Genomic DNA, 65,185 nt, shown 5'->3' on the forward strand with positions numbered 1-65,185 from the left:
AAGATACCCGCCATGTTTCAGGAGCATTGAACCAGGGGGTCCAATTCTACGGGCCCCCAAACAGGTTGCCCACATCCCCTCCATTGTTCTCTATGGTGGGAAAAAAGTTACTTTTTCCCCCACCATAGAGAACAATGGAGGCGATAGGGGCAACCTGTTTGGGGGGCGTAGAATCGGACCCGCTGGTCCAATGTTCTTCAAACGTGGTTGGTATGTTGGGGAGAGGCTCCAGCAGCTACCCTGTGAGTTTGGAGCCTCTCCCTCAAACTCCCTCCCCTCCAGCCCCCAGAATATGCCCTATGTTTTTGCCATTGACGTCAATGGCCCATAGGATATAAAGGGGCCGAAATTGACATTCGGCTGGCCCATTTTCAGGCCCGGCGTTCTAGCACGGAGCCTGAAAAAGGAGGGGAGGGCGACTCTGCAGGCTGTTTTTCAGGCACGGAGCCTGAAAAAGGCAGGGAGGGCAGCTCAGCAGTCCCCCCCCCCCCGTGGTTGCAGCTGCCACCTAATGCGGCCGAGGCGGGGGCCATAACTTTTTAAAGAGCCCCTAAAGAGAGGTGGGGGGGCCAGAATGACCTCTCACATGAGAGGTGGAATTTGCCACTATGTCCAATGCCACCACGACCAGGCTCAGGGAGGCAGAAGAACATTTTGCCCCGCTCCCGCGCTGGCGTCGCAGCTGCCGCCGAAAACAGCGACGGCGGCCATAGCTTTTTAAAGAACCCCTTCCGAGAGCTGGGGCAGCCAGAATGACCTCTCACGTGTGATGTCCAAGCTCGGACATCACACGCAATAGGTGGAATTTGCCCCTACGAGTCCAAGGCCACCACCCCGGGGCTCAGGGAGGCAAGGGAACGTTTCGCCCCACCCTTCCTCCCACGCGGGTGCCGCAGCTGCTGCAGAGAACGGCGGCAGCATCCACACATGAGAGGTAGAATTTGCCCCTACGAGTTCAAGGCCACCACCCCGGGGCTAAGGGAGGCAAGGGAACATTTCGCCCCTTCCCTCCCCCCCATGCGGGCGTCACAGCTGCCGCCGAGAACAGCCGGCCATAACTTTTTAAAGAGCTCCTATCGAGAGCTGGGGGAGCCAGAATGATCTCTTGCGTGTCGCTCGGACATCACACGCGAGAGGTGGAATTTGCCCCTACGAGTCCAAGGCCACCACCCTGGGGTTCAGAGAGGCAAGGGAATGTTTTGCCCCACCACCACCCCGCGTGGGCGTCGCAGCTCCCGCCGAGAACAGCGATGGCGGCCATAACTTTTTAAAGAGCCCCTCCCGAGAGCTGGGGGAGCCAGAATGGCCTCTCGCATGTGATGTCCGAGCGGCAAGCACTCCGGGCTCAGGGAGGCAAGGCCAGCACTCCGGGGCTCAGGGAGGCAAGGGAATCTTTCGCCCTCCCCCCTGCGGGCGTCGCAGCTGCCACCGAGAACAGCGATGGCGGACATAACTTTTTAAAGAGCCCCTCCCGAGAGGTGGAGGAGCCAGAATGGCCTCTCGCGTGTGATGTTTTTTCCTTCATTTAGTAACAAGCTAACTTGTTAAAAAAATACCTCCAGCACTTCCTTTTCATGTCTGTCAAGAGGACGGGGATCTGAACAGAATGCAGAGACAAACAACAACACATCCTCGTATATCGACTAATACAATCAAACAAGGCATAAGAACTTTAAGCAATGCATTTCAAGTCCAACTTCTAGAACTCTATCTCAAGTGGACACCTGGAATCAACAATTTCCAAAGAGGTAAGTTAAAAATAAATATAATTTTCAGGCTTCACAAATTGAAATGGACATTTTTGCCAAATATTAATACCAATAGAAAATGTGTCATCATTTAACTCTTAATTTAGCAAACATGGTCATTATGTACACTTCTGTACAATTCCATTCTAATTTAACATTTATAGAAGCCAGGCATATGCATGTTTCAGCTTCACCAAGATCTGATCTATAGATTCATTCTGCACATCGGACACATATTGAAGCCCACCAATTGGATATAGCTTTCATTTTTGTTAACCCAAAAAGAACCAGAAAAAATGGAGTTTAGTTAAGCAATAGTGGCCTTCAATATGTATCTGATGTGCAGAATGAATCCATAGATCAGATCTTGGTGAAGCTGAATATGCAGCATACCAACCCATGACTCATTGGTAAGAGTATATGCTGTACACAAATAAGATTACAGGTAGAGGTGTGTAAACATTAAAACACAAAGAAGTCTGACTGAGGTCGTTTTAAATAAGTTGAGTTTGTTCTTTAATATCCCTCCTTTCTTGTGAAGTTGACAGAATCTATTTTTAAAATAAAATTGATGCTAAACCTTTCTCCCATCCCTAGCCCATTATTTCACTGTACTTGGCGGCTTTCAGCATTTTTCTTCCAGACAAGTCTGATACTGGAAGGCAGCCAAATGGAGATATGATTCCAACACTGGAGTAAGATGTGGGATTATAGGACACAGGGAGGGGAAAACAAACTTGACCCAAAAACTGGAATCAAGAACCACAAGGGTGAGAAAGAAGTCTGATAAAGGGCTGATATTAAAAACCTAGTGTAAACCTATAATATACAAAAATACATGTATTTATTAGAAAGACAGTTAAAAACAAATAATGGCCCAATGAAAGCCTCGTTACAAAGTGCAAGTGGCCTGAACACAAGGGCCAGTACAAGTGACCTGACACATTTCTACCCTATTGGGGGCCTTCTTCAGAGGTCAAACAGTTTGAGGTACACATGTTACAATACTACATATTACAATAAAATAACCAATAAGTTAATACTGGACCGAAAAAGAAAAGTTAAACAGCAAGATCAATCGGCACAAGACAAGGATGTTTATGAGGCCACTAAAGATGAAAGTCATGTGTCTAGTGCCAAATGCACAGCTGCTGAATTAGAACATCTTCCAATTCTGGTCCAGAAAACACCTGTGTGACTATCTTAGTTAGAGCTAGAGTGGCCTCAAACAAATAGCAGTCCCTTTATCAGTCTTCTTTCTTACCCGTAAGATGTGGGATGCCACAGAAGTTAGTGCAAATGACTCATGTGCTCTGGTTTTGTTTAAAAAGAAATACCTCCAGCCCCTTGTTTTTCCTTACACATGAAGGGGAGATGTTACCCATCTTCTTCCCACCATGGGAACAACAGGGGATGATCTGAAATATATATATACTAGGAAAAAGGCCCATTGTGGAAATTAATACAATGAGCTCTAGAAAGAGGGTCTGGGCGGGTGCCCTGGCCTTGGACACTCAGTGTCAATTTGCTGTGGCGACCTCAGCAGGGTATAGTGACACTGAGTCCACCATTTTCTCCAGAGGAACTGATCTCTGCTACCTAAAGAACAGTTGTAATTTTGAGTGATCTCCAGCCCTCACCTAGAGATTGGCAACGATCCAGAAGGGAATAGTTGGTTTGGAGGGTGGAGACTATGGCTTTGTACCTTCCAAGGTCCCACACCTCCTGAAACCTCACCCTCTCCAGGCTCCATCCCTCACTTCTCCAGGAATTTCCCACCTGGAGTTGGCAACCCTATCTCCTTCCCAGCCAATCATCAACCTACCTTTATTTCCCCCTCACTCTTCAGTTTTCCCACACACACACACCTGCAGCCTCTCCCGTGCTCTGAAGCCCTGACTGCTACGTCACATTGGCTGTTGAAAAGTATGCAGACGGAGAGTGATTTCAGCTAAGCATACTTTTATTAGTCAGGAACAAGACACCTTGGCTGGCTCGCAGGCCGGCTTATATTCCCTCAGAACCCACCACCATAACACACACCCCACTTCCCGATAGGCTATTTACAGTAACTGAGAGGCCTATTGGCCTCACGGTCTGGGACCTAGCCCTCTGATTGGGCCTGGCTAGGATCCTTCTGGCCCATTGTCCTTAGGCGCGAAGCTTGAGGTTTTGCTCTCTGGACAAGTCCGGACATTCCCGGCCCTGTCGGGCTGGATACACTACAGCTGTCATATGGGGGCCACCTCAGCAGCATATAAGGATACAGAGCCCACCATTTTCTCCAGGGGAACTGATCTCTGCCATCTGGAAAGCAGTTGTAATTCTGAGGGGGGAGAGGAACAGCAAAATGTTTAGAATGTTGGAGGCAGGACTCAGGCAAAGCAACCAGTGGATAGGGAGACCTTCTGAATGACAGATCAGAGAGCGAACTGATTTTGGAGCGTGTGGAATGTTCTTAGAGAAGTGCCACCACCATTCGGCTTTTATTTATAAAGGAGATAGTCACTGATGTCTCAGAATCTGTTTGAGATGTGTGTGTTTGGCCTTGTTTACTAATGGATTGGCTCAAGTGTGGACTTCTGCTTTTGACCCTATCCCCAAATCTGTCTACAGGCACAAGCTGGGAACACCAGGCTTTTGTCTGTATTTCTTTCAAATGGTGGACTGCCTGTTAGAACAAATAAAGCATTCCCTTTTGTTCCCAGAAAGGCACATGTTGGGGAGGAGAAAAAGACTTTGTGGCACTTTTCCATGCAGAGTAGGTGGGCTGGCTACATATTGCTGATGGGGAAGGGGGCATGTATCTTCTGCTTCTCTCTGCTCTTAAGCCAGCCCTGTTTTGCTTTCAACGGATGCAAAAGCATTTATTCAGGTATGAAACCCCAAAGTATGCAATCCCATGCTTATAATCAGAATACTTTCCAAAAACTAGGAAGATGGTGTGATTATTTCTGTGTAGAGTGTTTCAGCTTTCTGACTATCAGAATGATCCTTATTCCTGTCTGGCAGAAAGATGAGTTAACTGTTCTGGATGGATAAGATAAAGTCTCAGCATATAAGTCCTGTGGAAACCAGAGAATAGGTCAGGTCTGATTTCTGATCTTTTTTGGGTGCTGGAATCAGAAATATAGCAATACTATTTTGTTTTGTTCCTACAAATGATGCCAAGGTCACTGGAAGACCTCCAAAGCCTGAGTAAAGCCTTAGAACCATAGCTAGTAATTGTGCTTTCAATGGAAGTGCAAACCTCCCTAGCCCCTCAACCTTTGTGCTTTGCCTTCCGCCACAACTTCATCTGCAAATGCTTGTGACTTATCCATGTAATATAAACAGTATTTAAAGCCCTGTTTTTAAAAACTAAACTCAGCCCACTATTTCAGCACACAGTATCTCTGACTTCATGATTGTAGTTACTTTTAAGTGACATTTGCTTAGATTGCCAGAAGGAATCAGGACATGACTGCTTTGCTGGATTGTGCCACAAGATCACTGACTGTTTCTGACTTTACTTTCATTCTGCTTTCATTCACTACCAGAAATCTGTATTACACAGGAGTAGTCATATTTTGTATGTTCTAAGGTGTAACAGTTAGGAAGGTTTCATTTTTACAGCTTATGGGCATAGAGCAGGCTATTTTTTAAAACAAAGCATACTGCAAAGTACAAATTATTACTGCGTTCTAGTGCCGCCACCAAAAGAGAAGTAGAGAACTAGCTTGGGGAGTGTCTGCATAGTCAAGAGAAGCACTAAAATAAAGTTAAGCCAAGAAAGGGTGTGCATGGGTAATAATCTTTAAAACTGTCAAATAGAAAGAGAAGACTGAACCAGTTAATCAATTTTTCTTCCTGTTGTGACAGATACTTTCTATATGGGAATTGTCACATACAAGGGGAGTGGGGGCTTGGTGGTAGCAAGATGCAAGCTGAAGCTGATCAGTGCCTCCCTCTAAAATACATATATTCCCAAATTGCTGGTACCTTGTAGAAAAAGATGCAATTGGCTGAAAGAAAGAATAAATCCAAGCTACTTTCCCTCAAGAGAGCTTCAGAACCTCCTGAAGGACATACCTACCAATTGGCAGCATCTAGGCAGTCTGGTGTAGTGGTTAAGAGTGGCAGACTCTATAGAGACAAGGATTGGTTGCCATATAAAGATTTAATTTAAAAAGAGGGAACAGAATGGGTAATGAAAAAGCAGAATGAAATTGAATATGAATATGAATGGTTGAAATATATGCAGATTTATTATCTTTTTAAATCAGATAAAAGAAATTATGGTTTTAGAGAGGAAAAAAATGAAATAAAAAATGTTTGGGAGAGTGGAGGGGGAAAAAACATCTCTAAAATGTATAAAGTGTTGTTAAAATGGTATACAGAAGAGGAAACTGTGAAAGAGCAAATGATAAAATGGGCAATAAATATGAATAAGGAAGTCTTTATCGAAACCTGGGAATATTTGTGGAAAAACTCTATTAAGATATCGCCTTGTACTAATGTTAGAGAGAATTGTTATAAAATGATGTATAGGTGGTACATGACTCCGAAAAAAATTGCAAATATGAACCAGAATATGTCAAACAAATGTTGGAAATGTAAGAGTCATGAGGGCTCATTTTACCATATGTGGTGGACTTGCGAGAAAGCTGTAGACTTTTGGACAAAAGTCCACAAAGAAATGCAAAAAATATTGAAATGCTCTTTCAAAAAGGCACCAGAAATTCTGCTTTTGGGACTGAAAATGGAAGAAGTCAACACGACTAAAAAGACTTTACTCTGGTACTTAATAACAACAGCGAGAATGATTTATGCACAATATTGGAAAACTGAGAAAGTGCCAGAAATCGAAGACTGGATACAAAAAGTTCTGTTCATGGCAGAAATGGATAAAATTACGAAAAAGTTGAATAACAAAGAAGATGACGTGTTTTTTGAAGAATGGAGTGACTTTAAAATATATCTGGAAAAGAACTGGGATGTGAAACAAAACTTAATATGTTTAGATCAATATTAAGTCAAATGATGTTATCTTGAGATTGTAATGATAAGAAAATGATATAATTGATGATGTAAAGTAATGTGGAGTAGGGGAGGAAGCATTGCGGGAAGCCACTGGAGGGAGGGAAGGAAATGGGAATGGGGTAGACAATGGAAAAGATGAAATGATTTTATTCTAAATGTTGAATTCCTAAGAAAAATAAAATTTGTTTACCAAAAAAAAAGAGTGGCAGACTCTAATCTGGAGAGCCGGGTTTGATTCCCCACTTCTCCATGTGCAGCCAGCTGGGTGACCTTGGGCCAGTCACAGCTCTTCCAGCCCCACCTACCTCACAGGGTGTCTTGTTGTGGGGAGAGGAAGGGAAGGTGATTGTAAACTGCTCCGAGACTTCTTCGGGTAGTGAAGAGTGGAATATAAAACCAACTCCTCCTCCTCTCCTCCTCCTCAGCATATGTCTACATCAGTGATTTTTTTACACTGAGGAGGTTCCCCAATTAATGTATAAGTAAACCTCTTGATAAATCCCACCATTGCTAATGTTCCCCTTCAGCGCACACATGCAATGTTAAGTATAATCTAAGATGGACTGTCACTTTGTGTGTGCAATGGCAAAGCCTACCAAGGCAGACCAGTGTCCCGATTTCAAAGGAGTTCCTTAGCAGGCTGGATTTAAAAAACACATATTTCTCAATATAACCAGGGTTCCCTCAGTATATGAAATCTAAAAAAACAGTGATCTTCCTTACAACATCTAAGATTTGCGCTTAGCACCAAACAAGAACTGGGTTGGCTTTAAGAATGTTATGTCCGCTGACCGCCACCAGAGGTCAGCGACTACCCCAGAGCTTGACTCTGGAGGAACAATGGGACAAGGCTCCTGGTCTCTCCACCGAGGGACCAATGGGATGTTGGCAGGAGATTCAAACCCACCAACGGGATCTAGGGGGTGTCCCCATATGTGTATATAGTTGGCCCATGGGCTTTTTTCCCTTTGTCTTTGTTGTGTAGCAGTAGGCGTGCAGGATGATATGCGAACTGCAGCAGCCTTGCCATGCGGTTAACCCACTACACAATAAAGACGCAAGCCATTATTGAACAAGCCACTATTGAACAATTGCTTTTAAAAGATTTACAGCTTAGAGACCACCTTCAAAGGGGAACAGATTGTTAGCTGACCTAATGAAAAGGGATACTTCAGGGATATTGACACAATTCAGTAAACATCTAAACAATTATATTCCCTCTCTTGGGGGCAAATTAGCTTTGAACAAAAAGCTGGATCATTTCCTGTGACCGCTGGTAAACCAACACACATTTCTCTCCTACCAACTGAGAAACTGTTGGTGTAGTGCACAAGAGGGCAATTCCTGATGCCCAGAGGAAAATAACTTTTCTTGCTGATGTAGGCACCTAAGCACACTGGAGGAGACATGATTCCTTGTGGATATTGGGGATTGTTGCCCTGTGTTGAGTCAGACTCCTGTCATTGAACACAAAGAAACATCTGTCCTGGAAAAGGGGCAAAGGATCAACTCCCTTGAGTGCCAGTTTGACTGCTGGAAGATACAGTCAGTTGATTAAGAGGCCCCCAGCAGACCTAGCTGTAAACCTCAGTGATTCTAAGGAAGTTACAAACTGCCTCTACCTAAAAGCATTTAGCACAAAGGATGCCAATAGAAACCTCAAATGGAACTTGCCACTCCCTACCAAAGTAGTAAAGCATGTAGTAACAAAAAAGCACCAGTTGGAAATGAGTGATTTGCACCAATGGATGAGCTAATGTACCAGTATGGCACTAAACATTTGCTTGATCAGCACAAATATGAAGCACCACAGTGCCAAACCCAAAAGCTATAGAATGGCATGAATAACTAAAAAAAAAAAGTAGTACGCGAGTGGTCAGTATGATGCTTACAATTGGGGCAACAGTATATTAAAAGCCACCTCAAATTACAAATGAAGTTCAGTTTCTAATTAATAGTAATGAATAATAGTTTTGGCCATTACCTAAATATTCCTTTGGGCATAGTAAAGTATAAAATAAATGAAAGTACAGCACATCATCACATCATGCTGCTTGATTCCATGTCCATAACGACCAAAGAAGGGGGGGGGGGGCCTATGTAGGAATCCTGATTATTTGATGCCAGGAATGTCAGAATTTTCTGATGCTGCTGAATAGTAGCCATGCCTCAATATGGTAACGGAACCTTGGTTTCTCTGGATCTAGACCAATATTTTAACCTATGCACCACATTGGCTCTCTTGATACCTGAATACACCATGCCTATCATTCCCTGTTCTTCTTTCACCATATATAAATACACCTGATGAGTACATGTACTTCTGGCTGCTCTTTAGCCACATCTGTGATCCCTATCCCTTAGTGCCTCAGGTACTTTCTCATCACATATCCTGTACTCCTTACATAGTGCAAAAAAGCGGCAGTTCCCTTTGCTAACAATTTCCATGCTTTTTGAAGCATGAATTAGTTTGTAAGATCCTTTTCTTTTAGGAGAAAGATCTTTTGATCCTAGAATTACCATCGCTTTTGAAATGGAAATGCGTCAAATTATATCTCCTGTGGCAGTATTTAGCCTTTAAGTAAATCCTGAATAGCCAGATACTTGTTTCATCCTCCACATTCTCATTCCTTAAAAAGCAAAAAAACCCAAAGGGATCTAGGTGTTCTGGTTGATCACAAGCTAAACATGATCCTGTAGTGCGATATGACTGCAAAGAAAGCTAATGCAATCATAGGATGCATTAACAGAAGCATTATGTCCAGATCACGGGAGGTGGTCGTTCCACTCTATTCTGCTATGGTCAGGCCTCACCTGGACTACTGTGTCCAGTTTTGGGCACCACATTTTAGGAAGGATGTTGATAAGCTCGAGCATGTCCAGAAGAGGGCAACCAGGATGGTGAGAGGGTTGGAATCCAAGTCTTATGAGGAAAGGCTGAAAGAGTTGGGTATGTTTAGCCTGGGAAAGAGAAGGCTTAGAGGGGACATGATTGCAGTATTTGAAGGGCTGTCATGTAGAAGATGGAGCGGATCTATTCTCTCTTGCTCCGGATTGCAAGACTAGATCTAATGGGTGGAAATTACAAGGGAGTCGTTACCGGCTAAATATCAGGAGAAACTTCCTAACTGTAAGAGTGGTTGAACAGTGGAACAGACTGCCTCGGGAGGTGGTGGATGCTCCTTCGCTGGATGTTTTCAAGCGGATGCTGGACAACCATCTTTCGGGTATGTTGTAGGACTATCTTTCGGCTATGCTCCTGCAGAGTGCAGGGGGTTGAACTAGATGACCTGCAAGTCCCCTTCCAACTCTAAAATTCTATGATTCCTTACCCAGGTAATGAAGATATGCAGTCTGATTTGTTGGTTTTTAGGCAACATAACAGAAAACACCCTTTCTCCTGCTATGTACTCTAGCCTGCTAATCTTAAGATCTGTCTAGGCATTTAGAGTGGACAAGAAGGGGGACCCGCGATACTCGCGGGGGGAGGAGAAGCTCCATGGGAGAAGGAAGCAGCCACAGGTAAGCCTTCTCCCCTGTCCCCCCAAGCTTCCCCCCTCCCCTAGCGGCAGCAAGGCCTTGCTGGCCTGCCGAACTTCCTCCCTCCCTCCCTCCCCCCCCCGGTGGCAGTGAGGCCTCGCTGGCCTGCCAAGCTTTCTCCCTCCCCCCCAGGCAGTGGTGAGGGGTGAACGGCTTACAGCCACCGACCGGCCAAGCCTTCTCCCCCTCTCTGTTGGCGGCAGTGGCGAAGCCATTCTAAGAGCATTCCCTGTGCATGTGCAAGGGATGCTCTTTTACTTTTGGGGGGGATTTAATTATTCCCCCGTAATTTTTTACAGTTTTCAGATTTTTCTGCACACCTGGGCATTGCCCCACGTGCGCAGGAAAATTTCTCTGCCCCCCAGGTGCCCCCGATGTGTGGATTTAGATATCCACACGCAGGGGGCGCCTTGGGAATTAGATATATAGATGTAGTCTTTGCACAGGGAAATTGCATCAAATACCACACAATCCAGCTTCAGTTGTGAGGGAATCAGGTTCTCATAATGTACATGGCTCAATACAGGTGCAAAAACAACATTCTAGGATCATGCAGTTATTACATTAGCAAGCATATCCAGTGTTGTGGATGAGAGTTTCGTGCCAGACAGTTGTGTATGTCTCTCACAGATGGTTTTGATAGTAGCAATGCACACCTTTTCCTCAGGACTAAACCATTTGATGTTCTTTAAAACACTTTTGCTTGACCCCTAAACTACCTGAGGCTATGCTGACCTGCCTACAGTATTGGTGTAGAAAGGAGTACCAATTGCTTAAATATTTCCAAAGCTATCCTCCTCTGTGTCTCACTTCCTTGACCCTTGTGCCAGTCCCTCCCACATACATACTCCACCTGCCTTAGTACTGGAACACACATATCCATTAATCTCACCCCCCAAAAAAGCTTTTTTTGAGAACTATAAAAAAGAGCTATCCTCAACAATATGGATGTAGTTAAAGCCCAGCCATTATGAGGCAGTATTACAAGACCATCCAATGGCAGCTGCAGATTATTGCAGTGACTGATAAATGCTAATTGTGTTTACTGTGGATTGTCTGTATCATAAACTTAAGAATGTCAATTTCCATTGTGTTTATAAATTGTAAACTCCTATCACCCGGGTTTTTTTTAGAATCATGCTTTAAATTCATGCTTTAGAACCATGTGCACATGTCGACATTTGTTTTCCAATGCATCCAAAAAAGAGTTTTTTTGTTAACTTCACCAAAGTCATTATTGCCTGGGAATGACTCTCCTATATCAAGAACAAATGAACACATGGATTTTCAAAACCTTCAGAAATTTTGTAAAATAATGCTGTAATTGTTCCATGTATAACTGAAAATGAACACCGGGTATACATTTAATATAATAGAGGCTACATGAACTGGCAGCTATTGCTTCTTTTGTGCAGTTCAGGTTCATGAAGGCTCATGTATTTATGTGAAGAAAGATACAGTTCTGAACACCAACAGCTGTAGTGAATGCAGCCACAATTAGAGAATTGTTCCTTGCCATGATACTCTGCAGGTATTCACTAGTGTTTCAAGCAGTTATCACTGGGGGTTGTGGTGGCTGAGCTTCCAGCTGGCTGCATCCCTTCTACGCTCCTGCTATTCCCACGGAAGATTAACAACTAGCTCTCAGATAACACATTCAGCTTTGGAATAAGCATCAAAGCCAGGCATGGGAAGGACCAGAGTAAAGAAAGGTACAAAAAATCCTCCTTACAGACCTCCTAAAAAGAGCAATATAGACGTAGAAAGCTCAGAAGAGTCAGACCTAGAGGCTTCTCTGCTAGAGGAAATGGCAGCAGGAGGGAGTAACCCCGGCCAAAGTGACCAGAATGAGATACTGCTTGCACTAGCAGAGATAAAGAATAAAATTAAGAGTGATTTACAGTCTCTGAGTGGAGAGGTTGGACAATTAAAAAAAATAACTCGGACTGCTTAAACAAACTATTGAACCAATAACTAAAAAGTTGGAAGAATTTACCACGGTGTTGAAAACAACTGAGAAGAAAGCCGAATTAGCATATCAGATGGCAAAAAAGACAGCAGATGACTTGAAAGACTTTAAGGACTTTGAGGCATGGGCCAAAAGTAAGATTATACTGCAGGAGACAAAATTGAGAGAAAAGAAGGCTAAACTTCGTGGAGTTTCTGCAAAGTTTGCAGAAACAGAAAACCTCACTTCAGCTTTAAACGAATGGCTGAGTCAGATTCTTCATGCAGCAGGAGAAGCAGAGCCTTCCCAAGAGATAATTACAACTGCCTTCCGATTAAATATATCTAAACATGCTCCTGATAACGTTTCTCCAGACATTGTTTTCAAATTCAAACAGGTAAAGACAAAGAATAAACTTTTTAAAATCATGAGGGACAAGCAGGGATTGTCCCTTGAAGACATAATAGTGTTTCTGCTTCATGATATTCCAGCTGAAGTAATCAACGCGAGAAGATGTCTAAAAGAAATAGCGAAAGCCTAAAGAGACAAAGGAATTCAATGCAGATGGTTACCCTTAGGACATTTAGTGGTCCATTTGGAGAATAAATCTTTTACTGCCTTTAATGAAGCTACAGGCAAGAAATTATTGGATACGGTAACCAAACAAAGGGAAGCAAGTGTGTGAACTGGGACATTATGCTTTGATGAAGAAAATGTAGATAGCAATTTATAAGAGGAAATGTAAGAGTAAGTTAGAACTAGTAGATATGATAAGTGGGAATTATAATAAAGAATAAGGGAAAATAATAACGGAAACTGAATTGTTAGAGCCAACGGCATAGCTAGGAGGTGAAGTGTGCCCCCCAAGTCCTCCGATAAGAGGGAGGAGGGTATCCTCCTGCCGTAGAGGCCCCCTCTGCAGCCCCCAGCATCGGAGGCAACCCTGTCCAACTTTCTGTTATAGGTATGGAAGAAGACAGATTAAGGGGGGGGGAAATAAGAGAGTAAAGAGGGAAGTCTCTAGAAGAAGTAAAGAAGAAGTTTTGAAATTTTTTAGGAAACAATGTAATAACGATCAGAATAGGTATTATAGGAAGTTGTACAGTGACTTGGCAAATGGGTAAGGAAAGGGAATACGATAAAGAGGACGGAGAGTATTTATATGTCTGTAATTCTTAGATTGACTCCTAGAAGGAGAATATATATATAAAAAAGAAGTGTCTTCAAAAGATATGTATAAATTATATGGATATTTGTACACCCAATAAAATGTTAATGGAAAAAAGAAGTTATCACTGTACACCTGAAGAAAGCAGAAATATAGGCCACAGAGAGCCACAGACACAGCTACACATGCATGCACATACATGCTCAGCTGCTTACTTTTTCACATCCCAGCCTCATGTATCATTGCTAAGCAACTTTTGAACTATACTTGTGCTGGGGAGAGGTCAGTAGTTGCTTGTTCTCAGAAAGTCTCTTAGCACACTAAACATTAACTTGATTTGCTGGCAATATTGTTACATTTCTTCTAATTACATTGCTCTAAAATACTGTGATAAGAGTTCACTGATCTGTGACAAACTCACCTACAATTGTTCAAAGTAAATCTTAAAACTGATAGATGGGTTGAACTAAGTATTTCGGGCCATTTTCTACCTTTGTAAGTAATTTTTGTGGGGTGGTGGAAGAGATGGCAAGAACATCATAACTCAAAATAAGAGTATCTGAGGGTTGCTAGGCACTGTAGGTCAGACATTAGGCCAAAGCTCAGAGTGAACTGAGATTGGCCATGGAGGCTTGTGACAACATGAAAAGTTTCAGCTATGTGAGGAGAAAACACAAGGTAAAAGACACAATAGGCCCACTGCTGGGTGAAAATGGAGAACCTCTGACAAAGGACAGAAAGAAAACAGAAAGGATCAGTTCCTATTTCGCCTCAGTCTTTTCACTGAAAAACAGAACAGGCCCATCTAGAGGTGGTAGTAGACAAGGCACGGCATCTGGGCAGCTAGTCGACATGGACAGAGAGGTTGTTGAGAGGCACCTAGATTACAAATCCCCCAGGCCAGATGGAGTGCACCCAGGAGTGCTCAAAGAACTTTCCGGAGAGAATGCAGAGCCTCTGTCCATCATCTTCCAGACCTCTTGGAGGTCAGGAGATGTACCACAAGACTGGAGAAAGGCAAATGTTATCCCAATCTTCAAAACAGGGAGGAAGGATGACCCAGGAAACTACAGGCCAATCAGTCTGACCTCTGTCCCAAGGAAGACACTGGAGCAGACTTTAAAAGGGTTAGTCTTGTGAGCATCTGAAAGACAACTTGATGATCCAGGGAAATTAGCACAGATTTGTCCCAAACCTTGTTTCCTCCTTTGATCGAATGACAAGCTTACTGGATTGTGGGAACACTGTCAACAACCTGGATTTCAGTAAAGCTGTTAACAAGGTTCCCCATGGTGTTCTGATAGGTAAACTGGACGACTGCAGACTAGACTAGTTAGGTGGATAGGGAAATAGTTAAGAGAACCACACTGAAAGAATACTTGCCAATGGCATTTCATCTGAATTGAGGGAGGTATACAGTGGGATGCCACATGGCATGGTTTTGGGCCCAGTACTTTTCAGTATTTTTATAAATGATCTAAATTTGCAGATGACACCAATTTGGGAGGAGTAGCGAACACACCAGAAGAAACAGAATTCAACAAGATCTGAACACACTAGAAAAGTGGGGGATGTGAATAAGATGCAGTTCAACAAGGATAAGTGCAGACTTCTACATCTGGGTAACAAAAATGAGAAGTATGCATACTAGATGGAGGACAAATTTCTAGGAAGTAGAGTGTGTGACAAGATCTTCAGGCATAGGTGGACTTCAAGCTAAATATGAACAGTAAGTGCAGGAGCAAAACAGGCTAATGCAGTCTTGGGGTATATCGACAGGCATAGTGCCCAAATCACAAGATATCATAGTCCCAGTGTACACTGCATTGGTCAGAGTACACCTGGAGTACTGTGTGCAGTTCTCGAGGCCTCACTTCAAACAGGACGTGGACAGAACGGAGTGAGTGCAGAGGAGAGCAATGATGATCAGGGGCCTATGAGGAAAGGCTGAGGGACTTGGGAATGTTCAGTCGAGAGAAGAGGAGGCTGAGGGGGGATATGATTGCTCTAAGTATTTGAAAGATTGTCACTTAGAGCAGGGCAAGGAGCTGTTCCTGCTGGCAGCAGAGATAGGATTCACAATAATGGGTTAAAATTATAAGCGAAAAGGTATACAGGTTGGATATTAGGAATTTTTTTATAGGAAGAGTAGCTCATCAGTGGAATCTGCTGCCTAAGGAGTCTGTAAGCTACCCCTCACTGGCAGTCTTCAGGCAGTGACTGGAGGAACACTTGTTGCCAGGGTTACTTTAGGCTGATCTTGCATTAATAGGGGGTTGGACTGGATGGTCTCTATGGCCCCTTACGATTCTGTGATGCAGCATGGGATGCAAAACAGAGGCCTGCAGTAGGATGGGGAAGAAAACTGGCAGAATGCCCTTCCACTAGGAGACAAGTGATCTGTGGTTAACAAGGATTATGAAAAACATAAGTACCCTCTTTTTTTTACTGTTCTGCATCCCATGGGAGAGAGTCTGAAATCACAGCAAGTTGTGAACCATAACTAATACCTGTGCTGTAGGTACACTCAAGAAGTGTCTGTAACACCTAAAGCTGTAATCCAAAAACTTTATTTCTTCAAAACACTAAGCTACTATCTGTAAAAGATGGGACCCAGATGGTACAATTTCAGTGGAGACCCACAGGGGCACACCACTTAATTCCTTTTGGATTGAAGGTTCAAAGTTTAATAAACAAACACTGAAAAGGAGCTCTTGCACAACACAATCCAAAATCTAGTCTGCAACATGAGAATGGGTTAGGGAGGAAGACTAGACTGTAAGCAGAGAGACTGGGCGTCAAAGCAAGTTATAGTATTTTTTTAAAGGCTCCTTATTACATATGGAAACAAATTCGGGGTGTTGTGTTTTCTTTATTTTTTTCAGAAAACTGCAGCTCCCCTTATATTGTCCTTTGGAGGTCCCATGCATGCACAGGCTCTTAATATCTTTACACATTTCATCTTGCAGTAAGTTTTCCATTCAAAGCATACACAAATCCAGAATGTAAGGAACACCTTATTTACATAATTTAGAAATACTGTGGTTTGTTTGTGATGAAAAATTAACAGGATTTCAAACAAGCAGAAAGCATGAATTAGATACACTGGTTTTTATCATTTTTATCAACTCTGTTCAACATTTTTATCAACTCTGTTCAAAGGTCTTAAGAGATTCAGAACAATGTTTCATTAACTCGTCTGACTTATGACTAATTTGAACATGAAGCCCTCTTTGTCCCTGATAAACAGAAATGAGGCAGCTCCAACCTAACACCCCCCCCCCAACACACATTTAGAACAATTACTTGGACAAACAGATACAACACACAGAGACAGTGTTGGCTACAATACACATTTATTTCTGTGCATGTTTTCTTCTTTCACTGTAGATTCCACTATTGCATCTGAGCATGTACAGTATCAGGAGAAACACTATTTTAGAGGAAAGGCACGCCCAGCTGGCTACCTCATATACTGTACTATGAACCAATTTCACATTCTAGGCAACACAACGGCTTTTTTCTTTTATTAAATGCTTGTCAATCCAGTGTCACAATCCCATTAATCGGCACATTTATTCTGTTCATCTTCTGTTTAAAACATGTTTTTATTTTGCAGTTTTGTCCCAATTTCAAAATATGTGCATCCAAGTAACTTTAAAGAAGCTTACAATCAATCATAATGGGGGGAAATGAAGGGTGCATGCAGAAATGGGACATACAATAAATGAAAGAAAGCAACTGTTAAAGAAGGAAAATGTGGCTTAGTAGCATGACTGAGACCAGCTCTTTAAAAATTATACCGGCTTTGTACATCTGCCAAATAAGGGAAAGTACCACACATACCACAGAGTCACAAACACACCTCTCAATTTGAACTATTTCACAAAACGTTTTCTCTTAGCTTTCTTACCCCTCCCTTTCTACACAAACAAACTAGCTTGACAGTTCATCATATATCCAAAGTTCAGGATTTACTTTTGGTTTGCAGTTTTCTGACTTTTCCTACAACCTATTCTATCGACTAAAACGTGGAGGAGCTTTTGTGTTTTATAATTGAAAGGGAAATATCTTAACAGCAGTTAAATATAAAATAGGCTTTTATAAACAGAAATATTTTCAATAACCTGGGCATAACCTTGAATATCTAATGTCCAAATAGATTACCCCACTATACTTACCCAAGCACTATGGGCAAAGGAAAGCTCAGTGATTATTAAAAAGTAGTGCATTTTTAAAATTCATGATGGCCTCAAAATCCCATCACTCAGATGTGCACATTTCCAAGTTGTATACATCAGTGCATTTTGTAGTCAAGTGATACCAGGGGCATGAATGTATTAATTTAAATGTTCTGTGAAATTAATATTATTTGGGGCTTAATCTAAAACCACTTTGGTTGAATGACTTATTCCCAGTGTCTTCCAAGTGAAAGTATATATTCAATACTTGTATGTAACTCTTCCAAATTAAAATTCAAGTCCCTTATATATCAATTTCATTGCTAATTGGCCATTACAGTGAGAATGGATATTTACATGTAATGTGTATAAGACATTTTTGCAGTGTTAACAAATAAGAACGACTGATTTGCTTCAAGCTTTTCCAATGATGGTTCAGGCTGATTTGCTTCAAGCTTTTCCGATGAATCATCACCATTACTACCAGCTATCGTATGTCCCATAACAAGCTGTATTTTTGCCTTCTACCCGTAAGTGAAAGCCAACAGCAAAAGGACATGGGTTTCCAAAACAACAAATCTGCATATTCAGTGTGTGGTGCAGTTATATGTATATGGTTTCCCTGTTTTATTACATGAATCAAAGAATCTGTATACACAACAGTGGAGGAAATTCACATGCCTTGAGCATTCTTTGACTCAAACAACAGAACAGGGTGCTACTATGAGTCCAGAGCCGTGCAAGTATATCAAAGGCCCTACAAGGCTTATAATTACATTGTTTGACTCCAGAAAGTATTCACTTAAGATGGAATGCACCCTAAACTGATAGGCTTCATGCAATTCTGGTAACCTTTCTCTTTCCTAAAAAACCCCATCAGCAGTAATACTGGTGCAATGATGTAGTACATACCTTTTAAACATGACACTTCTACTGCTAACTTAATCACTATAATTTCCTTGCCAATGGCAGTATGAATAAGTGCCAAATGGGAACATGTATTCATAAAATACAAATGCATAAAGATGAAATCATGACAATTGCTGCTGAACATAATGACGTTACTTAACTGGTAACTGAGAACAAAATCTCACCTGATGTATTTCAGATCATTATTTTCTGTTTCATGAAAAGGAAAAATTAGATAATTTAACTCTTGACACTTATTAAGGGCAGGAGAATTTTTTAAAATTCCCTTCAGACATTCGTAGGTTATATTTGTAACAGAGTTACCAGTCTGGAATTTCAATGAAAATCTCAACACTGATCCCTTTTATTTGTTTTCCTTGTTCTGTCTGATATTAAATTGTTTTCTGTAAGATTTAGACAGATGAAATAACACGTCAGCATCATACCAGACAAACCCAATTTTGAACAACAGATTTGACCATCTTACCATTATCATCTGTATATATCTACATGGCCATGATTCAAAACACTCACTTGCAGAATCTGTGAGGACTGGAGTAACACAATCTGAACGTGTTAGAAATTAAACACTGTCTCAGTGTTTTGTGAGTGAGAAAAAAATCTTGAACATTTTCAGACATTGTTTAGATTACTCAGCTTCAGAACCAAGAAGCCTTGACAAATGAGTGCGTTATTGAGCAACATAAAGCACTTGAACCAGACACCCCCTTTATAATGTCAGATGCATAAAAGTACCAGTACAATTCCAAGGGTTTTGTTTTGGGTGGGACTATGTGAATTACCTGACCAAATTCAAAGAATAAATGCGGTATGCAACATTTCAAGATATGCCACTTTTACTAGTTAATACAGGCTGGTTTATTAACAAGGTGCAAATAAACCCTTAATGAAGAGCTAATATTGATTACTAATTTTCAGCTAAATCAGAATGGGGGCACAAAGTACCTTCTGTGCTGTAAACATCATGAATTCTTCACATAATTGGAAGCTGAAAGGCCTAAGGAACAGGGTGCAAACACTTCTTATACATAATGATGGCTGAGCTCAAGTCTTCCAAAGAGAAATTTGGAATAGTTCGGCATTTGGCATACGTCCGCTCCACTGTAGTCAAGCACAGTTAAGGGAACGTCATTTATAAAAGCATATTTTACTTTTAGCTTTAAAACACAATGGCCTAATAAAAGCATGCAGCACTAGTTTTCTGCTGTAATATGGTATAATTACTTAATTACCAGTGTTAACATGACTTGGTGAGTGCTGTACAAGCAAAAGGGATTGTAAAATCACCTCCGATTGTACTCTATAAATAAGGCTCATACAGTACTTCTCCCTCCTCACCACAATTCACAATTTCAAAACAGCAATTGTGTAGACTTAAATTACCCTGAAAAAAAGCAGCATTTACTAATACCCTTTTATTCTTTTTGAATTTTCTTCCCTGTCTTCTTTTTCAGTAGTTTACAATCTGGAAGCACAGGGAGCCTTTTGTTTCCCAGCTTGCTGTGTCCAGATTCATCAGCTCTGGCTCTTCACAGTTTGTCTGGATACCTGTAACACTTCACACCACAAAGTAATAGTTCTATGCTTATAAAAAATATATGTAAGGGCTACTACCCGGTATGTGTGATTATGGGGGCTAGAACAGCAGCAGTCACCTGTTTTCCTGTATACATTCTTCATGGAGGAAATCCTTTTTTTGATTTAGGGTATCCTTTCAGTTTAGCTCACCACAGTGGGATAAGAGAATATTTTTTCTTCCCATACTAATCGTTAGTGCAGCATGAGTGGAAAGGGAATTTATCTCATAATTTTGACAATGATTGGCTGGCAGACGTCTGGCAGATGGACTGAAAGGTGCTTCCTGTCTCCTTCTCATATGGCTGTGTGCTCAAGAGCCTTTTAAAAAAAAATCCAAAGCAGCCCTTAGTGGATTCAGGCATACCGTGGCATTTCACATTGCTCACAGCGATTCAGTGCTGGATGGTTCAAAAATGTACAGCTATCACAATTCCATGGAGCTCCTTCAAAGTCTTCATCTCTTGGCTGTGATCGCACAGCTTGCTTGGAACTGCTTTGATGATCTGAAGAGAATGATTGTTTAGAGATTATCTTTAAATACATACAACATGAACAACAATAAAGTAGATTATGATAACATTGAAAGTTCAGCATCTGAACCTGTACACCACTTGCTATCTCTGACCTTAGTGAAAGCCAAGGTTCCGCCCTCCTCCAGTTTACAGATAAAGTTTTTGGGAGCAGTCATATGCTATTATATGCACTTGTCTGTGTTTTTGAGAGCAGCCATATACTATTATATGCACTCGTCTGTGTGTGATTTTACATTGTGTAAAGTGTCTTCAAAGCTTCAGCTGAGATACTGTGACAGAACATGTTTGATGTATCAGCTTATTGCTTGACTGGACTCCCATACTACTCTTGACACTAGGATTAATACAGAAGAATATCATTTACTGCTTCCTACACTTGAGTAGGTTGAACTGGAATAGCTTCTGAACTAGTATCTGATTTGGCACAGAATCTGAGGTGGTATTTTAGGGTTTATACACTGGGACCACTGAAATGTAATGGCGAACCACAGATACCAAGAGCAGCCCACAGAAGCACCACTGACAAATGAAACAGTTATCAACCGCTATTTCACATAGGCTTCACAGATTAAAAAATGCAATAAATAAATAAATTTCCAAAGCTGGATTGTGCTCATGATGTGTGTCTCATATGTTTTGCACTGTTTCAAATTTTTGTAATCCTAGTCCTACTGCATTGCTTATTGGATGACTGTTTCACACTATGATCTGCCTGCAATCTTGGAGAAAAAGGAGGGCTATAAAATACATAAACAAGCCATATTAAATTCAAGCATCTGAGGAATTCAACTGACTGATGCAAAACTAATGTAACATATTTGGTGTCCAGACACTTTGTAGGCTTTGCAGAAACCTGAATATAGTCAGTCACTGGATAAGAGCTTCCTTCACTCTTTCAGCTGCTACCTACTTTCCAGCAGATTTGAATTTTGCCTCAGGATATTAAGAGCACATTTAATGCCACTTCATATACGTTTTTCTTATTTCTTCTCAAAATCCATACAGAGGTTTTCTCCATTAGCCAGCATTTTTAGAGTGCTAGCAAGATGAATGTTCCAAACATGGACACATGTTCAGCAACCACAGAACTATACAACATCAGCCACAAAATATAAAATGTATGCTTTTTATTCTCTGAATTCACTAGAAGACACTTATGGTAATTATATTTCATGGACTAATTTTCAAGATGTGTCATTTTCCTGATTATCACAGGAGAGCTCTTTACCACTATATCTGTTTCAACCATATGTGATCGGTTAACTTCCCTGACATTTGACCAAACCAACCCTAGAAAATGTTAAGTGAAAAATAAGAACTGTTGGATTAACTGATTCTTGGCTTCATCACAGATTAATTGGAATTGGCCACTTGGGCTCTTGCTCTGCCAATTAATTCTTGTTCTGGTACTCTTTCAGCCCCTTAATTCCTCACTGCTGCTGGAGTAGTGCCCAATAGACAGGATTCTGCTTAAGTTGGTAAAAGCCACACTAAAAAGGAAAGGTGGGAAAGACAGAGAAACTAGAATTGCATCACTTGCACAGCTGCCTCAATTCTGTTATTTTCTCCCCAGTGGACAAAATCGCTTCAGAGCTTAAAAGGAAAAGGGGCAGGGGAGCTCCTGAATAAAAACAACTGAGTTTGAGGGAGAAGGCTGCTAACCTGGAATAATCTACAGCACTAAGTCAAAAAACAACTTGCACAATCTAAGGAAAGCTAAGCAGAAAGGCAGGTTGAATCCATCTCTTCAATCACACAACGAGATAGAAACACGAGAAGGACCTACTCAGAATGAAAACCTCAAATGTAAAAATAAGAAAATGCATTACTTTTCCTAGCATTTTTTCATAATCACTGTATAATGACCATTTCCCAATAGGCTGTTAAAATGCCCTCACTGCCAATATTACTACAGCTGCATCATAATGCATCTGGCTAAGGATTCTGATGCACAGAGTATAAACAGAAGACTAAACATATTTTGATAGCACAATTGGGCTAACAATGCTTTTTTAAAAATAAAGCATGTAGAAGTTCTCCTTCCTATCATGAACATTTCTAAGTGACAAGATGTTATAGACTAAATCTTGGATGTCTTTTGAGCAACTCACCTTTTTTACATGGCTTTGGTGGCACAACAGGACCAGGCTCTATGTTGTCATAAAAGTTACTCATGGCTTTCGGATCAAAGTTTCCTATTAGGATATACATAAAACAGAAGATAATGTCCTCTGCAGAATAAGAGCCAAGTATTTAAGAGACTATGCAAGTTACTAGCATAAGTATGTGCTCAACATGACAGATGTTTACTGTCCACAATTCCTTACAGGCTTCATTGGTACCTTTCCTATCACAACACCTTAAAGAGCCCCATTGTTCTGGGAGCTATATATTTATGGTAAAGAAGCTGTGCCGGTCATTTAACTTACAATATACCAACACACAGCACTTCCAGAACCAGCTTTTCCTTCTGCCTTCCTTTAACTAGCAGTAAATCCAAGTACCAACCTGGTATGGCTATTACATTTTTAACCCACCATTTCTTCAAGGTGCAATAAGTTGTCTCATTGCCCTACCCCAACCATGTTATCATCACAGTTTAGGCTGACAGATAGTGACTGAGCCATGGTCACCTGCTGAGTTTCACAGCAAGTTGAGGATTCTGAATCTGGAACTCATTGTTCTAATTTAACACTACGTGGCACACTATGCTACATATAACTGACAGAAAAATATTAAAAAGCATCTTTCATTCTGCATCATCAGAAAAGACAGAACTATAGTATGTATATAACTGCTTGCATTCAAATAAACAGTTTCAAAACAAAGATAATTAAAGTATATGCCTCTAGACTGCAGGAGATCAATTTCTTTCTGTGTACAGTCAACATTTATCTGGAGCTGTCTGTTCATGCTTCTCAATCTGGTCATCTCTTCAGGCTAGCAAGAGAGAACCAAATATAGGAATGGAAGAAAAGTCAGCATAACAATGTTTCATTTAGTGTGCACATGCATCAACAGAGCTATAAAAATTCATTAATTTCACAGTTGCCTCCCTTGTGCCAAAGCACATACAATTATGTAGTACAAAAGGGAAAGTGGGATCATGCTCCTAGGTAGCACAGAAGCCAGCCAGTAGGTTTCAGTTGTTGCAGAAATCAATTCAATTCTTGCTGAAGAAATGCACAATTTACAAAATGTAACATTTCAGTCAATTATTTTAATTGGCCTTTATTCTTGTTGATTTAAATCCTAACAGAAGAATTTCCAGAGTTTCTTAGAAGAAACAATGACAGTTGAAACAAGTTTATGCATGGTTCTTTATTAGGATGAATAAAGTAGCCTGTCTGTAATTTATAAAGATACGATTTATTTTAAGGCAGAGAAGGGATTTTCCTTCTATCTGTACATTCAGCCAATACTCAGATTGGTTTTCAGAGCTGGTTTAAACAAGTATTTCTTATTAGAAAAGAGCTGCCACAACTAGTTTGACTACTGAGAGACAAATTCTCAAATACTTCAATAGAGATAGCAGCCTTACAAAATCTAAACTTTCATATCCAACATTTAGTCCGCAATGCATGTTCTCCTCCTCCCTTCCTTGGCAATACCTGCTCTTCGGTGCAAGGGTTGGTTTCCCACTGATGAAACCACTATGTTGCTGAGATCCAAAGGACTTGTTCTGTGACTAGAACACATTTCTGCTCACAGACGGTGTCCCAGATTGCATCCACCTTCTCCTCCAGTTATAATTCCCAGGGCTCACCATGCTGTTCCAAAGGGTCCCTGGACCCTGAGGCGCTTGGGGGGGGGGGGGCGGCGGCAGTTATTTCAGCTGGCTCATGGTATCTTGATACCTTAAGAGCTGTGCTTATACAGCTAGCTTATAAAGCTGCAGGTAGCAACAAAGAAAGTTTCCCACTTGATAAAAACATCATGGAGCTATTTGGACTATTAGCTGTATAAGCACAACTCTTCAGTTACCTTGACACTCATAAAACTGGGTTTTCCTGATGCTTTCTTCCCACTGCATTTTTTTGCCCCACCCTCAAGCAGCTCCTAAAGGTGGGAATAAGAGATTGGTCAATTGCACCTTAGTCATCAGTATGTAGAAAGATAAGTTACAGGGAAAGGAAATGTAGCCTACAAACCATATGTCGGAAAATTTTATAAGTGATTTGTAACTGCATAGATAAATATGGCTGTATAGAAATATTGATTTCTAAAAGCCCCTGCCTTCCCCTGGGATGTCTTGCTGATACCCTGCTGTGTTGTATTTCCTGTTGAAGCCAAATGGTGAGGCCCAGATGGCCTCAATAGCCATGCCATAAACCACATTCCTTCACACCTCTAAGGGGGGTGGCAGGCCTCATGCAAGAAGGCTGCATGGGCCATGTCACGTACATCATGGAGGGGCTGGAGTTGGGGGTCACCTGACTGCAGAGGGTGTTCCCAGACTCCCAGCCTATCTCCTCACGTCGCTATGACAACTAAGTTTTGGACACACCCTCTGTCCGTTCGTGATTGGCTACTGGCCATGGCTGGTCATGAATGGAATTGGGGTTTAATTGTCTGGTCCCTTGGAAGAGAGCTCTCTGTTCCTGCTCTCTCTGCTGCTCGAGTGTGCTGTTCACCTGAAAGGCTGTCCTGCCATGTGGTCGGGGAACAAAGGATTGCTTGGTGAGCTGAGCACATGGTTGGCAAAGATGGACGTCTTGCTCCAAATCCCTTGGGGCTACTGGATTATCACAATGGACTATTCTGGACTGATAGTTGTTCCTGACTTGGTAAATATGCAGCATTATGTTTAGTGAAGGCAAAAAATTGCCCTAGTCTTTCTTGTTTTGAAATCCTTATTAGTCTAAACGCTAAGCTCTGACTGAATAAACATTATTCTTGTTTCTAACTGGTCTGTGATGTTGTAACTGGGTTCCAAGGCTAAACTCCTGTGCCTTCTGCTCACCATACAAGCTACCTTGGTAAGATTAACTGTGCAGCTCTAGATTGAGTTGTTCAATGTGTTATGTCCCAGAGGCTAACCTAAAGGTTTGGAATCCCTCCCTTGGGGAAAGCCGGGACTAGTTAAAAGGGGGTTCTGGTGGCTATTGTTTTGAATCTAGAGAGGGTAGCTTACCTCTCTAGGTTGTTGTTAAATGTACTGAAAAAATATAGGTTCCTCCCTCATTCCTGGACAGGCTTGGGGGCAGAATCTATACAATGGCTAAATCACATGTACACTTTTTTTTTTATCTTGCCTGACAGTAAGATCTTTAGTTTCTGTTGTTCCAAAATGTTCTGTAGACAGTCAGTCCAGGGCATAATATATTAGTTATGAAGTGAGATATAACGGGACAACTAAAAAGGATATGGACAATTGAGTCAACTTGATCTTTACAATAAGTAAGAAGTGTTTCTCGGGGGGAGGGGGGGTTCTACTAAAATGGCCCTTCATCTCAGCAGAAGGTAACACATTGCATCTAAGTAGCAGGAAGGCATGGCAATATTTTGGAACTGTTAGATAAAGGAAGTATTTAGACCATTCAATTTATCTGATAAGATAAATGGAAGTAAACAGGGGAGCTTTTCCGATCAGCTTTTAACATAGCCCAACATTTTTAAAATAATCGATTTCGTGCAGTTAACAAGGATTTTTTCAATGATCCCCTGGAATATAGGCTTAATACAGCAAGTGTTGAGTCAATTCCCAGCCAGAAGTCAGCTGTTACTAATTGATGTAAGAATGGTAGAGCGTTAGATTCACGAAGTGATCATTTGAACCTGGCTACATTTTAGAGTGGTACATGAGTTCTCCTCATGGCCAAACAAAGGAACAAAGATTTCAGTTTACACTGATTACTTACTGTTGGGATTGAGGTTGTACAGCTCACTCTTCTAAGACGCCTTTGCATAAGGTCGTGCTCCATACCATTCACTTCAGATTTAAGCTTCTCAAGCTCCTCATTTTCAAGCTTCAGTCCCTTTGCTAATCTCTCCATCCTTGCACGTTGATGTAGCAGCAAGGCTAGTACATTACAGGGAACAAAGTCAGGGCAGTACACAACACTGAGAAGCCTAACTTAGAGCTTGTGTAGTATAGGCAAGTGTCTTTATAGGAAAAAGTGACCACAAAAACTCAGTAGAATAAAGATATTATTTCAGACAGTAACTTAAATATATTACCGTAACTCACTTTTTTTTGTCTATTCAAAATAAAAAGATACTCGTGCAAGGCAAAAACATCTCAAGAGAAAATGGTAACAAGGCCAAATTCCAAGGGTAAGATTTAAAAGCTACAAATCAGTCTTTGCTGCCTCAAGCAGTCACTTGATATCATGGAGTGTACTATTATAGCAAATGCAGTCTTGTCATAACAGTTGCTTTTCTCCTGTTCACATTAGTGTCTGTGCAACACCTGTAACTTTAGAAGAAAAATTCCAAAGAGACTTGAGGCATCCTGGGGAAGAAATTTCCTCTCTACAAGCAGACAAGCTGTTGACTACATGGGAGGAAGCTGAAGAGGGAAACACCTTTCTGTGCATAGAACGTTTTGGAGATCTTTCACCTTGGTCTCTATCCAGCTTCCATCAATTCATTCTAAGAGTATCTCTAAGAAACAGGAGACTTTTTTCATACTGCTCTAGGAAAGCCGGACAGTATCAGCTGTCTTAAGGGGAAATTGAGGCCTTCACCTACCAGCCAGCTGGATGGCAGCCAGTCCCCCTGCAGATCAGATGCGGCAGACAGCAGGATGACAATCTCTTCCACTTGCTGCCAGCTGCATTATCTTGCCAGGAGGAGGGTGAGAGGGAAAAGGGACAGAGCCACACCACCAGGCCTTTCACCTCTCCCCTTCCCATCCATCTCATCCTGCTCTGTGCCTGGAATATACTGCTTACTGGGTTGCTGATCTTCCACATCTCATGACAAAGGAATTTAGATAGGGCACAATTAATTGAACAACATGCATCACACAGTGGGGCACAAACAGGATAATGTAAGAACTCTCCATGAACACACAATAAAGAACCCTGTATCCAGAAAGCCACCTGGCTCCTACTATAACTTGACTCCTGCTGTTCTCTAGGTGTACACTTACCCCTAAAGCTGGAGCACATAAGATTTGTAGATTTCTTTATACATACAACTTCTCTGTTTGTAGTGAAAGCACAACCTTTTAAGAACTGAAGATTCATGTTTCCTCTGCTGCTTCTCCCCTTTAACTATGTTCAGGGGTTTTACTGAACAGTATTGTTTGAATGTGGGTTCTCCATCATCCTACAATCTATCTCTGACTTGAAGGGAAAGGTGCCTGAATGGGGCCATAGAAACCCTGCATTTAGATTAATATGGCTCAGCCCAGTTCACATTACATTCTTAAGCAGTAACAGACAAGGTGGAGGGAAAAAAGTGGACAAAACAGAATCTAAACACATGACTATTATTAATAATATCTGGCTGAACATGGTATCCTGAGAATCTTTGGGACAGCAAGCAATCCACAAACTGTTGGACTGGTTTATAAAGTATCTCATCTTTCACTTTATAAAAGAAAAATAAATTTCCTATTATTTAGAGTCTTAGTGCGTGAGAATATCCTAGATACCCAAAGACTTGCTGAAACATTTTTCAAGGACTTCAAAAACTTTGCCCCTTCCTTAGGATCAGGAGCAACAATACATCAATACCAGCAAACATGGGCCAGCCATTCTGCTTCACAGGGTTGTTGCAAGGATAACGCAGAGGAAGACTATCTGAAGACACAATGTTGTTATCCATAATGCATCACTTCCCAATGCCTGATGATACCACCAACACATTCTGTGTAAGTAACTACCATAGATCAACTGCTTAAAAGTTCTACATGACCATTTAGAGAAGATTTGGACTCTATAGCCTGGAGCACAAAGTTCTTTCTTTCTTTTTTAAATCTTGCACAATGATTGCTATAGATTAATCCCTGAAAGCGTGGTCTTCTTTTCAAGCTCCTTGAGGCAGAAAAGTGATTAAAACAGCAAGCCCCAGTAGAGTACTATGAAACAAGGTGGCTATTTTTCAGTTTCCTTCTGAGAAGAGAAACTCAAAATACACACAGGATCATTTTGTCAACATCTTCCCCCAAATATTTTTTCTTAGTAATTTACCTTCATTCTATTCAAGCCTCTAACTCAAATCTATTCTCATTGTACACATCTGATTAAAATGCACAATACATAATTCCCTTAGATATACCTAGTCTTGTTGTATACATACGGTAGTTCACTGCTTTGTTAGAAAACTACCATTACACAGAACAATCTTTTCTATGCAAACTGGCAAACAGAGGTTATCCAGCTAGAGCTTTTAAACAGTTTTTATAAGCACTGCACAACAATCCACTATTACTCTCCTGTATCCTATTTTACTGACTACGATTGTGTATATTTCACAATGCATACCAATAGTTAACAAAGCCCATTTTAGAGGCTGTAAAACAGAGACCCAGACCACTAGAGACCAAAATACTGACATGCACATTCATGCTTAAAACTCAGTCAACATGCTTTCTTCCATGCAGAAGTTTCAGCAATTCATTTTAACAGTACACAGATGAAGCCTCAGTGGTATTCACTGCTAAAGCCAGCCAGCCAGGCCTACCCGTAAGCTTGGCCATTAAAGAACTTTACTATGTATGCGGCATGTAGGGCTGTGCCAGCATTGTTAGTTTCACAACAGCAGAAATTACTCTAGGACAGCACCCAGCTGAGTCATTTCAAGTGCATCTACTCCCTTCCCTTCTTCCCAATTCTGTGTCAGTGGCTTCAAAAGCCTCAATCTGCCTCACTGTTTCAGTACAACACACCGGTCAGTCTACATCAGCACAACACATCATCATGCCCCATTATACTGATGCAGCAGCTGCTGGACCATATAAGCCCCCCCCCCTTTTTTTGCATCTGCAAAGCCCCCAAAAGGAGCTATATAAAAATATACACTTATTCCATCTCCTGTCTCAAAGGAGAATATGATGGGCATCTGCCATTAAGCAAATCTCTCTCTCTCTCTCTCTCTCTGTGCCTCAGATTGCCATCTGCATTATGTGGATAACACTGGTGTATTTACAGGGCTGCTGTAAGGATTACAATAAGATAATAATGTATGTGAAATGCTATGAATACGTGAAAGTGCTACACAGACATTACTATATGAGTAGACAGAAACCAAAAAATGAGCAAAGACGTAAAAAAACTGGCCTGGTAGAGGATTCCAGCAAACAGCCGAGCTTAAGCAGTGCTACATGCTATGTATTATGAACCAAGTTTAAACAAAAGTAATGGTATTTCCAACAATATTATAGGTATAGGAAAACTTATTTTAGTGGCACAAGCTTTTATGGTGCATCACAATGCAATTTTAAAAAAAAAATCCTTTTGAAAACAACAGCAGCGGGCAGCTCTATAAATATACCTTGAGTATAGGCATAGTCATCTGATCCAGAACTGGAACTTCTCTGGTACTTATGGCTTCCTCTTTCACCGCCAGATCCTGGTACAACCGAAATGGGCTGAATAGGCTCTGGTGCTGCAGAACGCTCTTCTTGGTCCACTAAATTTAAAAGGTTCTCAGCTGGTGCTCGACCTACTGTAATCTTAAAAACTGCAGGATTTGGCTGAGATACCATTACCCGGGGTGACTGTGTAAGTGCGCCAGTAGGTCCGGCTGGTTGTGTGTATGTTATATACACAGGATTAACACTATAAGGAGGTTTGGGCTGACCCGACATGCTTCTGGAAGGAGAACTTGAAGGAGGAGTAGCAGGTGCATACAGTGGGTGCTGGTTTCGTTGGGATGGTTGGTTACTTATAGGCGAAGGGCTCCTATTCATTGAAGTCCCAGGTCGTTGTGGTGGCTCAACTGTAATTTCTATCTTGTTCATGGAGCCTTTGGATAAGCTAGGTCCACCATATGGGAGATAAGATACTGAGTGTCCACCTTGTTTTTGATAAGTCTGGGGTGTTTGTTGATATGGATGGGGTAGCACTGCTGAAGGACTAGGTGGCATAAATACATGAGAACTCTGATGTCCTAACTGGGGAGGTTGAACTTGATGCTGAGGAGAACCAAATGGAGAGGGGCACTGAGAAGTAGGTGGTGATCGAAAAGGTGTCTGAGGAATCTGGGGCTGTTTTGGAGAATACTGAGAAGGCTGATAGTTCTGTTGATGTGGATAAACAGGTAACGGATGTGGACTATAATGTGGGACTGGACCTTGTGGCGCCGAGTGCCATTGTGTATTCTGTGTAGGAGTCTGTCGTCCTGAAGAACTTTGAGATGTTTGTCTAATATACAGAGAGCCAGGATTCCCATAAGGATTGCTTGGAATCGAGGGGAGAATTTGTAAAGCTCTGGGTACAGTCTGTCCAGAGGGGAGGTTTTGAGACACTGTAACAGTAATTGGATTTGTGCTGTACCGAGGTATGTGCATATATGGAGGAGGAGGAGGGCCTTGCATAGCAGATGTATTCATTCCAGGCTGTATGGAAGAAGGTTGTTGAGGTGGCTGAGGAGGAGGAGTAGCTGCATTTCTATTCTGGTCATTCATAAAAAATGGATTGTAGTTGGGAGAAGCTGCCACAACAGCTGGAGCAGAATGTGGTTCTTGCACTAAGCATATCAGCTGTTTACCTGTGGTGCGCTGTGGATCAATATGTCCATCGCTTGAACTATGTACCAGTGTACGACCACCATTAAGTTGAGCTCCATCCCCTCCATGATAGCTGGCATGAGGATGGATGCCCAGGTTAATATGCAGAAGGCGATTCCTGTTCATTCGCGTGTCATCTGGGCTGTGGTATTCCATATACAGGTATTTGTTACTCTCTTGTGCAAGAACTCGACAACAAGCTTCAACGTTGTTGTTGTGCTGGTAATAAGAAATTCCACACATTAAATTATGTTAATAACTCTCAAAAGCTATAGCATAACATGTACATGAAATGTGATCTCAACTCCAATGCAGCCTAGTTTGAGCAAGTGTTTGTATTATATTTTAGTTAGCATTTCCACCCTAAGATTTAAAAGTTTAGCCAATCGTTCTTATGATGTTGATTAAATTTACCAGTAAATAGAACTATGTTGTCAGAGTAAAACCACTACCTTTTAAGAGGATATATGCACATGTCACAATCAGGCACCACCTTAGAAGAGGCACCCGTCTGAGAAAAGGATTACTTCTTCTAAAATGACACTTTCTACTCACAGTTTGTTTAAGCAACTGTATTGAAGTAATGAAGATCCCCATTCAGTATGCTGGTGTTTCTGCAATATGGGGAAGACAGGTACCTTGGCTCATCTAGTTATCAAATGTCCCAATTTCAGTAAGGAGATACAGAGATGGATCACCTCGATACTCAGGGAAAAATGAGATCACAAATATTAATCAGAGCTTTTCTTTTCTTTTACAAGATAAGGACCCATATATTACCAGGTCACTGGCATTCTACCTTTTAGCAACCCAGCTTAAAATTTAAAAAAAACCCAAACTTTTGTGACTGGAATGAGATTCCCCCTCCCCCCCTTCTCTATGTGGGATCTGGCTGAAGGCTGTGGCCAAAAGAGTTGTTTCATAAAAACAAAAGGAAAAGTTATGAAGAAGTTAAAAGAAAAGTTATGAAGTTTCTAAAAATCTGGTACCTGATTAAAGGAAACTTTTAATTAATTATAGTTTTGAAGCTAAAAAGAGACATATCAAATTGACTGAGAAAATTCATTCCAGATCTAACCCTTGGGTTAAGAAAAATGCACATAAATACAATGCAGCCCATTAATGTATTTCAGTCTTGTGGCACCAAAACTGTAGAATTCCCCTACCCAAAGAGAATCATCTGTTCCCCACTATCATTGCCTTCCTTCAGCAAGTGAAGACTTTTTTCTTTCATCTGCCACTTCCTTATTGGACTTCTTCCAGTTTTAATTGCTGTTACATATATATGTATGTTGTAAGTGGATTTTAATGTCTTTTAAACTGCTTGCATAGGTGGAAAAGTGGGATACAATTTATTTAAAACATTTGTAAGAAATTTTCAGCTATAGCCTACTCCAGTCTCTAAGAAGATTCACCAAGTTTTGAACATCTCCAGTGGTGTTCTTCCCTCTTAATAAGTTACCTTGAAAAATTAAATGTTAACTTTACTTCCAATTTATGAGTTGTGAGAACAGCAGAAGCAGGAATGGAGAAAAGACCAATATGGTTTCAATTTCCCAGAAAAAAAGCATCCAAATCAAAACACAACTGCAAAAACATGTTAGATGGCACCTAACACATGAAGTGTTTTAACACATTCTCTGTTGGTGTGCTCTGAAATTTTTAGAGCTTCATCTATATCTTTTTGCAAACAGTGATCTTCATTGTGTTCAGTTTTGTTGCTTACCAACTGCTATATTTTACCTTGTCTGCATTTGAAGTAGTCTACTAGTGGCATTTCGTCCTTTTTACATGCATCATAACAGCTAGCTTCTGTAGTGATCTGCTATAACCACTGGGTTTTTCCCAATGGTTTACTTAATGTCTCTTATAATAAGTATCAGAAATACAGTGATCTGGAACACTTTGGTGGAATTGTCAAAACTCCGTTTATTTAAGTCTCAAGATCTCCCTAAGACTTTAGCTAAACACCAAATAACATTTATGAAATGTACGGGTTGGTTAAAGAAGTTCCAAGCACGTTCCTGCAAATGTTCCAATCTCATTCAGTTTCATCATTAGATAAGCACGTGTCAACAGACATTAATAAATTCTCAAGACTTCCCGGTAATGACATAAAATAGAGGGGATTATAACTGTGACCTCAAGGGTTCACCTTCATGAGCCCATTACAAGCGAAGACCACAACACCAAAAGCTCAAATTCATCTTGTAATGGGCTTACTGCCATACAGCCCACTCTGCTGATCTCCTTTTCCCCCCCCCCCCCCCCAAAAAAAATCTACCCTCACGATGAAGAGGGAGAAATAAAAGGGGAAAGCACACTGGTGGCAGCAGAAGTCTTATAGGCATTTTTAAGGCTATTTATAGACAGCCATTGCCTCTGGGATACATAAGGATGGAATGCCAGCAGTAATAGATGTTCCTGAGCATGCTCAGTATTCAAGGAAGAGATCTAAAAGGCCTCTCCTATTGCTAGCCAATCCTGAGTAAGTCTGGGAAGAGAAAGGGGTTTAGTAGGAAGGACTGATTGGGAGCGCCTACATGTGCACTAATAGTTCATGCTTTCTTGGACAACCTTCAGTAAAAAAATCCAGGTGTTGTTTTTTTTCCTGAAACAGAAAGCATGGAATAACCAAGCTGATTATGAGGCAAGCCAGGGAAATATTGCTTATGGTTTTGATGAATAAAAACATAAGCCACATAATTTTGGGCCATCTATTAATATGGTGGTGAATATAAAAAATAATGAGGATGACCCTTTTACAGTAAAGGGCCACAAGAAGACATTTCTAATGATGCCCTTCCATAAAACATAAAATCCTTAATTTTTATTACAATATTTCTGCTAATCCAATTAGCAGTGGGGTGCGTGTGTTTGAAAACTCCGAGTCGGTAAAAATTGTTCATCTTCTTGTAGAGACCTCAAGGTATCAGACCCAGTTTCTTCAGTCCTTCCATGACTTTAAAAGCAACTACAGATCCTACCTTTCCGCCTTGACTTTAAAAGCAGTAGGCATTTATATTTAAGCAGTTTGCCATGCATAATCTACATCAGATAGGTTAAAGTTGAACTCAAGGAGGGAGGGAAGTAATGCTGCCAAAAAAAGACCTAAAAACAAAGACCACACCATTCAACATGACTGAGTCTTACTGTTCTCAGACATCAAGCATGTCAGAAGTCCTTTATTATTCTTGGAGTGACTGCTGTCTTTTCAGAATTATACCAACTTGCTGTGTTTGACAAAGCTAGTTACCTTCAACTCCTATAGTCAAAAGCTATCTAAAGACACAAAAATGTAGCTTGAGGCTGACAAAACCCTGAAAAAAATGAAAAAACCTACTTCCCATGAGCAGTGCTACCCTTTCCCCTGTGCTTGAGCTTGCGCTTGAGCAACTATAAAAGTGCATTGTCCTTTAGCTGCTTAAAGCAAATGGGGCAGGCTGTCTTTAAAAGTTTAGGGGTTTCAGTTGGGACAAAGCAGAATGGCAAGACTGCTATTGGGCACTAGCTACTGACAACACATCTCACCAGTCCTCAAAGACCTGCACAGGCTGCCTGCTTCCAGGCACAATTCTAAGAGCTGGGGTTTTTTTTAACACACTGCTCTGTGCACTCCTACTTTGTGCAGTAAAGTGAAGGGTCATTGTAGTGCCATCTCAGTAACAGAATACTCTCCTCACAGATAGCTGCCTGGAACCTAACCAGTTTATGAGGAAAAATATTTCTTTTCCCCTATGCTTTTCATTTCATGCGAGGGGTGGGTGAAAGGGACAGAGGACATTCTCGTATTTGTAAAATCTTGTTTTTACATCTTGTAAGAATGTTAACTGTCACTTCCTCATGCATTGTTATTTTTCAGGTTGAGCTGTATGTTTTAATTATTAAGATTTCTAATTTTAAAAGTGTTTTTACTGAGGAGTTGTACTTGAAATTAGTCACCATAGCTTTCAGGCTGAGGAAACAAATTTTTGAAGATAAACAGACATATCAAATTGCTAAGTGAATTTTTCACAACTAATCTTCAGAGCAGTATTTCATTGTATTTTAACATTTCTTTAGGAAAGTATTTCAACTGGTGCCTTTTTACTAGTAAAGCTTATTCTATAGGCATCAACTTAGGTTAGTAAAGAATCTCAGTGGAGCTCAACCTGAGAGAAAGACAGCTGCATTTAGTGGAACCAAAGCAAATGATTAAGCTTTTAAATCCCCTTGATAAGAATGCTCCTGGCCTTTAAATGGTCTTATACATGCCTATTTTTAAAAGGTTATGAGCCACATCTATTTTTCTTCACTGTACTTTATGACTCCTTGTGTTCCTCCTTGGGGAACTGTATTTTATTCATTTAATTCAATTTATATAATCAGTCATGGTTAAAATAAATCAATTTTTAGAAGGCAATATCTTTCATAAATAATAACAACATTGTGCTATGTAACAGCCTTGGTGTTTAGTCATGCCGGCCACATGACCACGGAAACGTCTTCAGACAGCGCTGGCTCTTCGGCTTTGAAACGGAGATGAGCCCCGCAACCCTAGAGTTGGACTCGACTGGCTTTCAAGCAAGGGAACCTTTACCTTTACGTACTTTTTAATTTTTTCAAAAATAAGAGTTTTGTCTCAACACTTACCTGAAGCATACACTGAGATACCACAGCTTCAGGAATTTCAGGGAAACGTTGCCGGAGGTCATGGAGTACCTGCATATCAAGTTGCTGGCTGCCCTGCGCCATGCCAGACTGATGTTATTCCTAAGTTTCTCAGGAAAGAATAGTCAACAGGCTTCCCAGTGGTTATGATCTTCTGATGCTTCAGGCATTGTCTATAAATACAAATATAGTAAAATAAAAAGTCATTTGAAAATCCTACAAATGTGAAGACCATATAAACATTAGCATAATGACACCTTGAAACATTTTTTTTTTTTTTCATAAGACAGTTTGTCTTTCTCCCCTGCTCTGAGTGGAACACTCCAGCTCACAGTTTATGTCTTGTGGAAAAGCTTTATCAGGTACAAAGCCTTTTCCTCTGGCCTTAAAACAATCTTCAAACAAATCAGAGAAGGACTCCCAATTGATGACAAGACATACCAACTCTTACAGGCTTCTTTTAGCCTAACAGTTTTAGACCAGCACAATGTAAAGTTTCCCCCATTCAAAATTATTTAAAATAAAAGAATCAGTGTAATAGAACTATATCCACTAAGGCAAACCAATAAGGCAAACAAAGCACTCTATTTTCCTGATTTGTATACACAGAAATATAGTGGTAGCACACAAATCTGTTTGAGAATCAATGAATCCTTGCAAATTTCAGTCAACCCGTGTGCTTCATACCTGACACAGGCATACCATTATTAACAAAAGGATGAGTATATTACATTCAAAACAAAAGAGATGAAATCACTGTGTTGCCTTGTACATTGTGTAAGTTATGACACAGTTCACCATTTACGATTTAAAAACCCAACTTAGAACACCAAAAAGTGGGACAAAGTCAAGTTTTTAGGTCCAAGCAACAATATCTATAGTGTCTGCTCTGCATTCACCATTAAGCATTTACAGTTTCCAATTCACCACACATAAAGTCCTTAGGTAGCTCTCTATTAAATGCTTGTGATGTGCAATGTAGTACATATGCAATGTCTCTAATAGGTCGTAGCATTTGTTCTAGAGAATATGTGCTAGTATCATGGAATGGTCTGTCCACATTACGGACATATTTCCTGCCCCAGCTGCCTACTCAGGTGAATTCCTAATTTCATTTTTAAAATTTGAGAATTCATAAACTGACTTTTAAAAATTGAACTACAACATTTATTTCTAGTTTTATTCTCCCCGCACTCTGGTTTACAAATCAACAAAATATACATGTACTGTCTCTCACAAGTTCTATGGAACATCACTGAAGAACATTAATTACACCTTTGAAGCTGCTGAGATTGTCTAAGTTATTAAAATCCTCTTGTCTAACTATGTCCTGGATTCTCTGTCTCACTAACTCTCTCGCTTTGTTGTATGTGAGAGAGCTAAGAAATTGTTTTGAGAGGCCAAGCTGAGAAAATTTTTTTCCGATGACCCTTAGCCAAGGCGGGACAAAGGTATCCTGGAAAATTAAACTTGCCAACCCTCTAGGAAAAAAAGAATGTTTCAACCAGTATTGAATGGCCAGCATCCAAAGCCTTGCCTCCACCGGGATCATGCCTGTTCCTATTCTGATCAAGGCATTTGAAGTACCAGGGGGAACTTGGAGGACTGCTCTTAGAAACTTAGATTGAATGGCCTCCAGTTTTTTAACATTTGAAGTGATATTAAAGGGGGCACCAAAAGTGAGTTGGCTAAGAGATTTGGCTTTGAACAAATGGAGGGTTGAGATTGTCTAATATATTGACAATGACATCCATTCACTGATATTAATTTTAAAAGTGATGTACAGTTGGATGTTATCAGCAAACTTCGAATGATATCATTCAGTGGTCAGACATACATATTAAGAACATGGGGAACAAGGGAACATTGTGGGAATCCTCACTCTTAAGTTCCAAAGAATTTCATATCTGCAATCGTGACTGTGTTCACTTAGGTTAAAAATAGACATCAAAGAACAATTCCCTTTCCTCTAAAAGAACAATATGATCCACCATATCAAAAAGCAGCAGACAAATTAAAAAGCATGGAATGTGTTATCATTATAAACAGAGAGCATCTACCACAATGAACTAAAACAATCCCATAGCTAAACCTGAAGCCAGATTGACAAGGGCACAGGGAGTCTTTTAGGTATGACTAAAGTTGCTCTGCCACCACCTACTCAATCACCTCATCTAAAAAAGGGAAGATTGCTCAGACCATCTTTGGCCAACAATGGTTTTTTTCAACACAGCTTCCTTTAAAACGAAGGAAGAGCTCACAATTCTAACAAGACCCCCCCCCCCACACACACACAAACTTTTCCTGGCAAACTAATTAAGTCAGAAAAGACAAACATACTTTACAGATGTTGATCTTCCTAGCCCCCAGCACTCTACCCCCATATAAATTAATCCTATATATAATTTTAGATTGATCTCCCTAAGGCAAGCAGATACTCACAAAACCTTGGATAAAACATCTACAAACTGACACTTCAATCCAACTGGACTTTATCAGCACAGATGTCACAGTAAACCAACCTTTCCTTCACCAGGGAACTAAATCTAGTCATTAACAGATCATGAGCTACTTCAAACAATTTAGCTGAACACAATTCAACTAATACAATTGCAAGAGAGAAAAATGCTTTTTGCTACCATCACTTCCACCTCACAGTCTTTCACATGGGCTCTCTGGCATGTTCTCCCTGAATCAGCATGAATTTTCTACCATCAGTGTCTACACATCTTCTAGTTCATTTGATCTTCCCAACTGCCTAAGAAGTAGGGACAGGTCATCTATTTGAAGTATGGAGAGAACTACTTCAGGGAACTACTTCTCTATAGCTCCAGAAAACCCTCTTGACACCAGAGCTTCAGCAGAATCACTGTTGAAACCCCTAAGTTCCCCAGAGCATTATGGAATTCAATACCATCTACAAGTCTGAGAGCAGACCAACCTATGCACCTGCAAATGCTGAATTTGGAAAAATATTGAACTCAAAAGGTGAAGTAACTTTTTCAGATAATCCATTGCCCATCTAAATAACTTACAGAAGCAATTCCACAATGTAAAAGGGAAAATATAACTACATGTATTGGTCTTTAGAGACCACATCTAAGCAAATCCTAATAAACTGTTAAAACAATGAAAGTAGGTCAGATACAAGGTATAACTCCACCCTATGTTCCTCATATTCTTTCACTGAAGTGACTAAAGATACTTGTCAGAAAAATAAAGTTAGAATCAAGGTCCCTTCTCTTATTGTATGTAAGAGACATCATACCAATTCCACATTCATCAGGCAAAAAGGACCACAAGGACACTGAAGTACAGATCCATGATTACTCCACAAATCTTTGTGTATTTGTAAATAATTTTGTTTAAAATGTTTACAAATTTAATTTTAAAGAAAGTTTCCTCACTTTGGGTGGTATGTAAAGTCAGTCCCCTCTTCAGATGACTGTCCCTACTGATTAATGGGGCACACAAAGCCCTTGTTATATGGTTTACATTGCTGAACTACACATAAAAATTCAACAGAAAAATCTAAGGTTGATCAAGATGCATTACCTAAGCTTCCAAGGCAAAATGAATATGTAGGACTTACACATTACATTTCACTGAATGATACAAAATTTGAAAATACCCTAGAAAAGTTTAGCATGCTTATGAGTAGTTGGATAGAGGAATCATTATGTTGCAGAAAAGGTTTGCTGAAAACGAAGCAAGATACATAATTAACGATAAAGATAACAAAGATAACAAGATACATAATTAACGATAAAGATAACAACAACAACAAGAAAGATAACAACAACATAGTTAAATGATTATTCAGTTTTAAGAAACCCGGATACTATATACTGTACTTTTCTCAATGTCCCAGGGGGATACAGAGCTTTCATTTCAATTCTCACATCCAAAAACTATACAGATGGCACAACAGGCTTGTCAAAACCTACAACTGCAGCTTGTGATGCATCACCAAAATGATTCTAAGTATTGAAGAAGCTGTCCATTTCCATTACGAAGTGTACAAACCAAATTTGGTGGCTCACATGGCTTTCTACCTCAGGCCCAACTACACAATGTGCTAATTTAACAAGAAATTATATCCTGATTTTCCAAAACAAACATTGTCCAAAGCAGTTCACAATCAACAAAGTCATAGAACACAATTAAAATTGCTACTAAAACAACCAATGGAAATAATGAGAAAATAAGAGACAGGCAGACAAGGACATCATGATCACTGCAGGATATATAAAACTGAGCTCAAACATGATCATCTTAACCAACAACACTAAGCCTACTTCACGGGGTATTCAGTGGAGAAAATCAGAAAGTCAAAGCACGGTAATCAAAATGCTCACAGAGGAGCCAGGGAAACCTCTAAAGGGGAGGTAAAGGTAAAGGTTTCCCTTGCTCGAAAGCCAGTCGAATCCGACTCTAGGGTTGCAGTGCTCATCTCCGTTTCCAAGCCGAAAAGCCAGCACTGTCCGAAGACATTTCCGTGGTCATGTGGCCGGCATGACTAAATGCCAAGGCACACAGAACGCTGTTACCTTCCCACCGAAGCGGTACCTAGTTATCTATTTGAAATTTCTTACTTTCGAACTGCTAAGTTGGTAGGAGCTGGAACCAGGTACGGGAGCTCACTCCATCATGCGGCACTCGGGTCTCGAACTACTGAACTACCAACCTTCCAGCCTGCAGTTCAGAGTCTTAACCACTTGAGCCACACAGGGTCAAAACTGTAAAAGCCCTTTCTGCTCACCACCTATAGTGCCCAAAGAAGAACCTCTGATAATTACTCTAGTGGAAGAGGACTTCAAAACGAGGTGGTTCTTCAGAACTTTGGATTCAGCCCTTTTTTTGGTCTTTAAATGTCAATTACCGGTCTTTATGTCCACATTCTTGTGACCAACTGAGATCTTATCATACAGAGGTACTATGGTCACTGCAATATATTTCTGTCACAGTATTTTAGATTGCTTGAAGTCTGCGATAACTGCAAAGAGAATCCTATAGTGCAGCTAGGATAACCTAACCTTCATATGACTTCAGCATGCATAAATATGAAAAAGTAATTTCTACACAGGACATGGCACAGCTAATCAAAGATGGTAATAGGTGCTTTCAGCCACAGATGCCACTTCAGCATCCAAGGATAAGGCCAGATCCAGACCACCTTTAAGCTGTGATCCTGAGGGGAGCATAGAACACCATACAAACAATCATTATACTGAACTCCATCTCTGAAGAACACTCTGCCTAAAGCAACTCCAGCTTGTCTGAGTTGAGCATCAGTTATATTATTTCATCCAGTTAACTGCCACCTCTAGATACCTGTTTAAGTACATCTGCTACTCTGATTCAGATGAAAAGGAAGAACAGTCATGGTTATTATGAGCATACTTATGACACCTTACCCCAGTTCCAACTCAACCTCAACCAGCAGCTTTGTGTAGACGTTAAATAGTATGGGAGACAAAACAATACTGGCCCCGGTCACACAAAAGGTTTTGGGCCGGGAGAGGGACGGATCGGGGGCGCAGCAAACAGGCACGATCCCACCGCAACATCTGGAAAACGTTGCGCACCCGTCCCCGATCCGGCCCTTCAGGCCGAAAAGCCGCATCTAAAATAAACCACCTACAGAGGTGGACTTACCAGCACGGCCGCATCAAGTGCAGCCGTGGGATCACCGGCGCTTCCTTCTGCCGGCGCATCCAAGACCCCTGGCCGAACTGCACATGCTCACACATGCGCAGTTTGGCAGCCTCCGTCTCTGTCTCGTTGCTTTCTCCCCGGTCTCCCCGGCATCTGATTGTGCCGGGGAGCAACTGCGCGGCGGCTCATGGGATCTGTATGATCCCGCCGCCGTGTGTCTATTTTGGTGCAGCTTTCAAAAACTGCACTTTGCCCCCCCCCCGTGTGGCAGGGACCACTGTTTGGAATCTATGCTGGAAATAGGGATAGAACGAATGGGACTTGTTCCTCCCACATGAAGTTCTAACAAATATCCCACAATGATACTATCGTTGTTGGTAACAAAACCCACTGAGAAATTCAAGAGAATATAAAGGGTAGAATTCCCCCTGCCTTCCAAGTACAAGTCACTGGAACAAAGTGGTTACTTTTCCAAACCTGGGCCCAAATCCCAACTGAAATGGATCCAAATAAGCAATCTCTCATGAGCTGTCAGTTGAGCCTGAACTCTGCAGGTTCATGACTACTTGAAAAAGCTCCATTGGATGGCTCTGTGGTCAATGCAAAGGTAGCAGAGAAGTAACACTTCTTTGCAACCATCAGTTCCACAACAGGCTGTGAAACGATTACATTTATCTCCAATATATATATAATTTTACATTCCATTTGTATACCGCTCACCCCCTAAGGGCTCTGAGCGGTTCCACATTACATTATACAACACATCCTACCTAGGGCTACACATACAATGAAGGGGGGGTGACAGGCACCCTCTGGCGAAGTCTTTGTTGTTCAACCTCAACCAGAAGCTTTCTGTAGACGTTAAATAGTATGGGAGACAAAATAGATGGAAATGACCCCCAAACAAGGTTTTCCTCCCCCCATCTAATTCCTCCCCTCCCACACTCATCTCTCCAGCCACAAAACTTCTTCCAGGGTTCTGGAAGTGCCAGTCCATCGTTACTGGCACTTCATTGTCTCAGGCTGCCCAGTAAACTAGACAGCACAACATATTGTATTTAGAGGGGGATGACATATAGGAGCGACTATATCAATGATTACTCATCCTTCCTATTGCACTGATAAAATAGCTTAAGTTTTCAATAGAACTCCCCACCATGCCATATGGTAATCTACCAAGGGCCATCGGGAAACCATTTCAAGCCAGTTGCCTCTTGAGGATGGACCAATTAAACTGGTTCACTATCCTTGATTTTTATTTTAGTTTAAATTTTGTTTTTCTAGTGTTGGGGTATTCAACATCATATAAAAATCACAAACCAGTATCACAAACCAAAAACAACAGCCATGTAATACATTTTATTAGGATCAAAATATTGCACAACAGTGTACATATTTTCATATTCTCCAAAACTCTCTTCATGCTAGAAGTCAACCGGGGAGCAAGGGGGTGAAAAGATGTGGCAGGCTTTGGTCTTAAAAACTCCAAACTGCACCTGCACAGAATACCAGACAGATTTGAATAGATAAAATAATGGTGAGTGCAGCTGATATCAGGCTACATCTTAGGACTTTAGGAGAGAAGGGGCAAAGGCAGTGTCCAACTGAAAAGATAAAAACCAGCTGTTGTTGTTGTTAGCCATTCAATCATGTTCAACTCTTGGTAATTCTATGGGCCGGCTCTCTCCACGTTTTCTGATCTTGTACTTTTTCTTAGAGTCATTCCATGCTCAGGATGGTGTTGACTTCTATGGTGTCTGGCCACTGTGTTCTTTGGCGGACTGGTTTCCTTTTGCCGCTAACCAATCCAAGCATAATTCCTTTTTCTAGTGAGAAAAACCAGTACTTGATATAAAATAAGAGCTGATATAAAAAAGTATTTAAACAACTCAATTTAAAAAGTCAAATCGGAACAATTAAAATGGCCAAACATTTTTAATTGCTAAATTAAAACACAGAATTTTTAAAATGTTGTAGTCCTTATAAGAGGATAAAAAAGATGTGACCCTTTTAACTCTCCAGAAAGGCAATTCCATAACACTGGGATTGTCACACAAGTGAGTACTCGGTACCACAATATTCATCTGGCAAGTTGACAAAATTTCTACAAGAACTCTCTTCCCTTCCTCTTCCATTCCCATTGCAAGGGAGTGATCTAGCCAGCAGCTAGATATTCTTGATGCCTCCCTCCACTCTGCCTTCCCCTCCTCCTCTCTCACCTGCCCACATTGTCTTGAATGCATAGTGTCTGCAGCTCTCAACAATTCTTGCTTTTATAGTTCCATACCACACCTGGTGCTAGGGATACAGAGGCTGCATTCACACACACGAAGTAATCCACTTTTAATCCACTTTCAATGCACCTTCCAGATGGATTTTGCCAGTTCACACAGTAAAATCCAGTTGGAAAGTGCACTGAAAATGGATTATTGAGTGTGTGTGAATGCCGCCTGTGTGTCACAGATATCTGGCGCACTCTGGGAACTTTAGCTCTACAGCTCCCGGAACACATTTGGCACCACGGGTACTGCATCATTTGAAGGAGGCCCGATAGAAGAAGACAGAAAATAACTTGGGGTGGGATGCAAGAAGGGGAAATTCTTCTCTGGTGCAGATTTACCATTTCAGCCAGAGAAGACCATGGCTGCTGCAAGGCTCACCACTGTCTGAAGGTTTTCAGAGCTGCTAAGGCTTAAGAACATAAGAACATAAGAGACGCCAATGTTGGATCAGGCCAAAGGCCCATCCAGTCCAACACTCTGTGTCACACAGTGGCCAGAAATACCAGTGCCATCAGGAGGTCCAGCAGTGGGGCCAGGACATTAGAAGCCCTCCCACTGTTGACCCCCCCAAGCACCAAGAAGACAGAGCATCACTTGCCCCAGAGCCCCTAGCTATACCTTGTGGCTAATAGCCACTGATGGACCTCTGCTCCATATGCTTATCTAATTCCCTTTTGAAGCCATCCATGCTTGTAGCACCCACCACTTCCTGTGGCAGTGAATTCCAAGTGTTAATCACTCTTTGGGTGAAGAAGTACTTCCTTTTATCCGTTCTAACCCGACCGCTCTGCAGTTTCATGGAGTGCCCACGAGTTCTTGTATTGTGAGAAAGGGAGAAAAGTACCTCTTTCTTTACCTGCTCTTTCCCATGCATAATCTTATAAACCTCGATCATGTCACCCCTCAGTCGTCTTTTCTCCAAGCTAAAGAGCCCTAAGCGCTTTAACCTTTCCTCATAGGGAAAGTGTTCCAACCCTTTTATCATTCGAGTTGCCCTTTTCTGCACTTTTTCCAAAGCTATAATATCCTTTTTAAGGTGTGGTGACCAGAACTGCACACAGTATTCCAAATGAGGTCTCACCATTGATTTATATAGGGGCATTATTATATTGGCTGATCTGTTTTCAATACCCTTCCTAATAATCCCCAGCATAGCATTGGCCTTCTTTATTGCAGTCACACACTGTCTCGACATTTTCAGTGAGTTATCCACTACAACTCCAAGATCTCTCTCTTGCTCAGTCTCTGCCAGTTCAGACCCCATCAATGTGTATTTATATTTAGGATTTTGGGATTGTACTCCAACTCGAAGGAGTATGATATTCAGAAACATCTTGCCAAATCCAGCACCCTGAATTGAACCAAGAAATAAACTGGCAACACAGGCTGTATAAATGCAAGTCAGCAGAGAACAGACAGCAATATTTTCTCCAGCTCATGTTCAAGTTGTCTTATATGGCAACCACATACAAAGCACATTGTCTGGAAGTTACAGAAGTGTAGATTAGCATAGCCAGGTCAGGTTAGCTGGGAAGGTATGAAAGTCTATGCATTGTGCCAATAAAAGAAAACACTTTCAGAAACAGCTTGTACTGGCTTTTCAGAATGCAGGCCCAGGTTCACAAACTCCACCAAGCTCTTTACCCAATCTGATAAGAACGTTTTGTCTGGATTCAGTTTTGGTTTGTTCACCTCATCCACTTGACCACAGCTTCCAGGCACTGATTCAGAAAAAAGACAGCAGTTTCCAGAGGCTGTTAATAAATGTAGAGCGTGGCGGCCACCAACATATTAATGACAACAAACCCAAAACGTACAAGTGACCTCAGTTACTTGTTTTATATACATTAAACAACACCTGTAACAATACTAACTCTGCGGAACCCCATCTATCAGGTCCTGTGGAGAGGATTCAGGATTGCCAAAGGTAACTTTGTCTTATTGGACATAAAAGACTGAAATCATTAGAACACAAGCAATTACCCCAAGTTCTCTAAATATATAAAAAGTTTTCTAAACTGTTGAGAAGAATGACATGATCAACCAGATCAGAAGCTTCTAATAAAATTACCAAGGAAGAACTATTCATTTATTAAAAATACTAATACTCAAACCTTATCAGCTATGCAACCAGGTCTGAAGCCAGACTGAGTATGATTTAGATACTATGTATTATTCAGAAATACCAAGAGTTGCCCATGCTTCATCATCTTGCCCCAAGAAGGATATTTACAGACTGATCAAAAATTGGCTAGTTTCACCTTATTTGTACTGGAAAAAGTACAGAAGAGAGTAACCAAGACGATGAAAAAATTGGAGCACGCTTCTTGTGAGAAAGGTATGGGACGATACAGTGTAGAAAAAAGATGGCTAAGGCATATATGACAGAGGTTTATAACATTATGCATGAGTTACAGAAAAAGGGGTAGAGAAACTTTTCTTCCTCTGTCATAATACTAGAACTCTGGGGTACCCAATGAAATTGATGGGCAATAGGGTTAAATGCAAAACTGAGGCCCCGGTCACACGGGAGGATTTGCCCCACAAAACAGACGGGTTGAGGGCGGATTAAACCGGCACAATCAGATGCCAACATCTGGCAACCGTCGCGCCCCCGCCCCCAACCCGTCCCTTCCGGCCAACAATGCGGATTTAAAAGATACCAGCAAAACACTACTACCTACTTGGAAATGTGCAGCATGGGCAGCCGTGTGATCGCCGACGTGCCGTATCCCGTGGTATGCGAGGCCCTGCCACACTGCGCATGTGCACAACTGCGCAGCTGCCTCACCTTGCCCTTCGTCCCATCGCTTCCCTCTCGGCACGTGATCATGGCGGGGAGCAAATGCGGCTTGGCTCGGGGGATCTGTCTGATCCTGATGCCGCGCTTCAATTTGCTGCACCTCTAAAAAGCCGCACTTCTGCCGCGGCTTTTCCCGCTACTGTGACCGGGGCCTAAAAAATTCAAGAGGGTTTTTCTATGCAGGCAACAGAGTTGCACTTTATTAAATGATTCACAAAGTTTCTAGGATAAATTTTTAGGCATTGTGGTCACTACTGTGTATAGCTTCCTGAAACTAGGATCCTACTATGTAACTTTTGCATCATTTAATGTGTTTGCTTCAGTTCTGTTTTTAGACTTCTGGTTGCCTCTACAACCCTAATCCTATTGCATTGTTTATTGAATACACTGACTCACTCTGTGTAATCTGCCTTGAGTCCAAATAACATAAATAAAGATGAAAATAAGCTAAAATAAAACTGGTTACACATTCCAAAGATCCAGACATGAAAAAATAGCATGGCCCCGGTCACACGGCAAAGTTGCCACGGGAGAGGCACGGAAGGTGGGCGGATTATCCGGGCGCGATCACACCCCAACATCTGGGAAGTAGAGCGCACCCGTGGCTTACCGCCGACAATGCGCATTAAAAAGCTAGTACCTCCAAGGTACTAGTAAACGTTTGCCACGGGCTGCCTCCAGACGCCCGTGGTGTGATCGCGCCGGCGCGCGGCATTCCCCTCTGGGCCCTCGTTTACCCTCCGGAGCCAAGGGAAGGACCCGTGGTGTGCCACCGGCACATCTGATTGCGGAATCGCAAATCAAACTGCGCCGGGGCAATTAGCCACGCCTCCCCCCGGCAATATCCGGCCCATGTGACCGGGGCCCATATAGTCCACTACAGTAATTGCTAAATATTAGCAATCACTATTTAATACAATGAAGTTGTTAAGAATCCATGCTAGCCTTATTTTATATGTGTTTACTAAACAACACATTAGTTATGGTTTTAATTCTCCACAGGCCAAGCATGAGGCTGCTATATCATTGCAATGGGACAACCCTTTAACACAATTGCCTCTCTCACAGTCATCTGTAGCATGAAAATCTCTTCAAGGTTACTATAATTTGGTTCAGTGCTTTGGCTATTTTCCTTTTCTGCCACAGATAGCCCACACTGAAATTAAGAGCAGGAAGGCAAGAGGCAGTTTTTGTATGGCAATAATTGTATGGGTTTATGTGCTTTAACTAAAAAAAAAAAAGCCAAAAACCCCAACCCCATATTAAGTAAGACAGTACATAGTAAAGATGACACAAATCTTCACTTATGATACCTTCAACAATACATAGTCATTTTATTATTGTTCTGATGGGATGAAAAACTTGTCCCCTCCACAGCAAGGCTACCCAGGTCCCATCCCCTAGGAGATACTGAAACATGCCAATAGTAGCATTGAACCTAGGTGAGCTCAATTATGGCAATAAGAAAAACACTTTAAAAAATCATCTGCAAAGACACTTTCTCTGCTGTTTTTTTTTAACAGACTTTCTCTGAAATGCACAAACTTAACACTAAAAATGATTAAAAAAAAACAAACAGCACTGGGGGAAATTAGTCTCAACTGTGCCAAGGCCTTGCTATCCTTCAAGCTCTTATTTCCAGAGCTGCCAAAACCAAAAGCAGCAGCATCATCCTGCAGTCAACATGCTGAAGAGACATGCCAAAGAAAGCAGTAGCTATTACAAAAGCAATTCCTAACGATAAGAACAAAACAATAACTACCCACTATCCCTGTCATTCAAATATATACATAGGTGTGGCATATCCAAGCAACCCAAAACCAGCCTCCAAAACAGACCAAAGTTTTGCTACCATATGTAGTAGGTGAAGAGAACACACACACCCATTCCACTCCTTTGTAATTTTACCTAGTTTCTGGTTTACTCACAACCATGGAGAATATCTGCATTGACAAGGGATTGTCTAAAGGAAACCAAGGAAGGCAGGTCCAACGTGTGTATGAGAGGGAGAGAACAGTGCAGCACAAGGCCCAGAAGACTAGTTCATAATGATCTTCATGCACAGGCCTCAAAGAAAAGTGGATCACCACTACTCCGAGATGACTGCCTGATCTTCAAAAGCAACCAACGCCGCTATAAGGTTTATGAATAGTAACACTTCTAAGAATAATAAAAATAGGCTACTAAAATTGATATTTTATTTCACTTACAAAGAAAGTTAAGCGACGAAGACAAGATTCTTTTCAGTATCTGACCCTTCACCGCTGAAGCAAGCTTTGCGGTGCCCCCTTCAGAGACCCTCCCCCCCACCTCTCCCTACTGTTTGATATGCAGCACCCCCGGTCCCCCCCCCTCCCTTGCCCTTCATGTCCGCCCAGGAATCGTCGCCCCTCCAGCTCTCACCGCTCGCGGGGGGACCGGTTCCAGTAAGAGCATCTCGCACCCCCCTCCGGCTCAACCCCTAACGCGGGAGGGGAGGGAGGGAGGGAGCGGGGGCGCCCAGGCCCCCTCACTTCTTGGAGAGGAGAGAGGCTCCCCCTTCCCGTCGGCGCGAGGCGAGGGGGGCGTCTCCGGGTGGCACCGGCAGAGCACGGAAGGGGGTGGAGGGAAGGGGCGGGCCAGGGCACCAGACACGGCCGCGAAGCGCTTCCGGGATTCAGCCAGGAGGAACTTAACAGGGGACGACAGGCAAACGGGGGGGGGGGGGGGGGGGGAAGTCCAAAGGAAACAGTCAGCCCCCAAGAGACGTTAAAAATCCCAAGCATTTGGCATAGCCGTCACTTCCGGGCCCCAACTTGCCCTCCAAAATCTCTCCATATGCGGGGGAGTGGTGGTTCAAAATAGCAACAGAGAACATGTGCAAGCAAGCAGGCGTAGCGACTCCTTTCCTTACATTGCTCCGAAATACTCTGCCCACTGCCCCCTGGAAGCCGAAGATTGTGACAGAACTGTTTTTCCTCCCGAGACGATTCCACACGCCCGAAGGTTTAGATGTCTCACGCAAACCTGTTACCGTCTCCCAAGCTACCGTAGCCCCAAAGAAGCTTCCTGGGTATCTGAAACTTCGGCAGGGACAGCGGCTGATTGATCGTTTAAAGGTTTCGGAGTCTCGGGCTAGGAATGGAGGGATATGTAGCTGAGTCTTGCGTTTCACAGAACCCAGGAGATACGACCTTCGTCTGGTATGGAGTTTGCTAGTCTTTTAAGGTATCTCAGTCTCTTGTAAAGGCACATAAATTACTCATGTTGTGGTGCTTTGAAAACACCATATCCAAACGCGATTGCTAAATAACACAGCTTTGGAACAAAGTCTTAATGATGGTCCACAAATGTTAGTCTCCCCTCTCATGCGGCTAGATTTGAGTCCAGTATCATCTTAGAGACCAACAAAACTTTCAAGAGTCAACTCTCCCTTCGCCAGTTGCCGGGTATCTGATTGACTCCGGCAAGCTTGCACCCTGGAAAATGTGTTGCTCTCGAAGGTGATACTAATCTAGCTGTTCCACTGCAGACCGACACAACTATCCCCTGAAAAACTTTCATGCAGCATACTTTTGATAGGAAAGGCTACACCAGTTCGATTTCTGCCTGTCATGAGCGACAAGAATCCTACCCAAAAAATCCGGTATCTGACTTATCTAATTCCCTTTTCTACATTTTTGATAAGAGAACGTAATGATTTCAAAGCAGTATAAGGAAAGGAACCCTCAACTTTGCATTATTTGAGATTTTACATTAATGTTTAACGACTCTTAACCCGCAAGGGGGGGAACTATGAACCGCAACCGGAAGTGGTACGCCAAACCTATTGAAACGCTAGCCCTTGTACGGCTTTTCTTCTACCGCGCTATCATGGCGCAGCTCAGCTGACGGAAATATCGCGAGATCTAATGGAGGCTTGCGTGGAGAAACTGTCAAAAGGTGACGGCTCGAAAGCGGGACTATAGGAAGGTAACTGTAAATAGTGTGAATGATAGAACAAGCAGTGTTTTGTCAGTGAAAGACTTTGTAAAGTTCTGGGAGAAAAGGAAAGAATGTTTCGCTAAACTATCCAAATTTAGCTTTTCTTTCGCTAGACTACATCTCCCGTCGTGCTGTGGAGTATGCGCGTGGGAGTCGTTGGTGCGTTTACCGCTGTGGCTGTCTCTAGCCAATAGGAAGAGGGAGGGCGTGCCACTCTATGCTTGCTATCAAGAGTTAACAAGCAGATGTGAGAACTGAATTTGAGTCCAGTGGCATCTCCAAGATAACAAAATTCAATTCTGGGTGTAAGTGAGACCTGAGAGACTTAGCATGTGTAGTTGAACATTTCTTAGGTACATTGAAACCGATTTCCTCAGAAGTTACATATAGGTGGGGGGATTAGTTGCCACTGGAAGGGCTAATTAGAGTCGAGAGAGAGTGTGTGAGTGTGTCCTGTGTTTAGACCCAAAAACGTTCTTTTCCAGGTAGGGGAGGGGGGATAAAGAGTCCTGTGTTTAGACCCTGTATATCACACCAGTGCTGATATCTCCACCCCCCCTGCATATCACACCTAATCCAACCACACCTGCTCTTGCCATGCATCTGAAATAATCTTTATAAAGTCTATATCTCCAGTACTTGTGTTACATTTTATGGCACACATGGCCCGGCCCAACAAAGTGATATCTATGTCAGATCTGGCCCTCGTAACAAATGCGTTCTGCATATCTGCCATAGAGGTTGTAAGTCGCTGCTGATGTATTGAAATGTTTTGAGTTGAGACCTGTATGTGACCACTAGTGGTGTTGTGTTATTGTTTCTTTTGGGCCTGTCTTGCAACAGGTTTTCTCTGGGTACCATTCTGGCTTTGTTAATCTGTTTCTTGACTTCATCAGGTGGTTACTTTATTTCCAAAAAGGTTTGTTGTAGATCCCCCAGTTGAGTAAGTAAGAACAAAATGGCACAGTTTGGTGGCAAAGTCAGCTGTGGTGTTGTCAGAAAGCATATTCCTTATGGCTTTGTTATGTACTGACACAAGATACAAAAAGAAAGATATTGCTGTGTATGTTCATCCAATTCTCAAATTTCCAAGTTATATTTTGTTTTTTAGATACATCAAACAAGTTAACAAGAACAAAGTCTTCAAGAGAGAAGAAGGACGGACCTTCCCGGGCTTTCTGTAGTCCGTTTCGAACAATATCTTTTTCAGACGTCCTATAGAACAATAAATGCAAGGGGTAACAACTCCATGGAAACAATTCCTCAATTTGCTAATTTAACAATAAAAATAAATAATTATACATACAATTCATGTTGTCTGTAGTGTTTTTACAATTCCAATCTTGGCTGTATATGTGGTGTTTACAAAAGTTCTAGAAATATAAATACACAGAATTCCTTTAAGCTTTTTACATTAATCCATATTGTTTTATAAAAGTCATAACAGTAAAAATATTTTTATTGTTAAATTAGCAAATTGAGGAATTGTTTCCATGGAGTTGTTACCCCTTGCATCTATCGCCCTGACAAAGATATTGTTCGAAACGGACTACAGAAAGCCCGGGAAGGTCCGTCCTTGCTCTCTCTTGAAGACTTTGTTCTTGTTAACTTGTTTGATGTATCTGAAAAACAAAATATAACTTGGAAATTTGAGAATTGGATGAACATACACAGCAATATCTTTCTTTTTGTATCTTGTGCCATTTAAATTGCTGGATCCTTTGTAACTTTTTGTTATGTACTGAGCCTGAACTGTACTTACCAATGGACGTAGCTTGGGGGTGCATAACAATAGCTGGCTAGGATCCTAGAGTGGTCCAGTAGGGAAACAAGGATCCTAGAGTAAACCAATTGAGAAACAATGTAATGTAAATAGCCTATTGTTGGGAGTGGGGTGTGTTTGGGGTGTAACCTTTTGCATGCTTAAATACCCGGCTTTGGCCAGGGATTTCCAGTCTTCTTTCTACTTGCTGAATCACTAATAAACTATGAGCTGATCACTATATGTGTCTGAACTCAGTATATTACAGGCTTATAATCCTTTTTTGTGATGTTGGTATACAGAGATTCCACATCCATGGTGGCTAAATAGTATTCTCTGGTCAAAGATTGTATTTTCCTCAGAAAGTCTGTGGTGTCATGAACATAACTAGGAGCATTGATGGCATAGGGTCTTAGAACAGAGTCTGTTATTCAGATACCCTCACGGTGATAATGCCTATGCCTGAGACAATGGGGTGTCCTGGGTTGCCGGGTTTGTTTATTTTGGGTAGACGATAAAAGGTAGCTGGTCAAGGTTCCTGTGGTGTGTCTGAAATGACTTGTTCCTGAATGTGCAGGGGTAATTCCTTTATAATCTTGTTTAGTTCTTTTTTTATTCCTATGTGTGGTCTGAGTCCAATTGTTTGTAAAACACAGTATTTGATAGTTGTCTTTGAGCCTTCTGGATGTAATCGGATCTATTCATAATGACAACAGTTCCAACTTTGTCAGCCTCTTTAATTATAACATCTGGATTTTTCCTGAGACTGTCTGTGGCCTTCCTTTCAGCATGGTTGAGATTCTGCTGTACACGATGGTGTTTGTTGATCACATGCATTTGAACTCTATGGCGAAAGCATTCAATGTAGTGATCCAGTGTGACATAACGACCATCAGGAGGGATCCATGTGGAGTGTCATTTTTTGTAGCATTGTTTTGATGGTATGTAGTGGTAAGTATCCTGTTCATTGCTGAGTCTGTGCTGTGAAAGGCTGACTATATTGTTGGAGTGTTTCTTGTTAAGATCAGCAGCCTGCAGGTTATAGAGTATTTAATTTTTTTTGTTGCTTCAGTAACTCCAATTGAGAGTTTTCCTATTGTCTTTCCTTGTGGAAATGCTGCCAAGCAGGTTGATTCCTTGTAGAAATGTCCAGTTCAGAGAATTTCTCCTTGATCAGTCTCTGTATGACAGAACACCGATCAGATATTTTAGTAGTTTCTTAGAGAATGTGAGACACAATTTTTTCTGCATAGTTTGTAGAATAAGAGGATTCTTAATTCTTAGACCCTTAGGTATAATGTCAAGGTTTTTGCATTTTGTAAGGAGGGAAATATCAGTCTATGCATGTTTCTTCATAAGGTTGATGGTGTTCCATTCCATGCAGCTTAATGTGGTGCAACCCTAGAGAATGCCCTGCATTCTAGAAGAGAGTACTTATCTGATTGCACCATGGTTCTTGTGGAGAGCCAAAATGAAGAGTTGAGATTACAACTTTCCATTTATTCTCTCAAGAAGATCAATCTTGTAGTAACTGTACCACTAATGACAATAATGGGACGCTGATTTCCAGCTGGTATGAAAGGGCAAGACAGCATTTATGTGTTCCATGTGGAATAATTTTCTGTCTATAGTTTCAGCTATTCTTTCAGATTCTGTGTTCAGGAAAACAGGCCTAAAACACTTCATATTTACTCTCCATACTGTACAAAGATATTTTACATGGTATTGCTGACTGCATAAGTGGTAGATGCCTATGTGGCAAAGAAGCAATTATTTCAGAAGTCTTAATGCAGCTTATTGTTAGAGAGCAGCAACAGCATGCATTTCTCAAACTGTAAAGACTTTTTCGCCTTAAAAGGGAGTTGTTTGGAGGACAAAAAGTCAGGCTACAGCTTTCTATGCAGACCTGCCACTTGCATCTCCCTGGTGCATCATCCATAATAGCTACTAACCAGGTGCTTGAGTAGTCCATTAAGTGGTCTGACTGCAGCAGCAAGAGCAAGTTTGTTAAATACCTGAAGCTTAAAATTGACAGGCCTTTTGAGTAGTGCCTCTGGTCCCTTCAGAAATGTCCCTTGTCACAAATCGGGATATATGAAATCCTATGAAAGGCCTGTTAGATTTAGGTGGGTAGATGTGCTGGTCTGAAGCAGCAGACTGAAGTTTTGAGTCCAGTGGCACCTTTAAGACCAACAAAGTTTTGTTCAAGATATAAGCTTTCATGGGTGTCTGAAGAAGTGTGCATGCACACAGAAGCTTATACCTTGAATAAAACTTTGTTGGTCTTAAAGGTGCCAATGGACTCAAATTTTATGAAGGCCTGTATACATTTACATCAAAATGGTACCTTGATCCAAATGTTACTCGGTTGCAAGGAACAAATTCTTAAAGGTTCAAGTTTTTATATAAGGTTAGATAAAGGAAGAGCCCTAGGAGGATTGCATGCACCTAAAAACATAGGTACCTTACTCAGTTAGACCAGTGGTCCATTGAGTCTAGCATCCTGTTTCATACAGTGGCCGATTAACTGCCATAAAAGACCAATGAACAAGACATCGAGGTCCAAGCCTTCTCCTAATGCTACTTCCTAGTACTGGTATACAGAGATGTAGCACATCTTGATGTGGAGGTTCCCTTTTGTCATCATGTCTATTATCCATAGATGGACCTATTGAGATTGGGAAGGACAGCCATGAAGAAGCTAGAAAAGATTTTTAAGTGTAAGGATGTATTGCTGGCGATCAAGATCAAGAGAACTCATGCCATAGTATTCCCCATTACTATGTATGGATGCAAAAGTTGGACATTGAAGAAAGCTGAGAGGAAGAAAGTTAATTTATTTGAAATGTTGTGCTGGAGGAGAGTTTTACAGATACCATGGACTGCCAAAAAGACAAATAAGTAGGTTCTGGATCAAGCCTGAACTCTCCCTAGTAGATATAATGATTAAACTGAGGCTGTCATACACATTATATTATGAAAATACAAAAGTCACTGGAAAAGAAAATAATGCTAGGAAAAGTTGAAGGCAGTAGGAAAAGAGGAAGACCCAACATGAGATGGATTGACTCAATAAAGGAAGCTATAGTCCTTGGTTTGCTAGACCTAAGCAAGGCGGTTGATGATAGGATGCGTCAGAGGTCATTAATTTATAGAGTTACCATAAGTCAGAAGCTACTTGATAATACTTTACACACACAACCCCCCTGTTAAAGCTAGGGGTGCACATTTTTTTTCTCGGTATTTTTTGGGTTTTGGTCCACTGGATCTGAAAAAATTTCAGGATTCCTGAAAAACTCGGATCTCAATACTGGTAAAGTATTCAGATCTGGGAAGTGGCTCAGCTGGGGCTCTTTGGGGCAGTCCCTTTAAACTGGACCGCCCAAAAGAGCCCACAAAGCTGCTGATCCTGTGGGGAGATCTGTGGTTCCCCACTCCCCGGCTGGGGTGTTTTGCAGGCTGTCTTCTGCAGTCCCTTTAAACACCCCTGTGTTGGCGGGAACAATCTGCTCCAGCCCCTCAGCTGTTTTTCGGGGTTTGCCGGTATTTTTACTTGCAGTTGCAGAGCCTGAGGTGTCCTATAAGGTTGCCCTTTTTGCCCTAGCAGCAAAGAAAATTCGAGCCAATCTAGTGTCAGCATAGTCTAGTTAAGAATTTAATTAATATTTAACAGACATTTATGGGAGTTTTTCCTTTTCTTATGCAACAAGCTTTAAAATGCATCTTTCAAAGTATTTGCCATACTGTATTTTATTGTATATTGTTTTTTAATGCTTGTAAATGCCCTATGCATATGCAATATGCAAAATGGCCTATGAAATAAATTATACTGAACTGAACAGCGGAGTGGCGATACAATCTGCTCCAGTCCCTCAGCTGTTTATCAGGGCTTGCCAGTAATTTTCAAATATAACTTGGATTTGGTGGGCTTTTTTTTTTTTGTTCTCCCCCAAAAAATCCTGTATACATTTGGGAGGCCAAAATATACCTGAAAAATACCAATAAAGTGTTTTGCGGGTATATTTTTGGATCAGGTAGATCCTAATGCACACCTCTAGTTAAAGCAATCTGTGTTAGTGGCCATCATGGTGTGCGCAGGTACTGAATCTCACAGTTTAATTACTTGCTAAGTGAAGAAGTACTTTTGTCTGTCTTGACTCTATAGTTCATCAGCTACTTTGGTGCTCCCAAGTTCTAATATTATAGGAGAAGGAAATAAAGTTCTTTCTATCCACTTTCTCCACTCCATGCATAAATGTGTGAACCTCTGTCATATTCCCCTAGTTGTCCTTTTGCTAAACTGAAAAGCCTCATCCAGATACTGGTTTTCATTGTTTTAAAGTAACTATTTATCATCTTCATTGCCTACTTCTGTGCTTTTTCCAACAATATATTTTTGAGGGACAGTGACCAGAACTGTACACATTATGCCAAATGAGGTTGCACTGCAGGTTTACACTCAGTTGCTAAAAGATTCACCATTTTATTTTCAATCCCTTTCCAATAGTTTTTGTTGTTGTTTTGCCCCTGCTGCACACTGTGTTGTGAGGTACTTCATGCTCAGCTAATACACATGGGTCTACTGCAAGCTGCATTTCAAACACCTCTTATTTGTTCTAAGGTCTTATGCACCAATAGAACAACCCATGTTCCTATGCCATCAAACTGTCTTTGCTGTAGTTGTCTACCCCACCTTCTGGATGGCCAAACTAATGTGGCACAGATAATTACTTAAGAAACCTCACACTTGCATAAATGTTCTCATAAGGAAGATTTACTGAATATTATGATTTGCACTGACAAATTATTCCTGTGACTTAGAAAAGTGTGAACTAATGGAGTCGATATTCCTTGGCCACTTAGCATCTCCCCATGTTTTCAACAGGTTTGGAGCTGCTGCTCATTTAAAAGGAGGCCTGCACCAGAGTAGACCTTGATTTGGGCCATGTGGGGGTGTCTGGAGTTTCTCTTTGTTCTGGGAAACTATGCTGAGAGGCAAGCTACTCCTACTGGATGTCTCCTCATATCTGTAACATATGTTCCCCAGCGAGCCTTGTGATCTTCTGAACAGCATCTTCTGGTAGTACCCAGCCCCAAAGTCATTCACTTAGCCGTAACCTGGGCCAGAGCCTTTTCAGCTCTGGCCCCGGCCTGGTAGAAATCCTTGCTGATTGTGATCAGGGCCTTGCAGGACTTATTACAGTTCTGCAGGGCCTGCAAGATGGAGTTGTTCCACCAGGCATTTGGGTGAGGTGTAGGGTTGCCAGCTTCCTGCTGGGGGCAGGGTTTTACCCTATTTGAGCTCCCTACCCCCAACTTTTCCAGAATTGGCCAGTGGGGGGGGAGGAACAAAAGGGTGCCATAGCTGGAGGCCTCCAAAGAGCCATCACACCAAAGAGTTGATTTCCCCCGCCTCCAGCCAGCACAAAGGTCTCTCTGATTGGCTGGCATGCACTATTTCTCTGGCTCCAAGGGGTCTGCTGCTCCACTGCCAGGCTTGCCTTGCACAGTCTCATTTCCTTATGGGGCGCCCCACCCCCAACCACTCCTAGCAGCCCTCATTTCGTGCTAGATGATCTTTTTTCCCCCTTTTTTCTTTTACAATTTTATTTTTGTTTTAATGGATAACAAACATACTAAACTTTACATAACATTGCAGGTAAACAGGAGGAAAATTGAAACGTATATTCAATTTTACATAACTACCAATATATAAAAGTATTTCTAACAGCCTACAACTTACAAAGCTAGAACCAAAAAATACTTTGTGTCTTAATGGGCATTCTGCCTTCTGACCCGAACTAGAAAGTATTGAACCAACCAAAGCTCAGTAACAACAGTGGTCTCAAGAAGCTAGTTGTGTTAAAAGTGGAGCCATGTGTAGCATGAGTTATATGGTAGGAGATCATTGTTTGACATGTATTGTAGAAATTGGAACCATGTTCTTACAAAATTGGTTTGCGTTTTATTAGATCCCGACAGATCAGGAACCAGTGTGGTGCTTATTTTGTCCATAACAAACTGTTCCCAAACTTTGTTCCTCCACTCATCCAGGGTTGGGGCTATGGTTGATTTCCAAACTGTAGCTATGGTGAGCTTAGCTGTTGCCAGTAGGATCATCATTAAATTTGTAAGAGCTTCTTCTCCAACCGAAGGGTCTCTCAGATGAAGAAGGACAGTGGCCGGATCAAATGGGAGGGTTTGTGATATAATATTAGTTATTTCATTGATCACCTCCTCCCAAAATTTCTGTATGTGAGGACAGCCCCACCAGCAGTGTAAATAGTCACCGACGATTCCACAGTTCTTCCAACACATCGGAGAGTAAGTAGCCTTGATACTGTGCAGACGTTCCGGTGTGTAGTCCCAGCGGGAAAATAATTTAAAAAACTGAAATCGGATGTTAAAAATTCTCAACTTATTGGCTAGTGTCGACCAGATCAGTGACCAGTGGGAATCCAGTAATTCTTTCCCAAGATCCGCCACGCAATTTGATATCTCATCTTTGATGTGCTGCAGTGATCCGTAAGAAGTTTGTACGTCTTTGATAATTATGTTTCATGGATTCTGAGTATAGTTCTAGGAGAACCTCAAATTTTGATTTGGGTCTGTTGAAGATTCCCTGTTCTGATAAGTGACCAATTAAGCTGCATATCTGGTAATAATGAAGCCATGGAATCTCTTTGCCAATTTTTTCCTCAATCTGTGCTTTTGTGAAAATCTTTTTTTGTTCCATGAGATCTTAGAGACTTGTAAGACCAGCTGATGTCCTTGGATCAAAAACTCCTTGTGTTTTGCCAGGTGGAAACCAATTCTGGTAAGTGAATGGTGAGAGAAAAGAAATATTAGGCACTAGATGTCTCCTCTGTCCGTCCCAGATATTCAGCGTGTGCATAAAATAAGGGTTGTTTGCAATCTGCTTTGGTCTTAGCGACTTGGTGCACCAGAAAGCTTCTTTTAAGGTGAGTGGGGCCACATAGGAATTTTCAATGGACATCCAATTGCTTGGCAATGTAGTCTGAATCATCTACACTGCATTAGAGAGGGCCACTGCTTGGTAATATCTATTCAGATCCGGCATATTTAAACCACCCTTAAGAGTGGGTCTGGAGAGGATGCAGCGATCTAGTCATGATTTCTTAAATGCCTAGATGAATGAAGTGAGGGTGGACTGCCATGACTTAAGATCTCTGTCCGAAATCTGGATGGGCAGGGCTCTAAATAAAAATAAGAAGCTGGGAAAGACGAAGCTCTGTATTAGGCATAGACGGTCAGGTAGAGAGAAGTTTAGCTTGTTTCATTTTTTGAGACGCTGTTGTGTATCTTTATGAAGTTTATGGAAATTGCAGGATAACAAATTTTTAAGGTCCACTGGGATTTGCACTGCAAGATGTCTCCACGAGGACTGAACCCACTGGAATGGGTATTTTTCCATTATTGCCTTCCTCAGATCTGAAGGGACAGTAATAGGGTAAATTTCTGATTTGTGTGGGTTGACTGGATGATCTTCTTGCTGGCTGCTCGCCCACATCCTTCGCCTCCCAAGCCGATTGGAGCTGTCCTCTGGGTGTGTTGGAGGTGGCGGGGGGAAGGGAAGGTTGCGCATACCCTCTCTCCCCCTCTGTGGCATCATGTTTGAGCCAGTAGTGCTTTTAAGAACAACAAAGTTTCATTTCTCTCCTCTGTGTGTATGTGTGTTGGAGGTGGGAGGCTGTGCGTGCCTTCTCTTCCTTCTCAGCATTGCATTTGAGCCAGCAGTGCCTTTACGACCGACAAAGTTTCATTTCTCTTTGGGGTTTGTGTTTTTGCTGGAGGGGTGTGTGTGTGTGTGTGTGTCCTCTCTCCCCCTCCTCAGCATCATGTTTGAGCCAGTGTCACCTTTAAGATCAACAAAGTTTTATTTCTCTTCTGTGAGTGTGTGTTGGAAATGGGGTTGGGGGGCTATGAGTGTGCATGGTAAATTGTTTCGGCAAATTTGGCTGTGTTCTTGAGAATCTTTTTCTCAAGATTCTGCTGTCTCGGGGAACTCAGCAGTTCCTCTTCTTGCTGTCTTAACAGTGCGTACAAAAATGTGACTTCTCTGTCCATGTAATGAGAGCTTCAGAATTAATAGGAGGGCTCATTCTGTAGCTTGATGCCTGACTAGCATTCTTTGATTTCAGAACATCAGAACATCAGAGACGCCAATGTTGGATCAGGCCAAAGGCCCATCCAGTCCAACACTCTGTGTCACACAGTGGCCAGAAATACCAGTGCCATCAGGAGGTCCAGCAGTGGGGCCAGGACATTAGAAGCCCTCCCACTGTTGACCCCCCCCAAGCACCAAGAAGACAGAGCATCACTTGCCCCAGAGCCCCTAGCTATACCTTGTGGCTAATAGCCACTGATGGACCTCTGCTCCATATGCTTATCTAATTCCCTTTTGAAGCCGTCCATGCTTGTAGCACCCACCACTTCCTGTGGCAGTGAATTCCATGTGTTAATCACTCTTTGGGTGAAGAAGTACTTCCTTTTATCCGTTCTAACCCGACCGCTCTGCAGTTTCATGGAGTGCCCACGAGCTATTATGTGCCCATCTCCATATTTCTGAATACTGTTTATAAAACATACAGGGCTTGTTCAACACTCAGGTGAGGTAGTTTAAGGACCAAACCAGGGGAATTATGGGGAGAGGAGAAGGTGACAGGCATGGCTTGTATCTTTTTTTCACCTCCCAGCCCACCTCTCTCCAGTGGCTAGCAAAGATGTCCCACAACCATTGGGGTGGGGGACACAATAAATCAGTTCTGCTAACTATTTAGAAACCAAAGAAGAGGACTGCCTATGTAGCTGGAATTTTATTTCATTTTTCTCAGCACCAGTTAGTTTCTAATGCCCCCAAACACAAACATCTGTACAGTTTTCAGTATACCTTGTCTGGTTAGCAAAAGAAACTGCTGCAGTGAAGAATACAAGCAAAGCTCCTGCTGTGCATGGAGTAGTTCTTTCCCTTCATATTATGTACCCATCATTTGAACCGTAATCTAGGGTACTGGACTAGGATCTGGGAGACCATAGTTTGAATTCCCACCCTGTAAGGAAGTTTGCTGAGTAACATTGGACTAGTCACACGCTCTTAACCTATGATGGAAACAGCTTTGGGTTCCCATGAAAGATAGGGTATAAATTATGATTGCCAACCTCCAGGTGGTGGCTGGAGTTCTGCTATTACAACTGCTATTACAACAAAGGTTTGAGGACAGAAAATGTAAGGTGAGAAATTTAAATTTGGAAGGAGGAAGTGACATCACAGGAAGGGGAGAAATTTTGGTGCAGTTTGCTGGAAGTGACATCATCGGACGGGGTGGAGCTTGGGAAGTGACTTCACAGTACATGACACCACAAAATTGTCCTGGCTCCACGCTCAAAGTCTCCTGGCTCCACCCCCAAAGTCCTCAGATATTTTCTGAGTTGGACCTGGGAACCCTAGTGAGGTGGCAGGTGGCCATTTATATCGGCCTCTCCTGCACCACCCATCCCTTTCATTCTATCTTAATGGTGCTTAGCACCCCCAATCAACTGTTCCATATGGGCATACACATAGTGTCCTCTGGGAACTTCTGTAATTCTTTTTACTATCTTGGTTATGCTATTGGAGTTTTAAATAGGATTATTCCTTGACTGTTTTTAACATGTTTTATTCTGTTAAATTTTGTTAAGAACCACCCTGAGTCCACTTGCAGGGGAGGGTAGGTTAGAAATAAAATAAATAAATGACAGCATACCATAGATGCAGGCTGAAGTTCCACAAACTTTAGGATTTATGTAATATGATCAACTATGAATAAGGTCCGTTGTGGAAATAAATACAACGAGCTCTAGAAAGAGGCTCTGGGAGAGTGCCCTGGCCTTGGGCACTCAGCGTCAATTTGCTGTGGCGACCTCAGCAGGGTATAATGACACAGAGTCTGCCATTTTCTCCGGGGAACTGATCTTTGTCATCTGAAGAGCAGTTGTAATTCTGAGTGATCTCCAGCCCCACCTGGAGATTGGCAACAATGGTTCCCCATGAGGGAATGGCTGGCTTGGAGGGTGGAGTCGATGGCATTGTACCTGTCTGAGGTCCCACCCCTCCTCAAACCTCACCCTCTCCAGGCTGCACCCTCAAATCTCCAGAAATTTTCCAACCTCGAGTTGGCAATCCTATCTCCCTCCCAGCCCACCGTCAACCTACCGTTACCTGCCCCCTGGCTTCAGCTTTCCATCTCCTCCCACTCCCTACTAGAGAGCAGTTGTAATTCTGAGTGATCTCCACCCCTCACCTGGAGATTGGCAACAATGGTTCCCCATGAGGGAATGGCTGGCTTGGAGGGTGGAGTCAATGGCATTGTACCTGTCTGAGGTCCCACCCCTCCTCAAACCTCACCCTCTCCAGGCTCCATCCCTCAAATCTCCACGAATTTCTCACCTGGAGTTGGCAACCCTATCAGGACCGGCCCTACTGAGTTTTCTCCCAAAGGCCAAAATAGGTGTGGAAAGGGCTTTTTACTGACAGAACCTGGTTGCCTAGCAACAGGAACTGAGGAGAAAGGACAGTTGCCAGCTCTGATTAGGGAAATACCTGGAGATTTGGGGGGTGGATCCTGTGGAGGGCAGCACTTGGGGGGGGGATGAAAGGACTCAGCAGGGGACAATGCCATAGGGTCTACCCTCCAAAGCAGCCATTTTCTCCAGGGGAACTGATCTCTGTCATCTGGAGATCAATTGTAACAGCAGGAGATCTCCAGGCTCCACCTGGAGACTGGCAACTCTAGGGGAAAGTCAGCCATGCAGCAGGGGGTTGAAACGAATGGTTTGATGGTCACTGGCCCACCTCATTATCCAGCCAGCCATGGCTGAGCCAAAAAGGAGAGAGAGACGGTTTAAATGTATTCTGACAGGAAAGTGGCCAAGATGGCAGTGGGCGGGGGAGGGGGTTATGCTGAAAGTCCTTTTTTTTTTTACTGACAGAAGTTGGTTGCCTACCAAGAACCACTGAGGGGACAGTTAGTCACAGTTAGGCCCACGCAGGAGCCAAGAGAAGTGTCTTCCTCAGGAGAGAGTCCGGCTTTCCAGGAGCCGCAGCTCGTTTCCTCCAGTCCAGACCCTCGCTGGCGCTGCCGCTGCTGCTGAAGGAAGGCAAGGGAGCCTTTGAACAGTGCTGGGCAGCCTTCTCTGTGGTACATCCCACTGAGCTATCGCCCTGACAAAGCGCCGGCCTTGTGGCCGAGGGAGAGGGGCTGCGAGGGGCAGTGAAAGTGAGTGCTTCCCCTTCTTTCTCCTGCCCGCTAGGTCTGCCTCCTTCTCCCCTGTGGAGGGGTTGCTGCTTCCTTGGCGGAGCATCCATCCCCTTTGCCGGCTCCCTCCAGACTGAGAGCAAAATGCTGGCTGCCGGCTCTGTGGGCGGGGCTGAGCTAACGCAGCGAGGCAATGCAGCCAGAGGATTGGGAGTCCATGAGATGGGCAGCCGAGCTGGCAAAAGGCTGTGGGAGCGTGTGGAACAATGAGGAAAGTGGGACATGAAAAGTCTTTTATATATACGGAGAGATTGGCCTGTTTGTTGTGTGTCAGTTAACCCTGGCTTTGTTTAGTTCCATTTGTAATTAAACATATTTCAATTTAATGTCTTATCTTTTGTAAAAATGAGTTGGACTAGCTCATTTGGTTATAGTGCTGGGTGTTCTGCTTCCTTTTTTGTTCTATATGCTTGGCAATGTGTAGAAAAGATTTCTGGTAGAAGGAGATACAGTGATTAATGAGAAAAGATGTAGTAATAGATTGGTATGACAGACTAATAAATTACAAGTTGTGTTAAAGGCTGAACTTGGCACAAAATTAGATGTTTCATGTGTCTGACCTTGCATATCTAAAGCAGGATGTGTGTGTGACCTTTTTTTTGAATAATTTTTAATTAAGTTTTTAAGATACACAAGGATAAGGAAGGGGCAGGGAAAGGAACAAAAGTATTGATTTTCTGCATGTACCTTTCCTCTATTTGTCATTTCATGTTATACACCAATAAGCTGTGAGGTTTAAAAATTCATAAAAGCTTCTTAATATTATCATATTAGAAAGTTCATATCTTTATATTTCTTTGTTATCCAATTATAAAATGGAGTCAATAGTCCAACAAAGTCTTCTTTCATTTGCCATTTTAACATCGAAGTCAATTTGTCCTTTTCCGCACTTTCCACAGTCTTTGCTATTAGATCATGTTCAGAAGGTGTTGATGGAAGTTTCCAGTAAGTTGCAAACAAGATTCTAGCTGCAGTTACTACATGAATTATAAAATACTAGCAGTAAAGCCCGTTGTGAAAGCAATACAACGGGATCTAGAAAGAGGCTCTGGGGCAGTGCTCTGGCTTTGGGCAAACAGTGTCAATTTGCTGTGGTGACCTCAGCAGGGTATAATGACAGAGTCCTCTGTTTTCTCCAGAGGAACTGATCTCTGCTACCTGAAGAGCAGTTGTAATTGTGAGTGATCTGTAGCCCTCACCTGCAGATTGGCAGCAATTGTTACTCAGGACAAAATGGCTGGTTTGGAGGGTGTAGTATATTGCATTCTACCTGTCTGAGGTCCCACCTCTCTGCAAACCCCACCCTCTCCATGCTCCAGGAGGCAGAAGCCTCTGGTCGCCCGCTCCCTTCCCCTCCCCCACCACCGACTCCTGGGCCGGCAACTGGAGGCCGGGTCCCTTCCCCCCCACTCACTCCAGGGCC

General features: G+C 41.9%; 1 protein-coding gene across 1 annotated transcript; it reads right to left on the bottom strand.

Annotated features, from left to right (window-relative positions):
* Nucleotides 1-18,758: 18,758 nt before the first annotated feature.
* TAB3 (TGF-beta activated kinase 1/MAP3K7 binding protein 3) lies at nt 18,759-49,337 on the bottom strand. Its single transcript, XM_015406252.1, has 7 exons — nt 49,126-49,337; nt 35,962-36,152; nt 30,093-31,548; nt 26,510-26,670; nt 23,495-23,588; nt 22,760-22,843; nt 18,759-20,618 (listed from the first exon to the last, which is right to left on the bottom strand). Exons 2-7 carry the CDS (start codon nt 36,061-36,063, stop codon nt 20,470-20,472), a joined length of 2,046 nt encoding a protein of 681 aa, XP_015261738.1. The 5' UTR covers nt 36,064-36,152; nt 49,126-49,337; the 3' UTR covers nt 18,759-20,469.
* Nucleotides 49,338-65,185: the final 15,848 nt, after the last annotated feature.

Source organism: Gekko japonicus, unplaced genomic scaffold (assembly GCF_001447785.1).
Source record: "Gekko japonicus isolate JY-2015 unplaced genomic scaffold, Gekko_japonicus_V1.1 scaffold1357, whole genome shotgun sequence".
In the NCBI taxonomy this organism is placed as follows: Eukaryota; Metazoa; Chordata; class Lepidosauria; order Squamata; family Gekkonidae; genus Gekko; species Gekko japonicus.

What these genes read in the sequence shown, in the direction of transcription:
- TAB3 (XM_015406252.1), bottom strand. Translation starts at nt 36,063, where the DNA reads ATGGCGCAGGGCAGCCAGCAACTTGATATGCAGGTACTCCATGACCTC. An exon ending in TATCTCAGTGTATGCTTCAG is followed by an intron (nt 31,549 to 35,961) that starts GTAAGTGTTGAG and finishes TCTTATTACCAG; the next exon opens with CACAACAACAACGTTGAAGC. An exon ending in TGACTATGCCTATACTCAAG is followed by an intron (nt 26,671 to 30,092) that starts GTATATTTATAG and finishes GTAATGTACTAG; the next exon opens with CCTTGCTGCTACATCAACGT.